Below are 63,533 nucleotides of genomic sequence, written 5' to 3' on the forward strand. Positions count from 1 at the left end.
TATAACCCTACCTCTATAGATACCATACCTCTCTTAATCCCTTTTGAATTCAGTCATCAAAATATAATCTAATTTACTTATCTAGTTGTGTTGCAAGTTTTATAATGAAAAGGACCAAGTCGGATTTTTTTTTCAATAGCTTCTTTTTTTCATTCAGAAAATTATATTTAATGTCCACCTACTTTCCTTTTATCAATGACTCTATTTCTGACCTATTTCCAGATGTAAAGGATATATTCAGGTCCAATCCACTTTCAAAGGTTTTAATCACTTTCAAAGGAAGAAAATCAAATTTGGAACTGACAGATCATAGAGAAAAAAAAACCCTTAAATATGAAGAAAAACTTGACCAGAGCAATTGTTATGAAAAAGGAAGTGTTGAACATATTAGTAATTTTTCGATAAACTAGTTTATCGAAAATTGCTTATACTTGTAATGATAACGCTCTAAGGTCAATATCTGATATTGTGTGAAATCGGAAGTTCTAAAGACGGCATATTCGCAAAAAGCTAACACATATTGGGACACATATTGGGAGATGTAATGGACCACTATTTTTCTTTTTTTTTTTTTTTTTAGTTAGCTTGCTGTTTGATTAATAATATTGAATAATAAATCTATGCGCTATATCATGAAAAATCACTAGATTTAGAAAAAAATCTAGAAATCCCTTCCAAAATCCAGAAGACTTGCAAAAAACCCCTAAAAATCCCCAAAATTCCTAAATGAAAAAGTTTGCCCCTAACACACCACAAAAATTTCCCTTTTATAGGGGTGAAATCTCTAGAATGGAAACACTTATATAGCCAGAAGCAATTATGAGGGCGTTCTTGCATTGTTTGAAATTGTGGATTCTTGACAAGGAAGCAGTTGGGACTTTGGCCCTGTTTCTAATTGTATTAAATAAAAAAAAACAAGTTTTTTTAACTGGAAGTAAGGAACGACATTAAAACTTAAAACGCAGAGAAATTACTTCGTATATGAAAGAGGCTGCTACCTCATCAACGCCCCGTTCTTTACGCTAAAGTTTGACTCTTTCTCTCAATGCTTCTTTTTAAAACAGTAAAAAATTTTAGCGTAAAGAGCGGGGCGTTAATGAGGTAGCAGCTTCTTTCATATACGAAGTAATTTCTGTGCGTTTTAAGTTTTAATGTCGTTCCTTACTTCCAGTTAAAAAAACTGGTCTTTACGCTAAAGTTTGACTCTTTCTCTTAACTCTACTTTTTGAAATAGTAAAAAAACTTTAGCGTAAAGAGCGGGTAGTTGATGAGGAAGCAGCCCCTTTCATAAACGAAGTAATTTCTGTTCGTTTTAAGTTTTAATGCCGCTCCTTACTTTCCGTTAGAACTTGTTTTTTAAAATTTAATTCCTGAACATTTTTGAATCAATGCTTGTTTTGATTTTGGTTCTCCGCAGATGAATAATTAAAAAGAAATTCACATATATTTTTTTTTGGCTAAATGGCTTTCTCATAGTTTTGATCGAATGATTTTGAGAAAGAAGCGGGGGAGGAGGCCTAGTTGCCCTCCGATTTTTTGGTTAATTAAAAAGGCAACTAGAACTTTTAATTTTTTACGAATGTTTATATTAGTAAAATATATACGTAACTTACAAATTAGGTTACGTAACGAACTTCTGTATTCTAATGTTTGTATTACGTATAGGGGGGGGGGTTCACCCCCTCGTCAGTACCTCGCTCTTTACACTAAAGCTTAAATTTTGTCCCAATTTCTTAAGAATGACCCCTGAATCACAAAAGCCGTAGAACAAATAGTTGAAATTACTAAAAATACTTTAGCGTAAAGAGCGGGGTATTAAGAAGAAGTGAGCCCATCATATGCGTAATAATTTCTGTTCGTTTTAAGTTTAAATGCTTCTCCTTACTTTCAGTTGAAAAACTTTTTCATATTTATTTTTTCAATGTTTTTTTTAAATAATGCTAGAAAATCCTGTTCTCCCTTCTTGAAAAGTTTCTTCCTCCATGACAAATTCCTCCAAGGAGAGTTCCTCCAACATATCTTTCTCTTTTCAAGCCCCCCAACCTAAAAATCCCCCTGAAAACGTCTGTACACTTCCAAATAACCATTACTATATGTAAGCACTGGTCAAAGTTTGTAACTTGTAGCCCCTCCCACGGGGACTGTGGGGGAGTAAGTCATCCCCAAAGACATAGAATGATGACGAATTGACGTGAATTGACGAAGAATTGACGTGGGGGGGCCTAGGTGCCCTCCAGTTTTTTGGTTACTTAAAAAGAGCACTAGAACATTTCATTTCGGTTAGAATGAGCCCTCTCGCAAGACTAGGACCACTGGTTCGATACGACCACTCCTGGGGAAAATAAAACAACAAACAAACAAAAAAAACAAAACAAAAAACAAATGAACAAACATCCGTGATCTGTGTTCAGGGACAAAATGCGAAATTCCACATTTTTATAGATAGGAGCTTGAAACTTCTACAATAAGGTTCTATGATACGCTGAATCTAATGGTGTGATTTTTGTTAAGATTGTATGACCCTTAGGGGGTGTTTCCCCCTATTTTCAAAAATGAGGCAAATTTTCTCAGGCTCGTAACTTTTGATGGGTAAAACTAATCTTGGTGAAGCGTATTTATTTAAAATCAGCATTAAAATGCGATTCTTTTGACGTAACTATTGGTGTGAAAATTCCATCGTTACTATTGAGCCGGGTCGCATATTACTGCAGTTCGTTACCACGAACTGTTTGGTCCTAAACATAAACATTCATGAAAATAAATATGCGTGTTACATGGGATTTGATAAAGTTAACCACTTAAATATCATTTTGAATGAAATAAAATTTGAGGAAAATAACAAAAGCCGTATTATAAAAGGCTCAATTTAATAAATTTCATTCTAAATGAAAGACAAATTTGACATGAATATATCCACCCGCTTGAGATGAAATGTGACTTGGTTTTGCAACCAGGTGAGATAAGGTTGGCTTCACATTTCAATAAATTTTCCTGGTCTTTTGGGATAAAAACATGGGGAAATGTAATATGTAATGTCCAAACTGGGATATGTTTTGAAAAGAACTCCGCTGAAAATCCCTCAATAGTCAAAAGAGTATGAATAAATACAATTTTACCAATTAATTGTTTTTAAACGCAACTTTAAAGAGAAGAGGGGCGGCTAGGGAAGCAAACAATAATGTTATGTTGATATAACGATATTTTATAAAAGGATTTTCAGGAACATGTATTTTAATGCTAAGAATTTTTCCCCAGCAAAGGTATTGAATTTTTTTTTTTGAAAGTTAAATGAAAAGTCGCCTTTTCCTAGATCATAATATGCTGTTGAAAACTATAACTTACTCATGGGTATCCTGTTAGTTAAGACATGCAAATTCTTAGAAATACTTTTGTAGTTACCCTATCTTCACCTGAACAAAGATGTATTATAAATTGGGTTGGTCAGAAGCTAATTTGAGAAAGTCCATAAAAAAAGTCACCGAGGACCAAATTTTAGATTTAATGCACAAATTGTCAGGTGAAAAAAAGAATTAAGTGGTCTTTTGTTAACCATTTTTTTTTATTGCGTTTTGGCAATTCCAAATGAAAATCAGAAGAAATGCTCTAGCATAGCCTTAAACAGCCATAAGGCTTCAATACGAGCTATTATTATGATTCTTTTCACATAGGCATTTCGGAAGGAAAGGATGGTCACATAAACTTTAAAAGGGGCTCATTCTATAGAAAGTCAAAAGTTCTGTTTTTACTTATTAACGTTCAAAAGTGATCAGAAGGTAACCAAGAAAAGCTCACGCCCCGCACTGAGCTTCACCTGATCAAATCAGTTCCTTAAATAAATATGATTTTAGCTGATGTTCCAAAACAACATGTACTTATTCTTTCCCTTTGATTTATCTACTTACAGGTAAAAAAAAGATATAAGACAATCATATCAATAAAGGTTCTTAAGCCGAACTGGCCACCCAAGACAAAAAAAAACAGAGATATAAAGCTCAACAAAAAAAAAAAGAACTTCAAACGAGACTGCGGCCTGTAGAGAGAAAAGAGATGAAAAACTAAAATAACGCGGATATTGGCATAAGCAGCCAAGTACAAATAAACTTAGGCAGTCTTCTGACAGCTTTGCCTGCACACCACCTTACTCCCCCGTCATAACCAACGCATTGTCGGCGGCAAATCCTATTAGGTTCGCTTTTGGAGCTCCGATTTCTTGAAAAAGTAGTTTAGTCATGGCCCGAAAAATATTTTTGGCTGTACATTGCTTAACGTCTATATATCTCAAAAAGAGTCTCTTACAGAAAACTGTCCTCTCGATCAACAGCATTCAGATCAACATGGCGGACATCTAAAACCAGGCTCTTTTTGTTGCTCGAGTCTGTTCTTTCATCAACTATTATCGAGAATTTCATCTTCTTGATGATCCCGCACAGATCATCGAAACCAACTTCCACAATGACGTCGCTACACGAGATGCGCAGTTTCGATGTGGCCGCAGGTTAGGTGTTTTGCCTAATCAGAGTCAGGAAAACAGGTCAATTTCTGGCAGTTCATCCATGATGTCAATAGCGACATTGTGACACACAATTAACCCAAAAAGCATAATTTCAGCAATTCTCACCTTTTTATCTAAAGTCAACTTTTCAATGAATTAAAAAAAAAAACAAATAAAGGCAAGCCTTTCCAGAAGAAAACAATAAAAAAGTTCTGAAAACGACTAAAACATATTTACAATATTGATTTACACCATTAAATACTAATTATTGCTATTTCTAAGGGAAAATTGATATAATAGGCCTATGTTGCCTAAATCTTGTATTCTTTGTAGATTTTCTCATTGCTTGCTGCAGCTGATGTTGCTTGTTTTCTGTTAATTACATTCAAGAAAAGTCACATGTTGAATTTTTAAAATTCCTTTTTATACAAAGCGAATAAAACCAAAATGTGGCGGAAAATTTGAATTGTACAGTACTGTACCAGGAACTGTATTTTTTGCCAAAAAAAAAACGGCACAATTATACCGCGTTGACAGCGCCAGTCAAAGCACTTTTACATAGGAATTAGACGCATCATTCATGGAGCACTTGAAGAGTGATAACGGTGACCCACTTAAAAAAATGGTGACATCCTCTCTAAGATACACAGCTACCCATCTAATGTTACGAGCCTAAGAAAGTTTACTTGATTTTTTAAAGAGGAGGGAAGCACCTTTAAAATTAAAGGAATCCTAATGGAAATCACGCCATCATATTCAGCGCACCAAAAAAACCCTACTTTAGAATTTTCAAGCTCCCATAGATAAAAAAAGGAATTTTTATACTTTTACCAGAAGACAGATCACGAATGTGTTTTAATTTGTCTTTTTTTTTCCAAGGAGTGATAATATTGAAATAATGGGGCTAGAAGATCAGGGTAGGATGCATTCGACCAGAAATTAAAAGTTCTAGTGCCCTTTTTTGAGTGCCCAATACATCGGAGGGCAACTGGCCGCCTCCCACCCCCATTTCCCCCTAAAATTGTCCGATCAAAATTTTGAGATGGCCATTTTGTTCAGCATAGTTGAAAGATTAAATTATCTTGTCCTTATGTATAAAATGACCCCCGCAGTCCGTGGGAAGAGGCCTCTAAGTTTTGAAATTTGACCATTATTTACTTATAGTATTTGCTACTGGGAAGCATAAATAACACTTTTGTGTGTATTTGGGGGGGCGGGGGCTGTTCTTACGGTAGATTTCTATAGGAAGACTCTTCCTAGGAGAGGGAAATTATTGAGGGGATAATTTTCAAAGGGAACTGATAAAATGAGAGGATTTAACAGAAATACAATACGAAATTCTTATTATTTGTCCTACATTCTCTTTTTTAAATTTTACATGTGGAGATGATTTGGGATCATTATTCGGGGGCTATTTTCTGCGTGATTTGATTTCCGGGAAATAATTTCCACGGAGGGGGGCATTTCTAGAGTGATTGAAAATCCGATTATAGATTAAAGTCCCATTCAAATGAAAGAACGACATGGAGAATTTTTCTAGCTGAATAATCCGCAAGCGATTTTACGGGGAGGGGAGATTTTCAGCGAGGGTGGAACTGTCTTGAGGAAATTTGACGGGGGATGCACTTTACGTCGGATAAAATTTTCAAGGCGGGGTGTTCCATGAGGGGGGGGGGTGTATTTCATAAAGGGTGAGCCAGATTTACCAGCATTATTTTTGAAAAATGAGGGTTTTTCTTTCTGAAAGTAAGGAGCAACATTAAAACTCATACGAACAGAAATTATTCAATATATGAAGGGTTGCCCCCTCCTGAACACCTTGCTTTTAACGCTAAACTTTCATGTCTGTTCCAATTTTTGTAGATCGGCAACTGAAATACGAGGGCTGTTTAATTAGAATTGGAATACATTTAAAAGTGCTAATAGCATTTGAACCTGCATTAGTTGAAAAAGGTTAAAAAATTATATACATAACAATTTTTTTTTCACTGAAAGTAAGGAGCGACATTAAAACTTCAAACGAAACGAAAATATTTCCTACATGAAAGGGGCTGTCACTTCATTAACGCCTTGCTCTTTATGCTAAACTTAGAATATGTCACAACTCTATTTTTCTAAACAATAAAGAAAACTTTAGAGTAAAGAGAGAGGATTGCAGAGAGGACAGCCCCTTTCATATACAGAATTGTTTCTGGTCGTTTTAAGTTCTAATGTCGCTCCTTACTTAAAAAAACAGCTTTTTTTTATGTAAAACCAAGACAAAACAGGGCTTTGCATAGGCAATAACTCTCTGTTTCAGAATTAATTTTTCAAATATTTGCTTTTCATTTGACTAAAATAAGTTTTGAAGTTATTTATCTTGTGCAACTATCCAATGAAAAACAATTCACATACAATGATGAAAGTGCTTGATATGTAATTAAGATTATGCAGATTTATAATGTAGATAAAACAAACGGTATAAATCTAATAGGAATTTTACATGACGGTCTTTATGTATCCGGTGTTGAATAAGTATTAATGTTAAGATATAAATACCTTATGAACAATTTTTGAAATGCTGAGTTATCTGAGGATCCTAATTGTGAATCAGATTGCCAGCATACAAGTTTTGACTTTGGATCTATTATCTAGTGTTGCCAGATGTAGCACAATTATGTGGAACGTAGAATAATCAGAAACAAAAAGCATCCAAGTGTATTCCTCCTTAAGATAGCATAATCTAAGACGATTTAAGGCCGTGATTAAGTGAATTGATGGAACTCGAAAATCCCATGTTAAATTGAAAATTTATATTTGAAAAGTACTCAGGTATTCATTGGCGGAAGATGCCGCTTTTAATATCAGGCCATAGCTTCTTGAAGATGCTACAAAATGTTTGAAAGGATTTTGCTCTATTTCCTCTAATTGCTTAGAAATCTTAGAAGATGTCTAGGTCTTTTCCACAAGTGTACTCGATAAAGGATATTGCTTTTAGAACAAAATCGGTACTATCATGAGCAGAAGACAATAACCTGTAAGATGATTGGAACCATTTTTCGATTTATTTTCCTGTTTTCTAACAGTCCCCTAGAATATTTTCAGCTACCTGAAATTTTTACAAGTCGGTTGCCAGAAAGAATCTTTCCAGATCGCCGATAATACCCTCTAGAGACCAAAATGACAAGCTGGTATAATCAGCTGCTTGTTAATAGAGTGTGAAATTTTCACAAATTATTTCAATGCAATGAAGAAACCTAGAAATGAGAAATAGTCAGGAGCCTTCAGTAAAGTTATGCAAACAAAGCCGAAATCATGGGGAAAATTAAATCAAAGCGAGGTATACCATTTTAAGTGTTACCACACATAGACAGCGCCTTTGTAAAAAAGTATTTGGAGCTTGGTAGATATAAATATCCAAAATACCTAATAATGCGGTACGGTGAAGAACTAGACAGGTCAAGAGATTTAGGTCAAGCGACAAACCTTGAAGCGGAGCAGAACCCCGTAGCTTCTTCCCCGTTGCCCTACCGGATCGTGACTGGTGGTAGAAACTTGGATTGCGACGAATTGAAGGATTGCCGACGGATTTTTGATCCTGCATTTTTCGTGCGCAATCTAGAGACTTAAGTTTGGAAGCACAGGTGAGGAGGAAACAACCCGTAAAAATCATAGAACCTTAACGAAATTTACACCACCAGATTCAGCATATCAGAGAATCCTACTGTAGTTTCAAGCTCCTATCTACAATTAAACAAAAAAAAGTTTTTTTAAATGAAAGTAAGGAGCGACATTAAAACTTAAAACGATCAGAAATTACTCCGTTTATGAAAGGGGCTTTTTCTCCTCAACGCCCCGCTCTTTACGCTAAGGTTTTTTACTGTTTTAAAATGTAGAGTTAAGAGAAAGAGTCAAAGTTTAGCGTAAAGAGCGGAGCGTTGAGACGGAAAACCCCTTTCATATACGGAGCAATTTCTGTTCGTTTTAAGTTTTAATGTCGCTCCTTACTTTCATTTAAAAAAACTTGTTTTTTTTGTTTAATTTCTGGACGTCTTTGAATTAATGCATGGTTTGATCTTGGCTCTCCACATATAAATAATTAAAACGAAATTTGCATATTAATTTTTTGGGGCTAAATGGCTTTTTCACAGTTTTAATCGGAAGATTTTGAGAAAAAAGGAGCGAGGGAGGAGACCTAGTTGCCCTCCTATTTTTTGATTACTTAAAAAGGCAACTGTAACTTTTAACTTTTTACGAACATTTTCATAAGTAAAAATATACGTAACTTACGAATTAAATTACGTAGTGAACTTCAATATTCGTATGTTTTTATTGCGTATACGAGGGGGCTCACCCCTCATCGATACCTCGCTCTTGATATTAAAGCTTAAATTTTGTCCCAATTCCTTAAGAATGAACCCTGAATCACAAAGGCCGTAGAATAAATAGTTGAAATTACTAAAAATGCTTTAGCGTAAAGAGCAAGGTATTACGAGGAGGTAGACACCTCAGATGCATAATAATTTCTGTTCGTTTTAAGTTTTAATGCTGCTTCTTACTTTCAGTAGAAAAAACTTTTCATGTTTATTTTTTCATTGTTTTTTTTTTAATAGTGCTAGAAAATCCTGCGCCCCCTCCATTGAAAGTCTCTTCCCCCATGAGAAGTTCGTCCATGGAAAAATCCTCCCCGGTAACCCTCCACCCTCAAATACCCCCCCCCCCCAAAAAAAAAAAAAACCTGAAAACGTCTGTACACTTCTTAGTAACCATTACTATATGTACACACAGGTCAAAGATTGTAACTTGCAGCCCCTCCCACGGGGACTGCGGGGGAATAAGTCGTCCCCAAAGACATAGTTATTGGGTTTTTCGACTATGGTAAAGGTAAATAAAATGGCTATCTCAGAATTTTGATCCGGTGACTTTGGGGGAAAATGACCGTGGGAGGGGGCCTAGGTTCCCTCCAATTTTTTGGTCACTTAAACAGGGTACTAGAAATTATCATTTCCGTTAGAATGAGCCCTTTGGCGACATTATGGGACCACTGAGTCGATACGATCACCCCTGGGAAAAAAAACAAATAAACACGCATCCGTGATTTGTCTTTTATAGACGTCCACGTTTTTTGTCCACGTTTTTATAGATTGGGGCTTGAAACCTCCACAACAAGGTTCTCTGATACGCTGAATCTGATTTGTGATTTTTGTTAAGATCGTATGACTTTTAGGGGGTGTTTCCCCCTATTTTCTAAAATGAGGCAATTTTTTTCAGGCTCGTAACTTTTGATGGGTAAGACTAATCTTGATGAAACTTATATATCTAAAATCAGCATTAAAATGTCATTCTTTTGATATAACTACTGGTATCAAAATTTCATTTTTTTAGAATTTTGTTTACTATTGAGCCTGGTCGCTCCTTACTACAGTTCGTTACCACGAACTGTTTAAAAATGTGGAATTTTGCGTTTTTTGTCAGAAGGCAGATCACGGATGCGTGTTTATTTGTTTTTTTTTGTTGTTTTTTTTTCCAGGGGTGATCGTATCGACCCAGTGGTCCTAGAATGTTGCGAGAGGGTTCATTCTAACGGAAATGAAAAGTTTTAGTGTCCTTTTTAATTGACCAGAAAATCGGAGGACAACTAGGCCCCCGTCGTACGCTAATTATTTTCCCAAAGTCACCGGATCAAAATTCTGAGATAGCCATTTTATTCAGCGTAGTTGAAAATCCTTACAACTATGCCTTTTGGGATGACCTACTCCCACACAGTCCCCGTGGTAGGGGCTACAAGTTACTAACAGTGACCAGTGCTTACATATAGTAATGGTTATTGGGAAGTGTACAGACGTTTTCTGGGGTGTTTTCATTTGTTTGGGAACAGGGGTTGAGATGAGGGGGATATGTCAGGGGAACTTTTCATGGATGAATTTGTCATGGGGGAAGAAAATTTCCATGAAGGGAGCGCAGGATTTTCTAGCATTATTTAAAAAAAAACAATGAAAAAATAAATATGACAAAGTTTTTCAACTGAAAGGAACAGAATATTCCTGTTATTATTTTCCTGTAAATATTAATTCCTGTAAATATTCCAGAATAATTTCTGTTAAAAAGAACAGAAATTATTACGCATATGAGGAGCTCTCCTCCTATTAATACCTCGCTCTTTACGCTAAAGTATTTTTAGAAATTTCAACTATTTATTCTACGGCTTTTGTTATTCAGGGGTCATTCTTAAGAAACTGGGACAAAATTTAAGCTTTAGCATGAAGAGTGAGGTACTGACGAGGGGGTGAACCACCTCATATATGTAATAAAATATGAGAAAACAGAAGTTTCTTTACGTAAGCTAATTTGTAAGTTGCGTATATCTTAAACTAATAAAATTTATTTTTACTAATAATTTTACTAATAAAAACATTCATAAAAAATAAAAGTTCTAGTTGCCTTTTTAAGTAACCAAAAAATCGGAGGGCAACTAGACCTCCATCCGCGCTTCTTTTTTTTCCTCAAGATCATTCGATCAAAACTATGAGAAAACCATTTAGCCAAAAAAATAAATACGCAAATTTCGTTTTAATTATTCATCTGCGGAGAGCATAAATCAAAACATGCAATGATTCAAAAACGTTCAGAAATTAAATTAAATAAAAACAAGTGTTTTTTAACTTAAAGTAAGGAGTGACATTAAAACATAAAACGAACAGAAATTACTTCAAAAATGAAAAGGGCTGCTTCCTCATCAGCGCCCCGCTCTTCACGCTAAAGTCCGACTTTTTCTCTTCACTCTATTTTTAAAACTGTAAAAAACTTTAGCGTAAAGAGCGGGGCGTTCACGAGGAAGCAGTCCCTTTCATATACGAAGTAATTTCTGTTCGTTTTAAGTTTTAATGTCACTCCTTACTTACAGTTATTTTTTTTTCAATTCGTAAGAAAACTTTGGTTTTCTGAGAATCCTTGAAGTAAGCTTTCAACTAAGTTTGGTGTTTAGTTTCGAATGAATCAACTGAGGTATTTTAATTAGCCTATCCCTAGGAAAAAAAAGTTGAAAAAACAATAAATGTTCAAATGCACTCCGTCCCAGTTTTATATACATGGGCATTTTGTATTTGAGAATGATAGTGCTCTTTTGCTAATTTTCTCTTCTCCCTTGGTCGGTAACCAAGCTTTGCAAGACCCAGTCAAATATATTACTGTCTCCCCAAAGTCTATCAAAACCTCTCACAAGACTTGATAATTGGTACTATTTGAAGTTTTGACATTCGACGGTCTCTAAAGAATTAAAAGACAGAAGACTAACCTAACTTCAATTTTGAAGCTCGATGTTTTCAAGTTCACTTAATCACGGCCTTAAAACAACTCATAACGTCACATCAATAAAACAAATACCAAAGATGGTTTATCGAATTTTTAGACCAAACTAAAGTAAAATTTTCGGCACAGCGACAGACGACGAACCATCTGGTATTTTTTTGTTCTGGTCTTGTGGTCTATGGCAAAGAAAACCACATGCAAGATATTTGAATTTAAAGACACGTGGTGACTGGTTGGATTGGATTGGTGAAGATGATTGTTTGATGAAATTTTGAGGTTTAGAGGGGTTTCATGTTGTTGTTGGTGGTGGTGAACGGTGACAGAATTTACTGTGTAATTAGTCCTAGCCTTTTCAACCATAGGCAATGGTTCATGGTTCAAGAACTGGTTGATAGCTACTACACACCAGCTAGACACCAAACTATCACCGAAACTCGAAAAGATTATGTAAAAAGGTTATGCTGATCAGATATTGTTTTCTAATCTACCAAAATCTATCACTGGGAGCTAGTTACAGTTAGGGATTCTAGTTTTTGGTAGACACTTCATGAATTGCAAGTCTTTCCCCAAAGACAAAGGCTAGCTTAAAGGATCCTCAGTGCCACTTGGGAAACATCCCTGTTTTGGCAATCTCTGGATGGCTCTCAGCCAGCTCTTCAAACTTGTGTTACTTGTTACTCTGATTGCTGTTACCCAGGGTACTGGGACATTTCCCAGACATGTGGAAATTTGTGCAACATGTGGAAAAAACTGTGTCTGTAAAGGCCTTCACGGGTAGTGATGATAAGGAAAGAGTTCACAAGAATGCCGTCAAGAGTGCGGAGATACAGCTTGCTGCTTTTTTTCGTGGAACATAATATTCCCTTTGCCACTAGTGATCACCTAGTCAAGACACTGAAAGTAATAGCAAAAGATTCGAAAGTAGTCCAAGACATGAAGCTTGGTAAAACGAAAATGACGAAAATGGAAAAGAAAATTCTACACAAGGATGAAAATTCTCAGATAGTTGCAGAGCTCAAAGACTCGTTCTTCTATCTACCGACAAAACACTGGATAAATACTTGTGCTTTCTAGTAAAATACGCCAGGAAGAGTGATGGGAAGATCTGCACAAATTTGTTTGGGATGATCAGACTTGAACCTACCAGACTTTCTGCTGATAGTATTTTTTTGCAGTTGAGAGGGTTTTTCCTTGGCAAAAAATCGAAAAAAACGAAATGGCTTGGTGCTCACCAGTGCATTGCGAGACTTTTCGATCAGTGGAGTGCTCTTGAACAGTTTTTCGTGATAGCTTCAGCAGAAGACCGCCAAGTTGCTCCAGACAAAATCTTGTTAGAAATGAGACACCCGTTCACGAAAGCGTATTTGCGGTTTTTTAAGTATGCTTTCAACGATTTCAACTACTTCAACGCCTTGTTCCAATCGGCAAAGATTGTAATCGGAGATATGCAGTCTGAGTGTGAAAAGTTCATCAAGACTCTATGTAGCAAATTCATCAAAGAAAGGTTTCTAGGAGACTCTACAAAGATCAATCCATCAAACCCAAGTCATTTCCGATCATTAGAAGACGTCTTTTTAGGAAATGAGTGTGCACAATATCTTTTGACATCAGTGCAGAGTGGTAAAATAACCCCTGAAGACGTGAGCACTTTCCAAAAAAAGGTGTTTAGGTTTCTACATTACCGCAGCGACACAGACGCTTAAGCGATTCCCGCACGGTGATCCCTTTTTGAAGACCCTTTAGTTTGTAAATCCCAAAATGGCCCTCGGAACTGAAAGAACCAATATTCCGTCACTAGGTATCATAGTGAACCGATTTCCAAGTCTCATGCCAAAACTCACAGATAGTGACTCCCAGTGGCGCAAGCTGCCACATGCTTTTAGTGACTCTGAAAAGATAAATATGAAAAAAATTACTACAGACTTGATGTGGAGAAAAATACGCGAAATGAGAAACTTTACCGACGAAAGTGTTTTTCCCAATCTGGCAAAACTCGCCAAGAGGGTGCTCTCCCTACCACATTCGAACGCAGACTCGGAAAGAACTTTTCCTGGAATCAGTTTTGTCAAGACAAAAAAGCAGAATAGGTTGAAGAAAGAAAGTATTGAAGCCGTGCTGGTCACAAAATCGCAAAGAAGAACAAAAGATACAGTTTGCTACAAATATGCCCCTACAGACAATCAGATCAAGCTCCATAATCCCAAGAACCTGTACGTAGCCACCCCACCCCCTTGTCAAAAAGTCGAATCTGAAAGCGAAGATGAAGAAGATCATTGAATATGAACCACATTTTTTCCTTCTTTTTTTAATGTATCTGAAGTAAAATTTTGATGACGATGTAAGACACTATGTTTTTCAAATACTGCCAATCGCTTCGAGAAGAATGACGACTTGCGAAAAAAGACGAAAAACGTGAACCAAATTGTGAACCAAGATCCTTCCCTTGGACATAAAAAAGCCTTTTTACTTATTTTCTATGCTATTTTACCTTTTTCCTTGCCTCCTTTGTTCATACCCCGCTTTTGTTCCCTTAGTGGGTTAAAAATAAATTATTTGGCTATTATTATCAGATATATTCAATTCAGAATTTATTAAGATAAGACGACTTGTCTTAACTGATCAACTTTTTCCGGAAACCTGGGAAAATATAGAAGTGTAGCATAAATCTGTCCAAAAAAGCATAATTTTGGGCTCAAGGAAGCATAATCCTCTCAGATCCGATCTGGCAACACTGATTTTATCCCGCTTACTTCTATTCTGGTTGTAATCCATAAAAGATAACAAAAAATATTTATACTTCATTCCTTCCATGGTTGCTTGAAACGCTACAGATAACAAGAAGAATATCAACAGGTCACGTGTGCTATAATATAAATGTAGCCCAGTGTTTCCACTTCAAATTTTTTTAAATCCCTAAAAGGTTGATGGAACATTCCTATTTTCAGTACCAAAATCCCTAGAAGTTTTCCCATTTTCTGACTTCTTTCCAAGCCACAATTAAAGCCTTATTGTGCAGACTTTTAAAAGCATTTGTTCAAGACGATTTACTTTGCAACTCAAGACCTTATAGTTGTTCCGAAACATCTTCCTTTGCCGTTTTTTTCCTTCTCTAGTATTATTTTAGCAACACCCTCGTTTTAAAACGCTAAAGTTTGACTCTTTGCCACAATTCTACTTTTTAAAACAACTAAAAACTTTAGCGTAAAGAGCGTGGGACTGCGGAGGGGACAACCCATTTCATATACGGAGTAATTTCTGTTCGTTTTAAGTTTTAATGTCGCTCCTTACTTTCAGTTAAAAAAACTAGTTTTTTTTATTTAATTTCTGAACGTTTTTGAATTAATGCATGTTTGATTTTGGCTCACCGCACATAAATTATTGAAATGAAATTAGTATATTAATTTTTTTTTTGGCTAAATGGCTTTCTCTTAGTTTTGATCAAAAGAATTTGAGAAATAAGGGGTGGGGAAGGAGGCCTAGCTGCCCTCCAATTTTTCGGTTACTTAAAAAGGCTACTAGAACTTTTAATATTCAACGAACGTTTTTATTAGTAAAAAATATACGTAACTTAAGAATTAACTTACGTAACAAACTTTTATATTCTTATATTTTTATTATGTGTACGAGGGGGTTTGTACCCTAGTTAATACCTCGCTCTTTACACGAAATCGTAAGTTTTGTTCCAATTCTTAAAAATGACCCCTGAATCAAATAGGCCGTAGAATAAATAGTTGAAATCACTAAAAATATTTTAGCATAAACAGCGAGGTATTTATCTCCTCCTAAATACCTCGCTCTTTATGCTAAAGTATTTTTAGAACCCTACATATGCGTAATAATCTCTGTTTGTTTTAAATTTCAATGCTATTCCTTACTTTCATTTGAAAAAACGTTTTCATGTTTATTTTTTCATTGTTTTTTTTTTTATAGTAATGCTAGAAAATCCTGCGCCCTTTTCATTGCATTTTTTCCCCCATGGCCTATTTCTCCAAGGAAAGATCCTCCCACATAGCCCCCTCCCTCAACCCTACCCCCAAAACCAAAAAAATCCCCCTGAAAACGTCTGTACACTTCCCAATAACCATTATTATATGTAAACACTGGTTGAAGTTTGTAACTTGCAACCCCTCCCCCAGGGACTGTGGGGAGTAAGTCATCCCCAAAAACATAGTTACTAAGATTTTCGACTATGCCAAACAAAATGGCTATCTCAAAATTTTGATCCGTTGACTTTGGGAAAAAAATGAGCGTGGGAGGGGGCCTAGATGCCATCCAATTTTTTTGGTCACTTAAAAAGGGCACTAGAACTTTTCATTTCCGTTAGAATGAGCCCTCTTGCGACATTCTAGGACCACTTTGTCGATACGATGACCCCTGGGGAAAAAAAAAACAACAAAAAACAAAAAAACAAACAAATAACACGCACCCGTGATTTGTCTTCTGGCAAAAAATGCAAAATTCTACATTTTTGTAGATAGGAGCTTGAAACTTCTACAGTAGGGTTCTCTGATACGCTGAATCTGATGGTGTCATTTTCGTTAAGATCCTACGACTTTTAGGGGGTGTTTCCCCCTATTTTCCTAAATATGGCAAATTTTCTCAGGCTCGTAACTTTTGATGGCTAAGACTAAACTTGATGAAACTTATATATTTAAAATCAGCATTAAAATGCGATTCTTTTGATGTAGCTATTTATATCAAAATTCAATTTTTTAGAGTTTTGGTTACTATTGAGCCGGATCGCTCCTGACTACAGTTCGTTACCACGAACTGTTTGAAAAGTGAACTATTTTCTTTTTACGTGAAGACAGATCACGGATGCGTGTTTATTTGTGTTTTTGTTTTTTTCCCAGGGGTGATTGTATGGACTGAGTGGTCCTAGAATATCGCGAGAGGGCTCATTCTAACGGAAATAAAAAGTCCTTGTGCCCTTTCTAAGTGACCAAAAAATTGAAGGGCACCTAGGCCCCCTCCCACGCTATTTTTTCCCAAAGGTCACCGGTTCAAAATTCTGAGATAGCCATTTTATTCATCATAGTCGAAAAACTAATTAATATGTCTTTAGGGACGACCTACTCCCCCGCAGTCCCCGTGGGAGGGGCTGCAAGTTACAAACTTTGACCTGTGTTTACATATAGTAATGGTTACTCGGAAGTGTAGAGACGTTTTAAGGAGGGAAACGTCATAGGGAGACGTTTTTTGGTTTAGGGGGGAGAGTTGATGGGGGGGTTAAGTGGGAGGATATTTCCATGGAGGAAATTTTCATGGGGGAAGATAATTTCAATCTTCTAGCATTATTAAAAAAAAAACAATGAAAAAATAAATATGGAAAGTTTTTTCTACTGAAAGTAAGGAGCAGCATTAAAACTTAAAATGAACAAAAATTATTACGCATTATCACGGCCTTTGTGATTCAGAGTGTAATTTAAGTTCTAAAGCTTAAAGCTCCAAGTCACTAAAGCTTAAATGGGACATTTAAGCTTTAGTGTAAAGAGCGAGGTATCGACGAGGGTTGAGTCCCCTCATATACGCAATAAAAACATACGAATATAGAAGTTCATTACGTAAGTTAATTCGTAAGTTACGTATAATTTTTACCAATGAAAACTTTTGTAAAAAATTAAAAGCTCTACTTGCCTTTTTAAGTAATCAAAAAATTGGAGGGGAACTTGGCCTCCTCCTTCACTTCTTTTTATTCAAAGTCTTCCGATAATTGCAATTAATTAATATGCAAATTTTGTTTTAACTATTTATGTGCAGAGAGCCAAGATCAGAACATGCATTCATTCAAAAACGTCCAGAAATTAAATAGAAAAGACAAGTTTTTTTTTAATGAAAGTAAGGAGCGACACTAAAACTTAAAACGAAAAGAAATTATTCCGTATATGAAAGGGGCTTTTCCTCCTCAACGCCCCGCTCTTTACGCTGAAGTTTCTTACTCTATTAAAAAGTAGAGTTAAGAGAAAGAGTCAAACTTTAGCGTAAAGAGCGGGGCGTTGAGGAGGAAAAGCCCCTTTCATATACGGATTAATTTCTGTTCGTCTTATGTTTTAACGTTGCTCCTTACTTTCATTAAAAAAACTTGTTTTTTCTATTTAATCAATAAATAAATCAAGCCCAAAGCGAGCAGAAATTACAGTAAATGACCGAGTCAAACTCAAAATGAGCAGAAGTTAATACCCTACGCCTTCTTAAGGCCAGAACGTATTTTGCACTCTATTAAAAAAATACAGATTATCCCCTTTTATTTTTCAAAATCTTAATAATTTTTATTTATTAAAGCTATTAAAGTGGAAACCTTTATTTTCCCAGTAAAATGCAAATTTTGTTCTGGCCTGAGTAGATATAGGGGGTTGTGAGGCCTAATCATGTTATTTTCTAATTATTTTGAGTTTAATTCCGTTATTCATTGTAATTTCAGTTCGTTTTGGTATTCATTTGTTTATTGATACTTATTTGTAGTAGTTTTACGATTGGTAACTTATTTGATTCTATTTTCCTCATTTTTGGTTTAATTTAGTTCTTTACTTTGTCTTGAAAGACATATTTTGCGGAAAAAGTTTTTTTGAGTCAATTGTCAGTAATAAAAAAAATATATTGGGAGAAAAAGATTTTCTTTGGATCTTTTCTTGTTAAAGAAAAGATAAGACTCATTTTTATCAAAATATGTGAAGGGCGCGACAAATTTTTCCATGAAAATATTAAAATATTATAGACCAGAGCATATTGAGCATATTAGTAATTTTTTGATTAACTAGTTTCGTCTATACTCTTAATGATAACGTTCTGAGGTCAATATTTGATATTGTGTGAAATTGGAACTTCTAAAGACGGTATATTCATGAATAGCTAACTTGGCACATATTGGAAGATGTAATGGACCGCTATTTTCCATTTTTTTTAAGTTAATTTGCTGTTTGATTTATCCGATTGAATAATAAATTAATGCGCTATATCGTGAAAAATAACTAGATTTAGAAAAAAAACCTAGAAATTCCTTTTAAAAAACCAGAAGACTTGCAAAAAAAACCTATAAAAAAAAACCAAAATTCCTAAATGAAAAAGTCTGCCCCTAACACACCACAAAAACTTCTTTTTATAGGGGTGAAATCTCTAGAATGGAAACACTCATATAGCCAGAAACAATTTTGAGGGTGTTCTTGTATTGTTTGAAATTGTGGATTCCTGACAAGGAAGCAGTTGGGACCTTGGCCCTGCTTCTAATTGTAGAGGCAAATACATCCTCAGTAATTATTTCAAGATTAGGACATTGCCTACAATTTGTGTGGCAGAAAGCTTGATTTTGAGATTGCCCATTATGTCTTTTCCGTCAAGTTACTTTCATGTCATTCCATTCAAGTAACCGTGGATATTTTTCATGTTATAGATTGTCGTAATGCTCGGCTGTACAAGGAAAAATATTTGAATTGTGTTGGATAAGAGAGTTTCAGAAGGTTAGTCTATTAAAAGCTCAAAACTAGCCAAGGAAGTATTTTTTGACCAGAAAATCACCAACTATATTTGAACTTCAATTAGACAGTCCTTTTTTTATCCCCTTAGCCTGTATTAGTTCTTAATTGCAAACATAATTCCATTTTGCCTGTCACTCATTTCTTGTCAATATTACTGAGAAATAATGGTTCAGTTATAGTCAGAACTTGAGGAAAATTGTGTATCTCATTTGAATAATCTACGTCACATTTTACCATTGCATTGCTTATTAACGCTAGGTTGACAAAGTGGATGCAGAGGCAATCTAACTACATATAGCCAATTAGTTCACGTATCCAAAGTAAACCACTACTTTGCTTCAAATCCGTTATTATATGAGATTTACGACGAGATATTTCGCATTAAAGTGGACCTGATGGATTTGTAATTAAAGAGTATTTTGAAAAGTTTTTTCTAAACATTAAATAGTATAAAAACAAGCTTTGATGACATAAATGCTCATCACAAAAATCTATATTCGAAATTACATAGGCTCATTCTCCAGATAAAGAAAAATATACTACTGGCTGTTTTCGGCTATTCAATATCAGTGGCATTTCAATTTTTTCCCCTGAGAATTGTTTGTGCATTAGAGTGATTAAACAAAAAAGCAAGCTTTTTTGACTGAAAGTAAGGATCAACATTAAAACTTAAATGGATACCCCTCCACAATACATCGCTCTTCACGCTGACATTATTTAAAATATTCAAAAAGATATCTTATTGTAAATGAACTGACCTTGTGTCTCACTTTTCATTCGTAAAAGATTGGAATACAAAGTCATAATTTACCGTAAAGAGCGAAGCGGTTAGGAGGGGCTATCCACCATTTCCCAAAACTGAAAATACCCCCAGAGAAAATTCTCCTCCCAAGAATGCCTGTTTACTTCCCAATAACAAATGCAATGTGCAAGAAATAGGCAATAATTTTTTTTTAATTAAATTTAAAAACAAGTTTTTCAACTGGAAGTAAGGAATTAGAGTCATTTATCCGGAGGCTCAGCCTCCAAATAAAGAAAAATAAACTACTGGCTGTTTTTGGCCATTCAATATCAGCGGAATTTCAATGTTTTCCTCTGAGAATGGTTTGCGCCATTGAGTGATTAAACGAAAAAGCAATTTTTTTTTACTGAAAGTAAGGATAAACATTAAAACTTAAAAGGATAACTCCGCAATACATCGGTCTTCACGCTAACCTTATTTAGAATGTTCAAAAATCTGTCTTAAACTGATTTAACCTATGTCAAAAGTTTTAGTTTTCGAGGGTAACTGACCTTGTCTTTCACTTTTTGTTCGCGAAGCATTGAGATACAAAGTCATAATTTAGCGTAAAGAGCAAAGTGTTTAAGAGGGGGCGTCCACCACATCCCACCACTGAAAATACAGCCAAGAGAAAATTCGCTTCCCAAATTATGTCTGTTTACTCCCCAATATTAAGTGCTGTGTGCACGCAATAGGCAATAGGCTTTTCTTTTTTGAATTAAAGGAAAAAAACAAATTTCTATCTGAAAGTAAGGAACGACAGTAAAACATAAAAGGAACAGAAATTTTTTCACTCCTACAGCTGCTACAATTTATATTATTGCTACTACTACTAAAGCTAAGACTACTACTATTGACTCTACTCCTACCGCTACTACTATAGCTACTAGTGCACCTACTACTGCTATTAAACCTAAGGATATTGTAGTAAATTTTTGGGCAATGCTGTAACTGTATTGAAATAATCAAAACAGACTATGCCCATAAAGGCTGTCAAGAGGAATTATCAGCAATACTAACCGGTTGATGACATATTTTTTAAATTAATTTTTCAAACTAATTTTTTGAATTATTGTTAAATATTTTATCATGTGTTAAAGGGAATGTTAAAAAAAGGTGTTATGTGCATGCAGCTACTAATCCTGCTACTACTACTACATCTATTGCTACTACACAAGCTAAGGGCATTAAGGTGAAGTTTTCAAGGAATATATAGGTGGATGCTGAACTAAATCAAAACTAACTAGGATAGTGTAGATTGTCAATAGGGTGACAAAGAAATATCACAATATCGGCTTACATTATTAAATTAGACCTTTAAGGGTAACTTGTGGCAGATTTTGAACTAGCCAGAAAACTTTGACGTCTACTGTAATTACTGACACTAAGTGCATTAAGTTGATGCGTTTAGTGGGAGTTTCAATTAAACGTAAAAACTGTACGCATGCTCTTGCTTCATTTTAAAATCCTTTTCTGCTATTAAGTTTCAACATCGTTCTTTACTTAAAGCGGACCATTTTTTTTTAAATAATCCATCCTTGTTCTAAATATAAAACAAGAGCTAAGAGCTCATATGGCATTTGTGACGAGGCGAGAAGAGCTAAGAGCCAAGAGATCATATGGTATGAGCTCTAACAAAATTCTATGAATCAATAGATTGACTTAAAAAGGAATATAAGAGACTTAATGCCGGTCAGGATTTAAAATAAGAGCTCTGAGTCACGATGTCCTTCTAAATATCAAAATTCATTAAGATCCGATCACCCACTCGTAAGTTATAAATACCTAATTTTTTCTGATACCTAATTTTTTTTTAAATCCTGACCGGCATTAAGCCTCTTATTTTCCTTTTAAATCAATTTATTGATTCATAGAATTTTGCTAGAGCTCATACCATATAATCTCTTGGCTCTCAGCTCTTCTTGCCTCGTCACAAGTGCCATATGAGCTCTTAGCTCTTGTTTTCATTAAAAAACATGAAAAGAAACCATCAAAAAGAAAATAAAGCCTAGTTTTTTTTTTAATAATATTTGTGTTGCACCTAGATAGGTCAAATCGATTGTAGCTTAGTCATATAAGCGGGGGAGGGTCAGCTCCAGAAATCGTTTAAGTGTTTTAATTTTTTACTTTCAATATTTAAATCAAAACGCCCAATATAGCTTCAGATTCAATCTATCTCCAAATTTGTAATTCAAACGCCTAGTGAACGTTAATAACGTCCTATTCTTTGAGTTTTGGATTCACATACAAACCCATAAGCATAGAACTGCCTCTATGTACAATGCTATAATTTCTTGCTAACTTTACTTTTCTAAATATTTTGTTTTAACCAGCTCCAAAAAAAGGAATTAACGTAAATGTGCAGAGGATTATTTTATCGCATTTCACGTAACGCCAGCACTCCTTGTGTGACAATTAAATGAAAAAAAAAAGTTTTTTTAAATGAAAGTAAGGAGCGAAATTAAAACTTAGAACAGAAATTACTCCGTATATGAAAGGGGCTGCTTCCTCATTAACGCCACGCTCTTTACGCTAAAGTTTGACTCTTTCTCTTAACTCTACTTCTTAAAACAGTCAAAAAATTTTTAGCGGGGCGTTGAGGAGGAAAACCCCTTTCATGTACGGAGTAATTTCTGTTCGTTTTAAGTTTTAATGTCACTCTTTACTTTCAATTTAAACAATATATTTTTTTTTAATTTAATTTCTGGACGATTTTTAATTAATGCATGTTTTGATCTTGGCTCTCCGCACATAAATAATTAAAACGAAATTTGCATATTAATTCTTTTTTGGCTAAATGGCTTTCTCATAGTTTTAATCGGAAAATTTTGAGAAAAAAGGAGCGAGGGAGGAAGCCTAGTTGGCCCCCAATTTTTGATTACTTAAAAAGGCAACTAGAACTTTAAATTTCTTACGAACATTTTCATTAGTAAAAAATAAACGTAATTTACGAACGAACTTACGTAACGAACTTCTACATTCGTATGTTTTTATTGCGTGTATGAGGGGGTTCACACCTCGTCGATACCTCACTCTTTTCACTAAAGCTTAAATTTTGTCCCAATTCATTAAGAATGACCATTGAATCACAAAGGCCGTAGAATAAATAGTTGAAATTACTAAAAATACTTTAGCGTAAAGAGCAAGGTATTACGAGGAGGTAAACTCCTCATATGCGTAATAATTTCTGCTTGTTTTAAGTTTTAATGCTGCTCCTCACTTTCAGTAAAAAAAAACTTTTCATATTTATTTTTTCATTGTCTTTTTAAATAATACTAGAAAGTCCTGCACCCCCTTCATTGAAACTCTCTTCCCCCATGAGAAATTTTTCTGTGGAAAGATCCTCCCACGTAACCCCCCCCCCCCTCAACCCTCCCTCCCAAACCAAAAAAATCCCCCTGAAAACGTCCGTACACTTCCCAGTAACCATTACTATATGAAAACACAGGTCAAATTTTGTAACTTGCAACCCCTCCCAAGGGGACTACGGGGGAGTAAGTCGTCCTCATAGACATCGTTATTAAGTTTTTCGACTATGGTGAATAAAATGGCTATCTCAGAATTCTGATCCGGTGACTTTGGGGAAAAAATGAGCGTGGGAGGGGGCCTAGGTGCCCTGCAACTTTTTTGGTCACTTAAAAAGGGCACTAGAACTTTTAAATTAAGTTAGAATGAGCCCTCTCGCGAAATTCTAGGACCACTGGGTCAATACGATCACCCTTGGGAAAAAAAAAAAAAAAAAAAAAAAAAAAAAAAAAAAAAAAAAAAAAAAACACGCATCCGTTTTTGTCTTCTGGCAAAAAATGCGAAATTCCACATTTTTGTAGATAGAAGCTTGAAACTTCTACAATAAGGTTCTCTGATACTCTGAATCTGAATGGTATGATTCTTGTTAAGATTGTACGACTTTTAGTGGGTGTTTTCCCCTATTTTCTAAAATGAGGCAAATTTTCTTAGGCTCCTAACTTTCAATGGTAAATCCAGAAAATGAATATATGTTTTTATGTTTGTATATATAGTTTGTATAATAATATAGTTTGTATAGGTTTTAGCTGATTATAACAGGCTAATAAAACCAACAAAAAGCATAATTCCTTACTTTCTTTCTTTAGCTGAGAACTAACTTTATAAGGCAACGGTAAGTAAAACAAGAAAAACAAGAGCTAACAGCTCATATGGCACTTGTGACGAGGCATGAAGAGCTAAGAGCCAAGAGATCATATGGTATGAGCTCTAACAAAATTCTATGAATCAACAGATTGACTTAAAAGGAAAATAAGAGGCTTAATAAGAAAATAAGAGTTACGATGTCCTCTTAATTATTAAAATTTATTAAGATCCGATCACCCACTCGTATCTTATAAATACCTAATTTTTTCAAATTTTTCCTCTTCCTTTAGCCCCCCAGATGGTCGAATCTGGGAAAACGACTTTATCAAGTCAATTTGTGCAGTTCTCTGACACGCCTACCAATTTTCATCGTCCTATCACGTCCAGAAGCACCAAACTCGCCAAATCACAGAACCCCTCCCCCAAGTCCCCCAAAGAGAGCAAATCCAGTACGGTCCGTCAATCACGTATCAAGGACATTTGTTGATTCTATCCACCAAGCTTCATCCCGATTCCTCCACTCAAAGTGTTTTCCAAGATTTCCCGCTCCAACTCCCCCAAATGTCAAAAGACCTGGTCGGGATTTGAAATAAGAGCTCTGAGACATGAACCCTTTCTAAATATCAAATTTCATTAAGATCCGATCACCTATTCGTAAGGTAAAAATACACCAATTTTCACGTTTTCCAAGAATTCCGGTTTCCCCCTCCAATCCTCCAAATGTCACAAGATCTGATCGGAATTTAAAATTAGATTTTTAAAGCATAAGATCCTTCTAAATATCAAATTTTATTAAGATCCGGTCACCCTTTTGTAAGTTACAAATACCTCAATTTTCAAAATTACCCCCCTCCCTCCAATTCCACCAAAGAGAGCAGATCCGGTCCGATTATGTCAGTCACGTGTCTTAAACAGGTTTTTATTCTTTCCATCCAGTTTCATTCTGATCTCACCGCTTTAAGTATTTTCAAAGATTTCCGGTTCCCCTCAGCTGCCAGCCCCCCAATTAGGCCGGATCCGGTTGAGATTTAAAATAAGAGATCTGAGTCACGGGGTCCTACTAAATATGAAGTTTCATGAAGATGCGATCACTCCTTAGTAAGTTAAAAATACGTCATTTTTTCTAATTTTTCAGAATTAACCCCCCCCCCCCCAATAGAGCGGATCCATTCTAATTATGTAAATCACATATCTAAGACTTCTGCTTACTTTTCCCACAAAGTTTCATCCCGATCCCTCCACTTTAAGTGTTTTCCAAGTTTTAGGTTTCTCCCTCCCAACTCCCTCCCCCAATGTCACCAGATCCGGTCAGTACCCAAAATCAGAGTTCTGAGACACGATATCCTTCTAAATATCAAATTTCATTGAGATCCGATCATCCGTTCCTAAGTTAAAAATGCCTCATTTCTTCTAGTTTTTCATAATTAACCCCCCCCCCCCCCAACTACCCCAAAGAGAGCGAATCCGTTCCGGTTATGTCAATCATGTATCTATGACTTGTGCTTATTTTTACCACCAAGTTTCATCCCGATCCCTCCACTCTAAGTGTTTTCCAAGTTTTAGGTTTCCCCTCTCCCAACTCCCCCCCCCCCAATGTCACTAGATCTGTTCGGGATTTATAAGAGCTCTAAGACACGATATCTTTCTAAATATCAAATTTCGTTGAGATTCGATCACCCGTTCGTAAGTTAAAAATACCTCATTTTTTCTAATTTTCCAGAATTAACCCTCCCCCAACTACCCCAAAGAGAGCGAATCCGTTCCGGTTATTTCAGTCATGTATCTAGGACTTGTGCTTATTTTTCCCACCAAGTTTCATCCCGATCCCTCAACTCTAAGTGTTTTCCAAGTTTTAGGTTTCCCCTCCCAACTCCCCCCAATGTCACCAGGTCTGGTCGGGATTTAAAATAAAGCTCTGAGACACGATATCCTTCTAACTATCAAATTTCATTGAGATCCGATCACCTGTTGGTAAGTTAAAAATACCTCATTTTTCTAATTTTTTAGAATTAACCCCCCCCCCCCAACTACCTCAAAGAGAGCGGATCCGTTCTGGTTATGTCAATCATGTATCTAGGACTTGTGCTTATTTTTCCCACCAAGTTTCATCCCGATCCCTCCTTTCTAAGTGTTTTCCAAGATTTTAGGCTCCCCCCCCCAGTGTCACCAGATCGGGTTGGGATTTAAAATAAAGCTCTGAGACACAATATCTTTCTAAATGTCAAATTTCGTTGAGATCCGATCACCTGTTCGTAAGTTAAAAATACCTCATTTTTCTAATTTTTCAGAATTAACCCCCCCCCCCTCCCTAACTACCCCAAAGAGAGCAGATCCGTTCTGGTTATGTCAATCATGTATGTAGGACTTGTGCTTATTTTTCCCACCAAGTTTCATCCCGATCCCTCCTTTCTAAGTTCCAAGATTTTAGAATTCCCCCTCCCCCCCAGTGTCACCAGATCCGGTCGGGATTTAAAATAACAGCTCTGAGACACGATATCCTTCCAAACATCAAATTTCATTAAGATCTGAGCAATCGTTCGTAAGTTAAAAATACTTCAATTTTTCTATTTTTACGAATTAGCGGCCCCCCCACTCCCCCCCCCAGATATTCAAATTGGGAAGAATACTATTTCTAATTTAATCTGGTCCGGTCCTTGATACACTTGCCAAATTTCATCGTTCTAGCTTACCTGGAAGTGCCTAAAGTAACCAAGTGACATATAGCAATCGCAAATTCTGTCGGTCTGTCGGTACCGGTTTTGCTACTTTAGGCACTTCCTGGTAAGCTAGGACGATGAAATTTGGCAGGCATATCAGGGACCGGACCAGATTAAATTATAAATAGTCGTTTTCCCGGAGGAAAAATTAGAAAAAATTAGGTATTTACAACTTACGAGTGGGTGATCAGATCTTAATGAATTTTGATATTTAGAAGGACATCGTGACTCAGAGCTCTTATTTTAAATCCTGATCGGTATTAAGCCTCTTATTTTCCTTTTAAATCAATCTATTGATTCATAGAATTTTGTTGGAGCTCATACAATATGATCTCTTGGCTCTTAGCTCTTCTTGCTTCGTCACAAGTGCCATATGAGCTCTTAGCTCTTGTTTTACATAGGAATTAGAAGAATCATTCATGGAGCACTCGAAGAACGAGAACATTGACCCATTTAAAAAATGGTAACATCCTCTCTGAAGATACACAGCTACCCATCAAAAGTTACGAGCCTAAGAAAATGTGTTTGATTTTTGAAACAGGGGGAAACATCCTTAAAATTCAAGCAATCCTAATGAAACTTGCGCCATCATAATCAGCGCACCAAAAAAACTCTACTCTAGAATTCTCCAGCTCCTACAGACATAAACAAGGAATTTTGCTATAATTGCCAGAAGATAGATCGTGAATGTATGTTAATTTGTCTTTTTTTCCAAGGAATGATCATATTGAAATAACGGGCCTAGAATATAGGGGGAGGATGCATTCGAACACAAAATTAAAAGTTCTAGTGCCCTTTTGAAGTGCCCAAATACATCGAAGGGTAACTGGCCGCCTCCCAAGCCCATTTCCCCCTAAAATTGTCTGATCAAGATATTGAGACAGTCATTTTGTTGAGTATAGTTGAAAGAATAAATATCCTTGTGTTTAGGTATAAAATGACCCATCACAGTCCGTGGAAGAGGCCTCTAGGTTTTGAAATTTGTCCATTATTTACGTATAGTATTTGTTATTGGGAAGTATAAAGAGCATTTTTTTGTGGCTGGGGGGTGTTCTTGGGGTAGATTTCTATAGGGAGACTCTCCCTAGAGGAGGAAAATTTGCGAGGGGATAATTTTCAAAGGGAACTGATACAATAAGAAGATTTGACAGAATTACAATCCGAAATTCTTATTATTTGTCCTACATTCTCTTCTCTAATTTTTCATGTGGAGATGTTCCGGGGGAATTATTTGGCGGGCTATTTTCCTCATGTTTTGAGTTACAGAAAATAATTTTCACGGAAGGGGGTATTTCTGGTGTGGTCGAGAAACCGATTAGCGATTAAAGTCGCATTCAAATGAAATAACGCAAGGCGATTATTTCTGGCTGAATCTTCCGAAAGCAGTTTTACGAGGATGGGGGATTTTCAGTGAGGGTGGCACAGTCTCCATGGAATTAAATGGGAGGGGGGTCTTAACTTTCTTTTTGATTGTATTACATTCTCTTTGCCAAATTGTACATGTGAGAAGTTCTTGGATCATTATTCGGGGGCTATTTTCTGCCTGTTTTGATTTCCAGGAAACAATTTCCAAGGAAGGGGCATTCTGGAGTGATCAAAAATCCGATTGTAGATTAAAGTCATATTCGAATGAAAACGCTATGGAGAATTTTTCTGGCTGATTCATCCGCAAGCGATTTTACTGGGAGGATAGATTTTCAGCAAGGGTGGAAATGTCTTGAGGTAATTTGCACTTTACAATGGATGAAATTTCCACGGCTAAATGTTCCATGAGGTGGGGGTATATTTCATAAAGGGTGAGCCAGATTCACTAATCCCGGCTCACCAGGGATTAGTATTATAATTATAATTTCCCCGGAAGGGGCATTTTTGGAGTTATCGAAAATCTGATTATAGATTTGAGTCCTATTCAAATGAAAGAACACTATGGAAAATTTTCTGCCTAAATCAGCCGCAAGCAATTTTACGGAGAGGAGAGATTTTCAGCGAGGGTGGAAATGTCTTGAGGTAATTGGACGGGGGGTTGCACTTTACGTTGGATGAAATTTCCACGGCGAAATGGCCATGAGGTGGGGGGCATATTTCATAAAGGGCGAGCGAGATTCACCAGCATTATTTTTGAAAAACGAGAAGTTTTTTTTTTTAACTGAAAGTAAGGAGCAACATTAAAACTCAGAACGAACAGTAATTATTCAATACATGAAGGGTTGCTCCCTGCTCAACACCTTGCTCTTCATGCTAAAGTTTGACTGTCTGTCGTAATTTTTGTAGATCGACAAATGAAACACGGGGACTGTTTAATTAGAATAGGAATAAATTTCAAAGTGCTAACAGTATTTGAACCTGCATTAGTTGAAAAACGTTCATAAATTATATAAAAAATAAGTTTTTTCTTAACTGAAAGTAAGGAGCGACATTAAAACTTAAAACAAAAAGAAAACATTTCCTACATGAAAGGGGCTATCCCTTCATTAACGCCTCACTCTTTATGCTAAACTTTGAATATGTCACAACTCTAATTTTTAAGTAAAGAGTAAAGTAATTTTAGAGTAAAGAGAGAGGCGTTGCAGAGGGGACAGCCCCTTTCATATACGGAATAGTTTCTGGTCGTTTTAAGTTTTAATGTCGCTCCTTACTTTCAGAAAAATTTTTTTTTTTTGTATTACCAAAAAGAAAACGGCTTTGCATAGGCAATAACTCTTCGTTTCAGCTTTAATTTTTCGAATATTTGCTTTTTATACGACTTAAATAAGTCCTGAAATTATTAATACTATGTAATTATCTTATGAAAAACAATTTACATATGAAAAACAATTTACATACGTTAATAACAGTGATTGATATTTGATTAATATTCTGAAGTTTTATATTCAAATAAAACACACGGTGTAAATCTAAAAGAAATTTTACATCAAGGTTATTATATGTTTCACGGTGTAAGTTTCATCGTCAATAAATAATTATGATGTCTAACAATTTTTGAATTGCTTATATATCTGAGGATCGTTACTATTATCTGGGTTATCAGCATCCAAGTTCTGAGTCTTGATCACAGCTTTGTAAACATACAGTTAGGAAAACTCGATTTATTTTTGGGACATAGAGTGCGGTAGTGACGCTTGAGGCTGGAAATAGGAAACCGGCAGTACAACTTAGATACCAATATTGTTATCTGAGCCGTGTGTGCAACAAAACAAAATTGCGTTCTCGCCTATGGTGTTGTAGTGCGATCTACTCGTTGGAGCGCAGGTTTAGAGGAGGCGTCAAGTTAAGAGCTCTGTACTAAAAGCTTCTGATGGGTCACATTAGAGTGTTCTAAACTGTATATTGGTATCTAAACTATGGTTTTGATCCTGTTTCTGACTTACCTCTATTCAGGGTGTATTCCATAAAAGATAACAACAAATACTTATCCTTCCACGTGTTATTTGAAGCGCAATAGATAACTAGGAGAATATCAACAATGATCACGTGTACTCTAATGTAAATATAGCCCAGTGTTACCACTTCAAACTTTTTCAAATCTTTAAAAGACTGGTGGATTTTCAATACCAAAATCCTTAAGCAGCTTTCCCATTTTCTAACTTCTTTCCAAGTCACAAGTAAAGCCTTAAAACACAGACTTTTAATAACGTTTGTTCTAGACGATTTATTTTGTAACTCAAGACCTTTTACTTGTTCCAAAACATCTTCTTTTGACTTTTAAAACAATTGCTTGTAGTTATCGACTAGTTAAGTTTGGTTTTGATTTATAGATTTCGGTACCAGATCTCAGATTCTGGACCATATCAATATATTTTATTTATTTATTTTTCTTTGCCATTTTTTTTCCTTCTCTAGTATTATTTTTGCAACATCCTCGTTTTTATTTAAATTGGTAGAAAGGATTGGCATGAATAATATCCAACCGGTCACTTTTTCAAGGATTATTTTTGTTTTGGCTATTTTCTTATACGGAGTTGTGCTAATATTAATAAAGAATAGACCTACGTTGCCTGAGCAACGTGAAGTGTTGCGGTATCCTTTGTCCGACTTCGCCGAATAAAGTGTTGCGAGAGCAACACTTTGGTTTTGTTTCCTTGCTATCGGTTAAACGCTGAAGTTGTCAGCCTCTCGAAGCTTTTAAAACGTTATGTTCAAAGAAGAAAGCGATCAGTAATCACATGATCAAAGGTTATTCCTCAGCGTTGAAAAAACAACAATAACAAAAGAATATCGAAAGAAGGGACTAAATTGACTTTGCAGCCAGTTGAACTTTATCCTTTTCAATCGTAGACATCGTGACGGATGACTTGGAACAATATCTTATACAATCTAGTTGGTATAACAAAGCTATCTGTAAGTTTTCAGGATCAAAATACCATAGATGACGCTATTAATTATTACGAAACTGCCTCGTTGTTTCACGTTATCGTTTGTACCCGTTGCGTAAACACTTAGTTCTAGGTAACAATGAGTATGGGTAGGCTACACCAACTAGCAAAAGTTACAAACCACTGTTCACTAAAGATGATTGTAGCCTAACAGACAATTATTGCTTACAAGTCCCCTACATGTCTTACGACTGGAACCAACTCGGTCTTATCATCAAATATACTGGAAACAAATAATAGATAAACCAAGTAGCAAAATTTGCATACCCCTCACTGCCGAAGATGATTATGAGCTAACAGCTGACCTTTCTTTACATGTCCCCATACATGTCTCATATTTAGGAGGAAATAAATACATCGCTCTTTATGCTAAAGTATTTTTAGTAATTTTAACTACTTATTCTACGGCCTTTGTGATTCAGGGGTCATTCTATAAGAATTGGGACAAAACTTAAGATTTAGTATAAAGAGCGAGGTATTAACGAGGGGACACACCCCCTCATATACATAATAAAAATATAAAAATATAAAAGTTTGTTACGTAAGATAATTCTTAAGTTACGCATATTTTTTACTAATAAAAACGTTTGTTAAAAATTAGAAGTTCTAGTTACCTTTTTAAGTAACCGGAAAATTGGAGGGCAACTACGCCTCCTCCCCCATCCCTTATTTCTTAAAATCGTCTGATCAAAATTAAGAGAAAGCCATTTAGCCAAAAAAAAATTAGTATGCAAATTTCATTTTAATAATTTATGTGTGGAGAGCCAAAATAAACATACATTAATTCAAAAACGTTCAGAAATTAAATAAAAAAAACTAATTTTTTTAACTGAAAGTAAGGAGCGACATTAAAACTTAAAACGAACAGAAATTACTCCGTATATGAAATGGGTTTTCCCCTCCGCAATCCCTCGCTCTTTACGCTAAAGTTTATAATTGTTTTAAAAATTAGAATTGTGGCAAAGAGTCAAACTTTAGCGTAAAGAGCGAGGGATTAGGGAGGGGAAAACCCATTTCATATACGGAGTAATTTCTGTTCGTTTTAAGTTTTAATGTCGCTCCTTACTTTCAGTTAAAAAAACTAGTTTTTTTATTTAATCATTTACAGACGCGACATACTTTTCACTAAAATACCTTTTTCTTAGCATGGTGTTACAGAAAGTTTATTCTGTTTCTTGCCTTTCTGAACTCCTCGAAATCAGTCGGATCCTGAGTATTTAGAGTTTGTTTGTATAGCAGATCTCTTTTGTTTCTCTCACTTAAGATTTGGTCAGTAATCCATGGCTTTCGTGGTTCATCCTCCTTCTGTCTGACAGCTCGTTAGGGATACGTTTTATCATAAATTGACAGTAAAATAGACATGAATTTATTGTAAGTTCAAAGGATCATTATTTTGATGCAAAAGATATTTAATGTTAACTGGCCGCTTTGAAAGAGTTTGACAAACCGTCTTTTGGTCAATAGCACAAGTTCCAGCTCCAAAAATAAGTCTTAAAAAACAAAAGATTCTGAGATTTCAAAATTGACGTATTGTAGACAAACTATAGACAAAATATATCATATTATGGATAATATATTATTTAGACAAAGTATGGACAAAATCTGGCTGAAAATGACAAATAATTGGGTGCTTAGGGGACACATTCATGCAACTGAAAGTTTGAAACCCTGATCTTGTGTATTATTTTCATCATCAACCTTCTCAAATTCCGCCGGCCATATTAAAAGAAGTCAGAAGGGGTTGGTGAAAGAAATTTTCAGGTTCCTGAACCGGAACCTGAAAATTTCCATTAAGGTAATAGGTGAACTTGCTTGAATACTTTATGTAGACCCATATTTTAACAAGGTGGGTCTCTTTAAATTAGTCTGCAACTCTTAAGTAACAATAGAAATCAAAAGAAAAGATAATTACTAGGCTATGCATAATGGATAGTATGTTAAGTAGGCTAATAAAATTGCCTTTGCAATGTGAAGCCTGTAGCATATGATGTCTATTAATGAGATTATTCTTTATTGACTTCATTTGATATCTAGCCTAAATTTGAAGGTAATTTAAAATAACAATCATAGGCTATAGTTGTAATTTATTGTTCTTGCTTGGGTTAAACCGTTTACATTTTTGCCAGCTGGTAGGAGAGTATTTGCAACAATAGAAAATGTCTGGTTAATGTTTATATTAACAGACTACACAGGTAGCTAAGGAACAAACATAGGCTACCTCTATATTCAGGATTGCATCCTGATCCAAATTTAACATACACTTACATCAGAAATGAACTTTATTCCCCCATAAATATGTAACAAGGTAAATTTGTGACAGTGATAAAACTGACTTACCAATGAAGTGAACATACCACTTGTTGCCTTTTTTATGTTCTTTACAAATATATTAATTTCTTTTACTGTAAATTCAAATTTAAGCACTAATTAACATAACCTTAGCTTGCTACAAATAATTTTGTATCTGAGAAAATGTAGCATTATTTTAACAAATATGACCAAGAAAAGATGGTGCTGACAAAATATAATATTTTTTGTGGAAAACAAGCAATAACTTATACTTTTATTGACAATTTTAATTGAAACTTACATTTATAGCTGAAATTGCAGCCTGAATCCAAATCTAACATGTACTTTCATCATAAATAAACTTTATTCCCACCCCATCCCCCTAATCTGCAAATATATACCCTGAATTGGTATGCAGTAAAAGTTCACTTTTGATGCAAATGAATATTAAATTTAATTTCAGGATACAATTCAGAGATTCAAGAGGTAAGTTTGTTTCTTATCTACCTAAATAGTCTGTTAATAGCCTATAAACATTTCCAAGAATGGGAAGTAAATTTTTTGTTGTTCATAATATTGACTTAGGAATAAAGTGAAACTACCTCAAATGTTTCTTTTTACATTTTCTTTACAAATATAATTATTGCTTCTGTTGCAAATTCAAATTTCTGTACTTTTTGAAGTTTTGAAAATGACCAAAATATTTCTAGATTCTGGGTATAAAAAAGGTTTAGAACATTGGTCCAAAACTTAATATTTCATTATACATCAATTTTTTAATTTTACAATATTATGCTGTTTTCTTTTTCCTTGATGCTTGATGTTCAATTAAAATATGGGTTTTTTATAAAATATTAGAAATATGAAAGCCAGCAAAAGAAGGTATAGATAAATATCCCATGAGGTTCCAATCCAAAGCAGTATTTAAATTTACAGATATTCAAAATGTTAGCAAATTCAGGTTAGGTTTGGTTTAAAGGGCTTAAATTTGAATCTGCAAATAAGTGATTTTTGTATTTGTATAAAGTTTAAAAAAAGCATCAAGCACCTAAATGTTCACTCTTCATAAGTCAAAAATATGAACAATGAAAATTTTTCCAAATGGGTAGTTATTAAGTACTGGAGGCATTATCTTAGACTGTCATAAAACTTCAATCTTAACTTTCCTTTTATCAATTGCTAGGCCTAGCCTACAAGATAATGAGAGGGCTCATTTAAATTTGAAGGATATTGACCAAACTCAATTATTATTAGTATCTTATGTATAAAAATTTATGATGAAACAATTTCATTGAACAATGAAAGTAAGGACAGTTTTTGGACTAGTAAGCTTTTTTTACATTTGACTATTGTGACTAGAGCTTTTATTGCCTCTATAAGCTATATTTTATCATGACCCCTAGTATTAGTGCACATGTGGGGCTTTTGAGAAAGAAACATGTTAAGAAATCAATATTCAATATGGTACCACTTCCAATCAGGCTTCTTTTAATAAATACACTTTCTCTTTTGTTAACATAGGGTGGCTTTGGATTTGAAAAACAATGCAAGAAACAATGCATTGACATTCGATTGTTTCTAACCAATTTTCTGAAACAGAGCAGCATCTATAATTTTCTTTAAAAGTATATGCTGAAAGATTGCCTATAACTTGTGTTGTATATTTTACACAAAGAAATTTTTTAAACCATAGGCATATCTTGTCATCTTTGAATATAGATATCTATCTTGTCTATCTGTTATCTTAATCTAAGCTTGTTTAATACCTTTGAAAGATATGCAATTTTTGAAACAAGTATTTATTTTCATTGTGTATTTTAAAATTTAAATGGTATCCAATATGAAATGTTGAACATTTTGATTCTCAGCTAAAAGTAGAACTTGTTTTTTCTCAAGCTGCAAAGATTTGGGATCCTTAGTGTGTTCCTTTACCTGTAGGTGCTCCTTGACTGGCAGTATGGTTAAAATGGTATATTAGCAGATCTGCATTCTTTGAAAATCACTTCTGAATTTTTGTTAATATTATTGGTATTAACTTTTTCAAAAGAAAAGCAACAAACTTTTGCAACAAGTTCCACCAATGATTTATGTATTATCTTATTTGACCCTTTGGGCATGAATGAGGAGACACTATTGGAAGCTTTATTTAAAAAAAATTCATTTTACTTTTTGTAAGAACTACTTTTACTTTCTAATGTATTGAAATATATATTCCATGCAATATAATCTTTATTTTCAAATGTTTTAAAAAATTACAAATCCAGATAAAAAAGATAAAAATACACTTCAAAGATATAAGACAATATAAACAGCAGCTGAGTATGGATCACTTTATAGATGATTAGACAAAATTGACCAAGAGGTTTCTTTTGATAGAGATGATAATTGATTGTCACTGTGATATCTTAGTCAGAGAATAACAGCTGTCATTTAGTCAAATATTTGGTCAAATCTCAGTGGATGACCAAACAAATAACCAATAAGGGCCTTGAATTTAAAGCTCACTTTGATGCCTAAATTGAAAGTAAAAAATTTTGCATATTTGAAATCTTCTTCTTTGGCAGATGCAGGCTTTTCAGTCAAGACTACTCAGCCATTTTTCTTTTGATTCACTCTTTGATGGACAGGGTTTCTGATTCGGCTGCTTCTTATTTATCTAAATTTTGCTCAGATTTTTTTCAGTAGATCTTTTGATAAAAGTAGATGAAATATAAGATGATAAATACTGATTTTTGAGCTCTGGGGGCATGTATAGTGAGATAGACTCTTGGCTGATAGTGAAAATTTGTGGTGTTTGAAGCCCTTTAAGAGTTGACATTGCAGAATATTCTGTGCGGATGTCAGCCTATTACATTCAAATAGGCAATGGTCAATTGTTTCATTTTTAAAATTACAAAACCTGCAAAGAGGGAACTGTGACACTTGAATTAGGGAACTGATATGATAACACCTCAAAATTTAGCCCATTTGAGCCAGACAAAATTCTATGATAAATCTTGGAAAGGTGCTTGTTGGGGAAAGGCAATAGGATTGGATTATTCCTATGTAACAACATCTCTGATAATCTCCGTTGGTGAATATCCCTAATGGGGTTTGGCACTGGGAATTTCTTTGGGGTATTGAAATAATCATTTGCAATGCCTCTATACATGGATAGATTTCTTAACCAGTTGTGCAGAGTATGATAGCTATTAGTTCAATTTTTGTAAGATAATTAATCAAAATAAATCAATTTCTTTCATTTATAGTTGATTTATAGTCCACTCTCAGTAAGGAGAAACTTGGTGTTTGTTGGTTTCCTAAGACCAAATGTGAGATGGATTATATCATTTTGTGTTGTTTCAATTTTTGCATATGGGTATTAGCACAAGCACCATAAACAATGAAGCCATAATTAATATGGGGTCTTATAGGTGATTTATAAAATTTGAATAATGTTTTCTCATGACAGCCCCAAGGTGTTGATAGTAGTCTTTTTATTATTCTTATTTTTTCTAAGGTAATTTTTAATTGTTTGTGATGTGAAGGTGGAAATTGAGTTTTGGGTCAAGCATGAGGCCTAGGTAACTTATTTGATTGTCCTCTTGAATAATTATTCCATTTAGAGTTAGCCTTGCATTAAGATTATTTTGCTTGTGGTGGAATTGGATGATTTTCAAATTGGTCGGTGCAATGGATAAATCAGAATTTTGAGAAAACTTTTCAAATTGGAAAGGTGATTTTTGCAACTTTGAATGTCCAATCCCAGAGGTTTTGCCAGTTGCCCATAATACCAGATTATCAGCATATTGTAAATTGGTGTGTGGGAAGTTCATGTCCTAGAGAAATATGGAAAAGAGGAGGCAGCTCAGGACTGTACCCTGTGGAAGATTTTTGGTTATTGCTGTTTTTGGTTAGAAGGGTGAACCTACAAAAACAATGGAAGTTCGATTTTCTAGGAAAGATTTTATAAAGGATACAAGCGGGGGGGGGGGATAATCAAAGACTTGCAAGTTGAACCAATAGAATCTGGTGATTAACATTGTCATATGCCTCTTCAAAGTCTAGTAATGCAGCAATTAGGATATTATTTTTGGATATGAATTCATTTATTGCATTTGTTTTTTGTGTGTCCTAGTTTAAAATATTTTTGGCACTGGATTGGTTTTGGCTTGTAGGGCTTATGGAGTTTCCTTTGTCCAAAAAGGAATATCTGGGCCAAGATATTGCATTCTTCTCTGAGTGTGAATAAGAAAGACTTGCTTGACTTTTCGCCATTGACATCTGGTTTACTCAGTTGGGTGACATCAGCAAATGGGAACAGGTTACCAGTTCTGTCAGAGAGCCCTTCATTTAGCTCCAGAATAGGTATTTCTGGAGGGATACACAACTATTTTTGCTGGATTATGGTTTGGAGTCCATAGAACAGATTTTATTGGGATGTTAAGAAGAGATTTTAAATTCAGAAATATTTCTGCTGATTTAGCATTTTGGAGGGCTATTAGCAGAGATCCATCATGGTTAATGTTTAAAGAGAAAAATGATTTTAACAATTTGAAGAATGCAACCCTTTGTGAAGGAGGAATTGGATCATGACATGGGGTTATTTTTGATCAGGCAGATTTTTTTGATTTTTTTTTTGGAGCTCCTTGATAGGACCTCTTGAAATTCAATTTCATTTTCGTCATGGATAGCGACAAACGCCCCCACTTTCACCAATATCTTATTCATTGATTCATCATTTGAGCTTTGAGGTAGTGAGCTTGACCAGCCAAGATGTTGAACGTTTTTGATAATACTTGGGTAAGGTCCAGGGGGGACTTTTTGGGGGGTGTTCTATGCATTGCCTATTGGAATAAGGTTTAATACTAACAAAAATAATATTATTATACCAGACTGTCTGCACTCTTACAAAGGGAGGACTTCACTATCCACAAAAACCACGGTGTGGTCCAGAAGTTGGTTTGGTCCACCATTGGTTGAGTTGACTGCTGATAAATTGAGATAAATATCACAAGAAATTTTATTATAAATTTCTTTAAGCGTTGCTGTTGCGGTTTAAAATCAAAGAGTTATGGTCATCAAGTCATGGCTAATTGTAGGTAAAGCCAAGACAGATAGTCCAATTGAGTGAGAGCCAATTCTGGCATGAACCCCCCTTATTAGGATTTATTAAAAATGATGTTAGTTCACTTGTTAATAGATAGATAGGTCTATCTATTATTTGTCCATGCGTCATTCCTAGGGCAATAGAACTAAAGTAGATTGTCATAGAGCTAAGGTAGTCACAGAACTTGTAGTTTTCCAAGTGTTTGGTTAAATGGTACGGGTAAACGGCGGGACTAATTGTGCCTCTCTTATTGGACCAATCCTTGTTTGTTTTTTTTTTTTAGCAAGTCACGCCTGCCTAGAGTCTCGGGCAGGGTGACTAAGAATTTAAAATTGATATGGGACCACCTACCTATACAAAACTTGCCTACCTATGGTCTTAGATAATTGATACTTTTGCCGAGACTAAAGAAAGAAAAGTTAGATTTAAAAGAAAGAAGCTTCGCTAATAAATGAGATTTGGCCTTTAATTTTTTTTGGGAAGTAGGGGGTTTAAATTTTGTCCCGATTCCTTAATAATGACCCCTGAATCACAAAGGCCGTAAAATAAATATTTGAAATTACTAAAAATACGTTAGCGTAAAGAGCGAGGTAATACGAGAAGTTAAACCCCTCATATGCGTAGTAATTTCTGTTCGCTTTAAGTTTTAATACTACCCCTTACTTTCAGTTGAAAAAACTTTTCATATTTATTTTTTATTTTTTTTTTAATAATGCTAGAAAATCCTACGCCCGATTCATTGAAATTTCTTTCCCCATGACAAATTCCTCCATGGAAAGATCCTCCCATGTAATCCCACTTCAAATTCTCCCCCCTTCCCAAACCCAAAAAAATCCCTTTGAAAACGTCTGTGCACTTCCTAATAACCATTACTATATGTAAACACTAGTCGAAGTTTGTAACTTGCAGTCCCTCCCACGAGGACTTTTGGGGAGTATTTCGGCCCCAAAGACATAGTTAATAGGTTTTTTAACTATGGTGCATAAAATGGCTATCTCAGAATTTTGATCCGGTGACCTTGGGGGAAAAATGAGCGTGAGATGGGGCCTAGGTGCCCTCCAATTTTTTTGTCACTTGAAAAGAGCACTAGAACTTTTAATTTCCGTTATAATGAGCCCTCTCGCGACATTCTAGGACCACTGAGTCAATACGATCACCCCTGGGAAAAAAAATAAACAAAAAAATAAATAAACACACATCCGTGATGTCTTCTGGCAAAATAATGCAAAATTCCATATTTTTGTAGATAGGAGCTTGAAAACTCTACAAGTAGGGTTTTCTGATACGCTGAAACTGATGGTCTGATTTTCTAAAATAAGGCAAATTTTCTAAGGCTCGTAACTTTTGACGGATCAGATTAAACTTAATAAAACTTATATATTTAAAATCAGCATTAAAATACGATCCTTTTGATGTAACTATTGGTATCAACATTCTATTTTTTAGAGTTTCAGTTACTACTGAGCCGGGTCACTTCTTACTACAGTTCGTTACCACGAACTGTTTGATATTAATGATATGTTATTGTTACCTGGCATTAAACAAAAAACTGTATCAAAAATATAGCTCGATCCTACCTTCTAGGGCTATTATAGAGTGATTGAGAAGGATGGGTTTCGTTTTACAGATATGGGGTGATGGTTTGCTGAAAATTGAGCTCTTTGGCTGTCTAATTAGGACTAGTGGAAAAACAGGACGTTCTCGAATGGGGTAGCAAGAAGCCACAAGGAAAGTTTTAATGAAATTTTCTAGGAAAGTTAGAAAGTCACAAGGAACTTCGGATGGGAAACGCAACTTTTGGGTCAAATGTTCAAATTTTCCAAATTGTTCTGCAAGTGAAAATAGGGAGTATGGTGTATTTTGAAGAAAAAACCGAATGCCAGTATATATATATATATATGTATATATATATATATATATATATATATATATATATATATATATATATATATATATATATATATATATATATATATATATATATATATATATATTCTGTCAGTCGAATCCATGTAAGAATGCAGCCGTTCCCCAAGGGGCAATACTATCTGTTCTTAGGGGAAGAAATAATGTAAATAGGGAAGAGCATAAACTATAATGATATTACTGAACTTCAAGTGTTTGTAAAATTATATTGGCAAACTCGAGGGGACTTCGATCTCCATAAGCAGAATATATTTTCTTTGTGCATTTAGCTTCTGTTATGACCTTCTATGACTCCCTCTTCTAGGGCTTGTATATATGGAGTGCTCTACTCCAATAAAAAGGCGCACAGAGATCACTTAAAATAGTATTATTTGGCATCTATTGCATTCTAAAGTCTTTGGTTATAATTAAATCTTAGAATAAGTGAATATTGCAGAAAGTATTCATGTCCTTAAAAAACGTGACAGGGTGGAGATGACGCTGATTTTATTAAAGATGCATTTGGGGTAAATTCTCAAATGTCTTCTAACCATTTCATTGAATAAAGAAAGGTAAAAAAAAAATCGAATTCTGCACAGATTTACTGCAAAATGCAATGACTTTTTGCTTTCCTTAATAGTGTTTGAGTCTTTTCTTTTGATATTAATTTAATTAGCAATTTTCTTTTTGAAAGATATTTTCCAATGCATAATGTTCTAATTGGTGGCTTAAAATTGAATCAAAACTATAATTTAGAAAATCTGGATTTTTGGACAGAAAAATGACCATGAAACAAAGGATGACAACTTATAATTATTAAATCAGCCCAAGAATTTTTTTTTAATATATAATACTTAAATTTTTGTTATATTTTTATTATTTGGAACCCAAAGAAAAAAAAAGAGAGAAAGAGAATGTTGGATCCAACTGTTTGTTCATGATGAAAAAAGTGTTTTGAGACATCTGAATTTGGAGCATAGCTAGTTAGAGACTTGTTCGGTCAATGCAGATTTTTTTTTTCTATCCACCAAACTCTGTTTACCTAATGCAAGATACTTTGTCTAGGAACAAATATCTATTATTTATAAATATAAAAAAAAAACATGCTAGATGTCCAAATTGAGTTTGATTCTTATTTTTGTTAAAAAAAAGATGGCTCCCAGTCTTTTCTGTTATTTTCTTAGGTTCTAGATAAAAGAAAAGCACACTCTGTTTCCATTCTGTTGGTCTAAGAGTCAAGTTCTATTCGTGATTATTTTCACATACAATTTTTCTAGATGTTTTTTTTTCAGCTGAAATGATGTGAATTTTTCGCTTATTCTTCATGTAAACACTTGATTAGCTCTTTAGTTACCATTTACCAGCAATTTGTATTAAAAATTATGTTTTTTTAAAATGAATATTCCCCTAAAAATATTACTCCATTGATTTCATATTGAGGAGTGAACCCATGTGAATTTTTAACCAGTGCCAAAAAATAAATTGTTTTCTCTATTTAGAAAAAGCCAATACGAAAGAAAAACAACATGTGTATTGTAGTAAAATTATGATATTTTCTAATCTGTACATATAATCCTTCTCATAAACAGCTACAACTAGACCATTCAAAATTCATTTCTACTTTCAGTTTGAGCAAAAGAAACCTATGAATATACTTTTGGGCCCGGCAGGCATGCAGGAGCTTTTTGAGTGGGCCAGGGATACAAAAAAGTTGCTGTTGCTGCTTTTTGGAGTTGTTAGGATACTCAGATCATTACACTTGGTAGATTTTTGATAATGTTGATTTTTCGAAAATAAAGTCAAAAAAATTGTTTATTGTAGATTTTTAAAATTAACTAGAAAAATGTCTCCACAAAACAAGTTTTTTAAAGAAAAGTAAAGAGCTCCAATTGATAAATGAAACCCCATAACGAACAGAAATTACAATAAATAACCAAGTCAAACTCAAAACAAGCAAAAATTAACATGAGTTTGGCTGGCAACCCCCATGCCTCTCAAGACCAGAATATAATTCGAACTTTAATGAAAACAAAATACATTTTAAACATTTTCCCTTTTTTGACTTTAATAAATAAAGAATTATCAAAACTTTAAGGAATAAATATCAGTATATGTATTTTAAACTGACAATCCACAGTATTTTTTTTTTTTTTTTTTTTTTTTTTTTTTTTTTTTTTTTTTTTTTTTTTTTTTTTTTTTTTTTTTTTAGAATGGCATAAACCATGTACATATTCACTGATTTAAAGTGGAAAAAGGAACAGGGCTTAATTTTACAAACTAAATAGCCTATTACTACTATGAGAAGAAAAAGAAGAAGAAGACTATCTGATAAATATATATCTAAAGAAGCAAACATGGGAGACTGGTAAAATATATTCCCCAGGAAAATCTCTGAAAATCCTGAAGGTCAAAATTGATTGTCAGATGTGTGCAATTCTTAGTGAGCGAAAACACAAATATCCTTCTTCAAGAAACGTTTTTTGGAGATCACTTGAATTAACTTAAATTTTAATTGACTCGTAACTACCACTGTCTCAAGACCAAAGATTCCAACTAGTAATTCCTTTGGTATTTCATTTTCACATATCAAATGAAGCACACTTTCATGCATGCATCCATTTACTTGACAGGAAAATGAGCATTCATGATTTTTATCGTTATAAAATATACTCATTTTCTTCAAGATTGAAACAATCAGCTTGTAATACACAAACCACCTTAATATTCCTCTTAAACTCACCTTAAAAAAAATTGAATTCCTCCGAATTTTTTATTTATTTCTTTTTGACTGTCGTTCTTGTAGTTTTCTCTAAATGTGAGCTTGCTTCTTTTTTTTAGGAAACTATTTCCAACGACGTTTTTGAATTTGGACAAAGGAGGGCTATTTCCCTGGGCTGGATTTTGCCAGACACGAAAGTAAATAAATATGAAAGATTGGTTGAATCTATTGATGATGAGGTTCAAAAAGATTTACAATCTTTGGAAAAAGGAAACAAACTGGAGGAATCTATTTTATTGGTAAGTTTCTCATTTTTGTTATAACAAAACTTCTTGGCAAGAAGAAATAATCTGAATTAGATATTAGCAAATATTTTGAAATTCAAAATGTGACGGTAGAGTGAAAAAAGGTACCGAAGGTTACAATACAGAATTAATTATATTTTTGGATTGCAAATGATAAATTATACAAAATGACAGGTGCCGTGTATCTGAGCATCTATTGTTTATAAAAATAGTAGACATAAAACTCAATAAAGGATTTAACTGATCTTCTCAGTTAGGCTTAGAAGCAGACACTGTTGAAGGACATTTCTGTTGGTAAAATAAATTAATAAAAAATCCAAAATAAAGGAAGCACTTCAGCGAAAAGATAAAAGCATAAAATTTAACAAGACTTAGCGCAAAAGAAAATTTTTATCATTCTAAATTCTCTGCCTCAGGCCCATGATCTAGTATATTTGATTTAAAATTCAACATTGGCTGACAAAAAATGTATTCCCGTATGTGAACATTCGGTTTGCTTCAGTTTCAGATTAGAATTCAAAGATTGATTTTAAAATAGTGTTAACTCCCTTTAAAAATAATTAGTAGTTTTCTCTCTATTCTCCCACAAAAACTTACTTTTGGTGTTCTCTTTTTGATGGGTTTTCAACTAGATTTTTTTTTTTTTTTGACTTTTCCATAAGAACGAAGAATTTTGCGATCCGGAATTTAATAGTGGTGTCTCTTGGATGTTTTTGCTTGACAAACTTACCGTCTCCTTATAGAAATTAGCTTGACAGTAAAATATGCCGCAAAACTGGGAAATTGAAGACCTGTTTGATTCAATATTCTGCCGACAGCGATATCACCTTCTACAAACTTAATTTGGGTAATAGATCTATTTTGATGAATCCTTTTTCAAGGTTTGAAAGGAGTCCTTGGTCGCAAGTAAGGAGGCGAAAACTTGAAAATTCTCACCGAGACCTAACTTAGGTGTCATACCTTTTCCGAAACGCTCCATTGATTCAGGATAGGTAAAATTTGAATCGTCGAAAATCAACTCTTCCTTCCTATTATAAAAAATTCCTGTTGGAATCGTAGAAACAGTTGGTTTGTCTTTTTTTTTTATTATTATTATTATTATTACAGGCTACCAGCGAAGAGAGGACATGCATATTCCATGATAAGTCTGATGCACGAAATGAAAAGTGGCAGAATAGATAATCAGGGAGGGGACTCTTGTGTCTTAGGATAACTCCTAACTTCTTGTAGCTAGAGGATCTAACTTTACTGAGATACTCAGTCCATGAGGGAACTGAAGTTAACTCTAAGTAGGTGCAGTGTATCAACTTGCGTAATTGCCTCTCCTTTGGAGACGAAATCAGGATGACCCCCCATATTACGCGGCTTAGAAATTAGGAGCTCTTTCGTATACGATGCGTTTAAACTTACATATATCTGCCCACGCCAAAATTCTCTCCAGTTCAGAAGCTCATTGTGGGGTTTGCTGGGATCTTCCTCCTTTGCATTTGATACTTTTATAATCAGGTCATCATCAAAGTGGTGAGATTTCCTCACAAGGTTGTCCCCTAGGTCGTTTATGAACACCAAGAAAAGAGTTGGCTAAGAATGCTTCGTTTGAGTACTCCTAATAAGACTGAGTTTTCTCTTGATATGAAGCTGTCAAGGACATCTTGCAATGATCGTTGACGAAGAAAGTCAGCAAGCACGTTAAATAGTCGACCATCAACTCCATAGGCTTTCAGTTTACAAAGAAGTCGCTTGTGCCATACACGATCAAAGGCTTTTGCGATGTCACAGAAGAGAAGGTGAATATCTTGCCTCTGAGCACAGAAATTCTTGAAATATGGTGTGGATCAACTTTATCAAATGGAGCTTTTATACACATTTTCATTTTTAAACATTTTTCTTGTATTTGCTAATTGAATTTGAAGGAACGCATTTGTCTCTGTGCTTTTCTACATAACAAAATGAGCCAGGAAAGTCTAAAGGGATTTGTTAATAGTAAGGGAAAAGAGGTCTTGACCTAGCATCCCAACCACCTTGAGGTTTTCGCTCTTGTAATATATTTAGCCAGTCTTCAATATTTATCCCCTTTATAAATTTTTTAGGTCGGAAAAACATAGTATTTATTGTCTGTAAATGATTGACGTTCCTCTTCTTTTCTAGGTAATGAAGTAGCTGCTGGGCAGTAAATTTCAAAGTCTCTGTATAAGCCTGTTTTCTGTTGCATTCGTCTTTTTGTGTATAGACGCTTATTTTTACATAAAAAGACAGTGCAGCAGAACTGGTTTCTTATAATTTTAAAGTTTAAATAAATAAAAAATCAAGGGTTCTAAACCTTAAGTTAAATAGAATCTCAGTAAAATTCGCGTGTATTTTTCTTTCTCTCACCTTTTCATATTTTACAAAAAAATAGAACCCTAAAAAAATTTTCTAATCAATTTTCTTTTTTGCTCATCCTTCACCTAACGAATTTACTGCTCATTGAAGCTGTGCAATTATGTGGCCTCTGCTCCTGCCAAGGAACCCCTTCCTGACTCAACATTCAAGACCATTTTTTCCTCCTTATTTTAATAGAAATTAAATCAATAAAATATTGTTTCTTTGCATTCTTGCAAACTACTTGTTGATCCTAGAGTTAGGGATAGTTCATAGGAACGGAGTACAAGACAGATAAAATACAAAACGGCGTTCATCAAAACAATATTTTGAATGAGGTTAAAATCCTTTATATCTCCATTCTTCGAAGAACTGATCTTGTCACCCAGAATACAAATTTCCTTTATTTCGCCAACAATACCCTTCATAGTCTCTGGGAAAAGTACCTTTTCCCTATTTAGTTCCCCCTTCGTCCTCGCCTCCCTCGTTCTACTTCGTTAAAAATTCCCCTTTTTACCCCATTTATACTGTCTACCGAGAGACACAGAAAGACTTTCATCCTCTACATAGTGAGCATGTTAAATACATGAGTTCCCCCCTCTTTTGTTTACCTTGCAACTCTTAAATTTTTAGCTAACAAATTTAGATATTTTTTAATTGAGTTGTATTTTGTATGTTTTAGTGTAAGACTAAATTATTCTTATGTGTTTTTTTATCTAGCTTATTCGTTTTTTAATTTTGCATGTTTCTTACTATTTGGACATTTTCTACTGTTTTGACAACTGTTATTTTTTACAACTTTTCAACTTTTTGGAAAGACACTAAAGTGCGAATTCCGGTCACTTGGGTTTGTGATAGACGTTTTTAGAAATAAAAACCTCATCTTATAAGCATTTTCCAGCCAACCTTTCAGATTGTTTGGATTGTCGCCTCTCCACTTAAGATCGTCATTTAGCTGAATATCTCCAAATACTTGTACTTAAGTGAAATTCAGTTTTGTAAACAATGATAAAAGACCGCTGAAGTACAACAGTAAGAGGTTTCTTTAAAATTTAGCCTTAGGTGGAAGCGACGGCTTCGTTCCTGATTGTTGTCTGACTAATTTTTTAGCTGCTTCCAGATCAAGCCGTTGAGTAAAGAATGAAGTGTTTTGGGAAGGGAAAAGGGTGGTACACGCTATCATATATAGTATGGCTTCTTTTTCTTTCAATTTTTTAGTTACGCCTTACTTCCATTCGAATTTTTTTTTTTTTGAACTTGGTTTATCGAGTAACAGTGGTTGATGTTTTAGAACGAGAATGCTTTTGATATAATAAAATCTAATCTCTAGTATCGTTCAGGCTATTCAATTAGTTCACGTAGAATGGAAACTGTTTCAAGGTAGAGGAAGGAAATATTTGTATAAAATACAAAAAACATGAGTTATGTGAAGAGCAGAAAGCTTCAGAAAAATCAATAAAATATGTGAAATTTCTTAAAGTTCCGTTACTTCAGACCTCATATATCAATATGCAAGGCACATCAGTCGTTTTATTTGAAGTTAGGATACCAAATCATTATGACAGATGATTTAATCGATATTAATTCCAAACGAAACATATAATTATAACAGGTATATTTTACAAAAATAACTTACAAAACAAAAAACTGTTGCTGCAATTGCCTCTTTCATGACGACGTGAGTGGCGACTCCTTTTCTCAGGAACTAATAAGACGCTGCTTATCCGCCAATTCTGGGCTTTAACTGATTCCACATCAGACATTTCGTCGTCTGCCCCAGAAAGAGGAGTTGCGGATTCTGATATGACAACACTGTTTTAGGAGATGTACAGTTGCTGTCGGATATCGTATCACTGATATGAACTGAAGCTACAAAAAGGAAAAAAATAGAATAAAAAAGATTATTTTTAGCTGAATTTGTTTTATTTTTATTATATTTTAATTGACTTAGTCATTTCATTGTAAAGAAAATTTTCCTGTACCTTCGCCAAAACAATTTTTTCTTCATAAAAAATAATCAAGGGATCAATATCTTAATGAAGGTTTTTGAATAATAAGATAATTGCTTATAGTTTTTTTTTGTAAAGTTTAAAAATGGTTTATTCTTCCGTTTCTGTACAAAGTAAATTACTTGGCATAATGGCACTTATTAGACTAAGAAATATTGTGAATTAAGTTCTTTTGAGAGAGACAGTGTCGTTTTCGGAGGATATCTCAACAATATTTTAACTCTTAGGTTAATAATTCAGAAAATTCTCATTCATCAGGTGAGTGTAGTCTTCAACTTTATATTTTATTTGATTCAACTGATAGAGAGGCTTTAGCGAATGCCCTATCTTTTTAAACGTTATCGATTATTAAATTTAAATGATCATAGCTATATACAGAAATTATTTTGCTGCTTTTAAGGTTGGAGGTTAGGTTGGTAGTCTATTTGACAAGGAATACCTAACATTAAGCTGTATGAAAAACGAGGTATAACTCCACTAGCTGGGACAATAATGGAAGAAACACTAACATGGGCAGACCATGTTTTATAGAATATAGATGACAGATTGTTAAAGATTGTGTTTTTGGCCATTCTTTGGGGCCAAAAAATAAGACCTATTAAATATAATCCTTTATTATATTTTATTTTTAGTAATAAATGGAAAGACGTGGGGACTTTTTTCGATGTTAAAAAAGTATAGAAGAATTGAAAGAAAAGTCGTATTACGATTGTTATGATGTTAATTGATTCTGACAAAAGTAGGAGTCAATCGTCTTATAACCACGGTTATGATGTTATTTGATTATGACAAAAGCGGGAATTAATAGTCTTATGACCACAGTTATGATGTCATTCGATTGTGACAATAACGGGAGTCAATAGTCTTATGACCACGGTTATGATTTTATTATATTATGACAATAGTGGGAGTCAATGGTCTTATAACCATGGTTATGATGTATTTGATTATGACAATAGTGGGAGCTGTTAAATATGGCCATGGAAGATGATCCTTTGAACGACAGTATACCAAAGATTAAGCTTTATGAAACGTGAGGATTAATTCCTCTTTTATGGATGTCATCTTTATAAAGGCTAGGTCCTTCTCAAATGGAGTGGGAAGAAATTCTGAAGACAAACTTAAAGAAAGTAGGATATTCTTGGATGGGAGAAAACATTGAAGCTCTAATTGGAACTGGGTGGAGGAAGAGCGTTAGCAGCTATATTTACCCCGGCCCGGACGAACTACTTTTGGACCAATGTATTTTTATAAGACTTTATGGAGTATGACTGAATTCTTCCACCGTGTAAGATAAGCGGTATACTGTGCATAATAAATAATAATATAAATAGAATTAAAAATATAACTATAAATAGAAATATTGTCATCTATGAAATTATTATCAAATAGGGCTATACGTCAAATGGATAAAACTTTCAAGACATACAATAAAAACAAGAACAAATTCATGTTTGGAGGATGAATATTACACTGGATCCCAATTTAACTTGGTCCATAGCTTATATAAAGTGCTTCTACACCGCGGTCTGAAAGCTAAATTGTGAGATTTAGTGTTCTTAGATGTATACTTAGCGACATACTCAATATAGCAGCACTGACATAGTGGAAAGCACAAGGTCTCTAATTTATTATTTGCATAGTACTAGGGTCTAAGTTGTCATATCTGTGGACCCAACAATTTATGTCGAGAAAAAAAGCATAGATTTACTAATATTAATACTCTTTATCAATGCCCTTCTTTTTCTTGGGATTATTGAAAACTTACCATTTTCATTTTCCACTTTAGGATCGGTATCTTTGAGGTTGCCATGCCAAGACCTGGATTTCTTAGCAGTTCCCATTTCTGAGAAGATTTCTCCTTGTTGAGAAATTGTTCTTTCGACTGGAGCTTGGTAACGGGAGAAATTTGTTTTCGTTTTTGAATATTCGTCATTTGATATATTGGAAAGGTCTTGACATACTTGTAATTATATATGAAAACGTTTTGTTTCTTATTTTTTTTTATCCATGGCTGGTAAAAAATTAGATTTTAAAATCCAATTAAAATACTTTAATATTATAGCCAAGATTCTTCAAATGTAATTTTATGTTAATAAAAATAATTGCACAATCATTGTAATAACATCAACAGACGCGTCAGAATATAGAACACGATTAGAAACACAAAGGTGACACAGGGAAACGCACAGAAAACGTAAAAAAAACACAAAAGTCACACAGAAAACTCAAAAGATGAAAAAGAAAGTCCCCCTAAAATGAAAACTCCCACGACATAGGCTCAAATTATCACTAGGTAGCATAATTATTCACGGAAAATTTATTATTGACGGAGGGAAGAGGTAGGGGGATGAATTCCAAGAAAGATAATAAAAAGGCAGATCATGTGCCAGACCTTTTAAGAAAATAAGAAATTTTCAACGTTAGCAGAAATCATGTCAAAATTTTCGATGATTTTAACGTTAAGAAGGGCCTAATTATTTTTCTCTTTATATCAGATTTTTTCTTTATATCATAAAAATGGACTGTATTAACTGAGTTTTGACGCAAAGAATAGCAATTGCTTAGATTCTAGGTGGTGTTTTACCCATTTTAACATAGTAATTTTATTTTCAAGAATGATTGGAGCTGCATAAGGTGGATCTAGGATAGCTCGGAAAGTTGACTTGTAAGCCCTTAGGCCGACTGATGACAGAATTATTTTTTCTTTACTACACCCTGCCTTTTCAAGTACCTAAAAAAACAGGTATCCAGCGGTTTTGAGTCAAACAAAGCTACCGAGTGCTAGATGGCATTGGTGAATTTTCTTTTAAACGGTAACACCGGTTTCTACTCTTTCGTTTCCTGTACTTTTTGGCTTGGACTGCTACAAGCAGTCCAAGGATGGTTTGATTCTCGTGTAAAAAAAAAAAAAAAAAAAAAAAAAAAAATGTTTAAACTATCCAAAACTATACAGAGGCTAAGGAATAAATACTGACTAAAGATTAGGCTAGTCTTTGCCAATTTAGATTATACAGGGTGCATTCCAGGTTTAAAAGCAGTAAAAAAAAATTAACCTTTTCCTTGCAGCTGCAGTTGAAACATGAACGACAGAAAGGTGACTTCAAATTTGCTTTTTCGGTAACTTTTCCAAAAGATAGTTCATAGACATCTTGGGTAAATTAATTTCATGATCACCATAGTTTTACTACCATATCGAAACGTATTGAAAATATTTATTAGAGTGAAAGAGAGATGGACACAATTGAAACTTCTGATGGTCTTCCCTTATGAGCTTAATTATTCCCCTAGTTACTTCACAACCATTCTGGGCGGATGTCAAAAATGAGTAACTATAGTTATTGTAAAGTTACAACAGCTTACAAACCCAGAATAAAGGCCGTATCCAAGGGGGAGGAGATTCACCCCCCCCCAAAAAAAACAGAATGTTTTGTCCAACTTGTAAAAACCTAACAAAAATGCATATAAACAAATTTTTGATGTCTTCCGTGCCCAGAATGTACCCACAGTTTAGCGTAAATAAAAGTTGATCCCATACCTACCAAAAAAGTCCTTTTTTGTCTTTATAGTTTTAGACTTCATCAGCTATGAAACATTACGCTGACAGACCAGGGCACATTAGCACAACTATTGGTAAGGTTCCTGAACTGTTATCAATAGTGCAATGCACAATGACATGAAAATATGACACACTCAAAAGCAACGCATTAGCTGGGTTAGAGTTTTAACTAGACTATAACCCATGTTCACAGTCTATAGAACTGGGGGGGGGGGATAAAATCATAGTTTAAGATTAAACTTCTCATTTAAGGAGTGGAAGGAAGAGCAACCAACAATTTGAAGGTAGAGAAGACATGGGTCAGATCAGACACGTATGAAAGAATTGCTTCAGGGGGAGAGGCAGAATTGCTTCAGGATAATTGAGAACATATCTTATTTGATAAATTTGAATAGTAAGCACTCAGTAATTCGTTAAAATTCGGGGTTTCAATGGGTCCACGCTCCAAGCCGACCTTGGAAAATTTTTGTATAAGCTACTATTACCTTCTTTATGAAAAGGTACTATGAGGTACTTGCTTTATTTTCTAGTTTTTTCTTTTGTTTGTTCTCCGTAATGTCTTTGTATGAAGAGTTTTTACCAGAACAAATAGTAATGTAAAATGTTAAAGATAGAGAGAATAATCTTGAATTGAATTCATGGCTTAAATTTTGCTAATTTGTTTTCTTTGCTTAAACCGGATTGACTTAATCCACTTAAAATTATACTTTACTAAAATTCATTGCCGATCCTTATGAAAATATAACAACAATTCTATGAAAAAGCTTTCGACCTGTTTTGGCCTATATCTTTCATTAACAGTAAGAATCCTAGTATTTAATGCTAATTCAAATTTAAAATTAATTGTCTAAATAGTAGGCTAAACTTTAAGAAATTGAAAAAGCAATCTAATAGATCTTTATTGATTTCAAACTCCATTTGAAAGACAGAGGGCAAAATTTTTTAAGGCCCTAAAAAGATATTAATGAACTAAGACATTTCCAAATAAATAGTAACTGATGACAAATATTAACAGACAAATCATTTTAATTACGATATTGAATAGAATTACCTTTAAACAATATTATCATTATGTTCTTTTTTTTACTTCCAGACAAACCTATCCATGCCTCAGTACTGCGGTGTTCAGCCTTCACATTCAATGCTGCACAGCCCGTTCAGTTTACAGTCACGGATGAGAACAACCCCCACCGTTGATCCTTCACGCTGTATTACTCCGTCATCGCAACATCTGACAAATGATTCTTTATCTAGGATATTAAGTACACCTCCTACTCCATTAACTCAAACCTCATTGGCATATCCAACGCCATCTCCAAGTCCCGGCTTTCATATACAAGGTCGAATGGGTTATCAGAGTTATCAGAATTTAACTAATTATCCAAACTATCAGAACTATGCCTTACAAAATCCCACCCCTTACGCGCCACGACCGTCACACCCTTACCATCAAAATCCGCAAGTGTATAACCCTTATGGTAGTTATTACTAGATACTATTCCAATTAGATCACAATGCAATGATGAAAGTAACCGAAATGATTACCTAGCTGTTAGTTATATATTCGAAGATAGTGTTTTTTATTGAGGCCATATTGTGGCTCACGATCAACATGGAGCTTTCCAGCCTTAAATGGCCAATTAGAGGGTTTTGGGATACTAGTTAATGGGGAAGCATAAGAAGCGAGGGTTGCTTTCCATCACAGACTTGAAGTTTTTACAAAACAACTCTATCGGATTTTCTATCACAATATTTTGTGTGGTGTCGTTAGAGGCTCATAAATTGTACAATGGTGTTACATAATCATCTGCTATATTCACGTGAACTGGAATTCTGGAAGCAATTTATTGGGATAAAAAATATTTTAAGATAATGATTTGAGTTATTTATTTAGTTTTGGTATTGTATTCTATCGGTTGAAACATGTTTACATTTGAAATCTTTTGCGTTTTTGTTACTTTAATATTATATCAAACAGTTCGTGGTAACGAACTGTAGTAAGGAGCGACCCGGCTCAATAGTAACCAAAACTCTAAAAAATGGAATTTTGCTACCAATAGCTATATCAAAAGAATCGCACTTTAATGCTGGTTTTAAATATATAAGTTTCATCAAGTTTAGTCTTACCCATCAAAAGTTACGAGCCTGAGAAAATTTGCGTTATTTTAGAAAATAGGGGGAAACACCCCCTAAAAGTCATAGAATCTTAACGAAAATCACACCATCAGATTCAGCGTATCAGAGAACCCTAGTGTAGAAGTTTCGAGCTCCTATCTACAAAAATGTGGAATTTTGCATTTTTTGCCAGAAGGCAGATCACGGATGCGTGTTTATTTGTTTTTTTGTTTTTTTGTTGTTTTTTTTTCCCCAGGGGTGATCGTATCGACCCAGTTGTCCTAGAATGTTGCAAGAGGGCTCATTCTAACGGAAATGAAAAGTTCTAGTGCCCTTTTTAAGTGACCAAAAAAATTGGAGGGCACCTAGGCCCCCTCCCACGCTAATTATTTTCCCAAAGTCAACGAATCAAAATTCTGAGATAGCCATTTTATTCAGCGTAGTCGAAAAACCTTATAACTATGTCTTTGGGGATGACTTACTCCCCCACAGTCCCCGTGGGAGGGGCAACAAGTAACAAACTTTGACCTGTGCTTACATATAGTAATGGTTATTGGGAAGTATACAGGCGTTTTCAGGAGGATTTTTTTGGTTGGGGGGAGGGGTTGAGAAGAGGGGGATATGCTGGGGGAACTTTCCATCGAGAATCTGTCATGGGAGAAGAAAACTTCCATGAAGGGAGAGCAGGATTTACTAGCATTATTTAAAAAAAAAATTAAAAATAAATGTGAAAAAGCTTTTTCAGCTGGAAGTAAGGAACAGCAATAAAACTTAAAACAAACAGAAATTATTACCCATATAAGGGGCTCACCTCCTTATGATACCTAGCTCTTTACGCTAAAGTATTTTTAGTAATTTCAACTATTTATTCTACGGCTTTTGTGATTCAGGGGTCATTCTTAATGAATTGGGATAAAATTTAAGCTTTAGTGTAAAGAGCGAGGTACTGACGATGGGGCGAATCCCCTCATATATGTAATAAAAACATGAGAATACAAAAGTTCTTTACGTAAGCTAATTTATAAGTTACGTAAATCTTTTACCAATAAAAAGATTCGTAAAAAATTAAAAGTTCTAGTTGCCTTTTTAATTAACCAAAAAATCGGAGGGCAACTAGGCTTCGCCCCCGCTCTTTTTTTCTCAAAATCATTCGAGCAAAATTATGAGAAAGCCATTTAGCCCCCCCCAAAAAATATGCAAATTTTGTTTTGATTATTCCTCTGCGGAGAGCCAAAATCAAAACATGCATTGATTCAAAAACGTTCAGAAATTAAATAAAAAAAAACGAGTTTTTTTAACTGAAAGTAAGGAGCGACATTAAAACTTAAAAGGCACAGAAATTACTTCGTATATGAAAGAGGCTGCTTCCTCATCAACGCCCCGCTCTTTACGCTAAAGTTTTTTACTGTTTTAAAAAGAAGAATTGAGAGAAAGAGCCAAACTTTAGCGTAAAGAGCAGGGCGTTGATGAGGAAGCAGCCTCTTTCATATACGAAGTAATTTCTGTGCGTTTTAAGTTTTAATGTCGCTCCTTACTTTCAGTTAAAAAAACTCGTTTTTTTTTATTTAATTGGTAAATACGGTGCTACTCTTGGACTGATAACATACGCTCAACATCTTATAACCTTGTTATTTTAGATTTACCAAATTTTAAGGAAATATAAATAAAGCACCATTGAAAGAATCTTACTGTTGTAATTCCCAAAACACCTTCTGCGAATTATGTTTCTCAGTGAAATATGATGGCAGTATACCTGAGTCAATGTAAATGCTACAACAAAATATTTTCTTTTAGAATACTTTACATCTTGTGGAAGTCACAGTTCAAATATGTTTGGCCATCATTCGCTTACAATAAGTAATGTTTATCCTATTTGAGCACAAATTTGCCTCTAATTCAAATAGTCCTATTGAAGGAAATAATATAGTTATATGAAAACGAACTTAAAAGTACATTCAGAATAGTTTAATAGTTAAATTTTCTTTCCAAAAAATTAAAATTTACAAAAAAGAATCAAGAAATTAGCCTAATATATGTTATGTGTTAAGTAACCCGAAATGTTTATTATCAATTATTCTTGTTCAATGTAGATATTGGATATTAAAATTAGTTGGTTTATTTAATGCGCGTGTTTATACATTTAAATATATTGTAATACCTGACAGAAATAGGGGATGGCATATAGTGTGCAGCTATTATGCTTAGTGGCTGATCGGCTTCGGTATTTCTTATAATACCTGGGCATCATTTTCGGCAACAAATTATACTCTTGTTTTGTAATATATATATATATATATATATATATATATATATATATATATATATATATATATATATATATATATATATATATATATATACATATAGATAAAAACTACAGTACTTTTAAGCAATTCGCTTTAGCATTTGACCCCCTCTTCCTACTCTGAACCAAATGCCAGGGAGATACCCCTTTTCAACAAATTTTGGATAATCTCTTCTAAACAACTAAAATGTGCCTACTAGTGGTGCAACACTGATGATATGGTCTCAGTGCAGAAGTTGCTATAATTTTGCTGTAATTTTAGCTCCATATACTCTACAATTCTTTTCTGTTATAAGTGATTTTGTTAACTTTGACCCAAACCGTTGAAACTTCACAACTAATTGTGCACGAGTTGGTGTCTTTTAAGGACTAACTGTAAAAAAAAACACTAAATAAAAAGGGAAATATGATAAAAAAGAGTCAAAATATTTAAATGAACTAAAGTAATAATAATGTACATAGTCATCAATAAAATATAACAATTTGAAAAAGGGTTGAAACTTTTTAATCGACAGTGAAACAAATATAAAATTTTAACTAAATTTTTTGGACTCATAAACAGTGTTCATCATCAGCAGTAAAACTGTTATATATGCTGATGATGTTACTCCTACTGTTTCACTGTTGATTATGGACACTGTATATGTGTCCGAAATATTCAGTTAAAATTTTATATTTGTTTCACTGTCGATTAGAAGGTTTCATCCCTATTTTGAACTGTTATATTTTCATCATGAAAAAACAGTGTGGTCTTCGAAGTCATCTTCATCAATAAAATACATTGACAAAATAAAACAGTGTATTTAGAGTCCTAAATGCCTGTTTTATTTTTTTTTTTTAACATTCTCTTGCATCAGTTGTATTACTTAATGCTACGTGCAAAATAGTAAATTAAGGCAAAAACTATTCTGAAAACTTTGCTACTATAGCCAAAACGTTGACACTTCACGTCAGCCTTCACTTTGACGTTCATTTTCACTTACGCTGACGCTATTAAGTGGTAGTGAGAAGTGGGCCGTAAACCTGAATTTCTACAATATCTGGATTAAAATTAAGATCAAGGCAAAGCAATTTTGTTTGAAAATAGAAAACTGAGCAAGTGCAGATGTATATACATATATATATATATATATATATATATATATATATATATATATATATATATATATATATATATATATATATATATATATATATATATATATATATATATATAAAGCTTGTCACACAATTAAAATACACCTTTTTATGTATTAAAAAGGCTGAAGAACTGAACTAGAAATTAGTGAAGAAACTTTTCAGAGGAATGCAAAACCAACAATGATATGAAATAGTGGTCCCCTCCCCCTTTTTTGTCTGTTAAAAGTTATATTAATGATTAAAACCGATCATTTAAATGAAAAGACATGTATTCAAAATTGACTTGAAGGCAGGCCTCTGGGAATTCACAATAAGACCGAATGACAAACGTCACAAACCCTTGGGCCCAAATATTTTAAATAAATAACCCTTTTCATCTGTCTATGTTGTATAGAAATCATTGCTAGCAGACTGAAAGATTGTTGTATATTTGTGGATTACGGATGAAGGGGCTAAAGAAGTGAGTTATTAGCATCTCATAAATATTGTGACCAAAATTTGGCGATTTTACCTTTTTAGTTAATTCATCTTCCAATCCAATTTTGGGAAACACTAAAGTTTGGTTGAGGTGATATCTGCTTATAAAGGTGCAATAATTTTTAATAAACATGAAGTAATCAGAATTTTATTAAAAAATATAGATTTTTTGGGAGTGGGGATATTGGAGGGCATTTTTCTAAGAGCTATTATGAACCTATTCATTGAATTTTGATATAAATTTAAAATTATTTTTGCTTTTATTCCTGCCAATATCTATGCTTCTTAGTTATATCCCTGAATTGCTGAAATCATTTGGAATTAAAACAAGGACAACACAAGACAGGAAATTAGTTTTAAACAATCATCCTATGTTTCATTTTGAGAAAATGGAATGGAGATTGAAACTTCATCGAAATGGTAAAGAGTGAAGCTTTGAACAGATTAGGGTGATTAAAAATTTATACAACCTGAGTGGCTTGGTGCTACAATGAGTATTTTGCAGGTGCTAATATAATTGCAAGAAGTAGTTCCCAATGCACAGTATTGCAAAAATTCACACAGCAAAAAGACAGAAATATTGTAATAAAATAACAGACCATAACTATACAGAAAATAAAGATTGTTAAGTAAAGAACAATTGCTTTCAGTAAGAAAATCATCGATCTTTTTTTAGTTATTATATTTTCGATGTGCGAGTCATGTGCCTATAGCCCGGTAAAAACGGGTGATGTATTTGATAAATATAGGAAATTATTTGGGAAGTCGTACACGTCTTGATTTGTCAGGGAAATGGACAAACCAGGAGATGGACTGTTGTTTCCTTTCTCTTGAGTATATGCCTGCTGTTCACCTAAGCCTAAAAGAACGTCTAAAATGACTTTAATCGAAATTGATTTGGACAAATAATTCCTCCGTTTTTACAATTGGTAAACTTGCAGAAAAGAAAAAACCGAGGGCAGGTTATATATCATCAAGTCCGTTCCAAATCAAAAGATTTTCATTGCTAATTTTTTGATAAGTCGTCATTTATGAGATTTCAGGAATTTTTTTTTCTTGGAACAATTGTATAGTCATTTTTGAACCCCACGAATGAGTCTCTGGCACAGATAATTTTTGCTACTATCCGCTTGCAGTATAACCACATACATCATAATCCGGCGTTGTGTCCGCAATTTCTTGCGGATGGTTCAGCCTGAAAAATTATTCTTAGTATACTTTCATTTGAAAAAGACTTTAGTCTATACTGGGTTTCTCGATCACTCTGGAAATCCCTCCTTTCGAATCGGGAACGGGAAGCAAAACACGCAAAAATGGTCCTCAGATCGTTTCTTCGAAAGATCTCCGCATGCAAAATTCAATTGACAAAGATAATGTAAGTCAATTAACAAAAATTTTGTGTATTAATCTTTCAAATCCCCCCTCCAGTGTAGAATTTTCCCTGGAATTTGTATCCCCCCAAGGACTTTCCCTCCTTAAGGAAGATCCTCCAAATGGAAATCCACTCCAATCATAAAATCCCCCTACCAAAAATTATCTGTATACTTCCCAATACAAAATATTATACGTAAACAATGGGCAAATTTCATAACGTACAGACCTCTCTCCATGGACTGTGAGGGGTAATTTTTCCGACTACAATAAGCGAAATGGCAATCACAAAATTTTGATCAGATAATATTGGGAAATAAATGGGCGTGGGAGAGGGGCCAATTGCCCACCAATCTTTTCTGTCACTTAAAAAGGGCACTAGAACATTTAGTTTGGGTTTGAATACGCCCTCTCCCAGTCTTTTAAAACCAGTTTTTCAATACGATCACATCTGAGGAAAAAAAAAAACAAAAAAAAAAAAAAAAACACAGCAAACTAACAAATAAACAAGCATCCGTGATCTGTCTTCTGGGAAAAATAGCAAAATTCTACATTTTTGTATTTAGGAGCTTGAACTTCGACAGTAGGATTCTCGGGTACGCTGAATCTACTAGTGTGATTTTCATCAAGATTTCTTGAATTTTAGGGGGTGTTTTCCCCCTATTTAGAAAATCAGGTAAATTTTCCCAGGGCTCGTAATATTTGATGGGTAACACTAAACTTGATGAATCTTATAATCTTATATATTTGGAATCAGCATAATAATAAGGTTCTTTTGACGTATCTACTGATACAAAAGTTCCGCTTCTTAGAGTTTCGGTTACTATTGAGCCTAGTCGCTCCTTACAGTTATAATATAAAAAATTCTTTAATGAAGAAATTAGTACTTACTTCTTTTTCTGAATCGCTGTCGACATCCCAGAGGTCTGGTTCACAGTCGTACTCACTAAGCGGAGAAGTCACTTGAATTGTCGGCATACTCTGCAGTACAGGTCTATCTTTTACTTTTTCCTTTGATTCCATTGAATTTATCACAGGACACTTGAACCTTTACTGATTTTTCCCATAAATTCAGGTAGCTAATGGAAACGTAATCTGTGCTTTACAGACTCCTCCTGTCTCCTTGATAAATCATTCGTTTCTAGTTCACTTATCCAGAAACCAACAGGTGAAGGCCTCATTATACCTTTGGTCCATCGACAGGACTTTATCCGGAGTTTCTGTTTATGAGGGGGTTTGGGGATGGGGCTATGATTTTTCTACCTTTATTTTAAGATCAACCTACGAGTCAAAGAAATATCCTCAATTTATGAGAGAAATAGTCTTTTTACTTGCATTTTATAATCTATTTTTGATTTATATATATATATATATATATATATATATATATATATATATATATATATATATATATATATATATATATATATATATATATATATATTTGGGGGGGGGGAGGTGTCAAAACCAGTCCCATTCTCTAGATTTGCCCCTGTCAATAAAAAATATTTGAATTGGGAGTTCAGCTGGATAGAGTCAAGATTAATGATAGCTTTTGAGATTTGATTTCTTAGAATTTAGCAACCAAATTTGAATTTGTTGCTTTGGGTAATGATTATTGAAGACACAGTTAGTTATTAAAGTATTCGCTGTTCCCCAAGTGACGGCTCCTTTGTTTTACATCCTATCTATAAATAGTACATTGATAAAAAATACATCAAGCGTAATAGACTGTCTAACCCAATAGGTCTACACCGACTCTGTACAAAATAAAATAAAATAGAAAACTAAGAAAACAAAGATGCTAAAAAACGATCACTATTAAAGAGACATGAAAAAAATAATAGCTTCTTAAAAATGAAAGGGAAAAAAAGCAGAAAATATATAGCAATTGCTATATGTTTAATTTTGCCGGCCTTGAAGTTAATTAAATTTAGAAAAAAAACAAGTTTTTTCACCTTCATTCACCCCCCCCCCCCCTCCCAACGAAAATATCTTCTAGGAAATTGAATATCGGTGAGAATTTACCCCGGACAATTACCTTTAACAACTCCACGCGTAACATTGAGACGGAAATGAGAATGCAAAATATATAAAAAGCTGAAAAAAATTCCCCTGTGGAAAAAAAAAACAGCAAAAATTTGCTCCCCCCAACCGGAAATGCATACACAATTCACAATAACAAATAATATGTGTAAACAATGGGCAAATTTTATGACTTAAAAGCCTTTCCCCTGGGGCTGTGAGGGGGTCATGTTATATCCAAAGGCATGGTTATTGGCCTTCCAACTATTTTGGGCAAAATGGCTATCTAAAAATTGTGGTAAGAGAACTTGAGAAAAAAAGGTGGGGGTGGGGGAAAGGATACCCTCCTATCTTTTTGTAACTTAATTTTGATCACACAACATTAGAAAAAAGGCGGGGGGGGACAGGATATCCTCCAATCTTTGTGGTCGCTAGAACTTTCACTTTCGTTTGAAAAAGAGCCTTCTCAAAATATTTGAGGACCATTGGGTCGATACGATCACCCCTGAAAAAAAAAAAACGTATCCGTGATCTTTCTTCTGGCAAAAAATACAAAATTCCACATTTTTGCAGACAGGGGCCTGAAACCATCAAAGTAGGGTTTTCTGATAAGCTAAATCTGATGGTGTGAATTTCATCAAGATTTTAATAATTTTAAAGGTTCTTTTCCTCGTTTTTCAAAAATTTGTTAAGACTAATCTTAGTGAAACTTATATATTTAAAATCGCATAATAAGCCGATTCCATTGATATATCTATTGGTATCAAAATTCGGTTTTTTTAGAGTTTCGGTTACTATTGAGCCGGGTCGTTTCTCACTTACAGTTCATTACCACAAACTGTTTGATCAATAGCTATATTTCAAATAGGGGCAATAAGCATGAAAGGTGACATACATGGGTCAATTCTATTTCAAGAACACATGAAACAGTTTCTATGTAAATCACCCAAGCTTACAGCGAATATGGTGGGAATACCCTCCTCAAAGGGCTCCTCGAGGGCCAAATGGAAGCATTAATTATTATTTGGGTCAGTTTGGCTGTAATGCCGAATCATAAGACTAATGCCAAATAAAATGGTTTTTAAATTTCTATGTACGCTGAATCTACGAATTTTGAATTTGAAATCTTGAATTTTCTTCAAGATTTCTTGAATCTTAGGGGGTGTTCCCCTCTATTTCGAAAATCAAGTAAATTTTCTCAGGCTCGTAACTTTTGATGGGTAACACTAAACTTGATGAATCTTATATATTTGGAATCAGCATAATAATATGGTTCTTTTGACGCATCTACTGATACAAAAGTTCCGCTTCTTAGAGTTTCGGTGACTATTGAGCCTAATCGCTCGTTACAGTTATAATATAAAAAATTCTTTAATGAAGAAATTGCTACTTACTTCTTTTTCTGAATCGCTATCGACATCCCAGAGGTCCGGTTCACAGTCGTACTCACTAAGCGGAGAAGTCACTTGAATTGTCGGCATACTCTGCAGTACAGGTCTATCTTTTACTTTTTCCATTGATTCCATTGAATTTACCACAGGACACTTGAACCTTTACTGATTTTTTACACAAATTCAGGTAGCTAATGGAAACGTAATCTGCGCTTTACAGACTCCTCCTGTCTCCTTGATAAATCATTCGTTTCTACTTCACTTATCCAGAACCCAACAGGTGAAGGCCTCATTATACTTTTGGTCCATCGCAGGACTTTATTTGGAATTTATGTCCTGGAAATTACCTGGAAATTCATGAGGGGGTTTGGGGAAGGGGGTTTGATTTTTGTGCCTGCATTTTAAGACCAACCTACGAGTCAAAGAAATATTTTCAATTTATTAGAAAAACAGCCTTGCATTTTACGATCTACTTTTGATTTATATATATATATATATATATATATATATATATATATATATATATATATATATATATATATATATATATATATATATATATGTGGGGTGGGGTGTTTCAAGACCAGTCCCATTCTCTAAATTTGCCCCTATCTATATAAAATTTATGAATTGGGAGTTGAGCTGGATAGAGTCCAGATTAATGACAGCTTTTGAGATTTGATCTCCTAGAATTTAGCAACAAAAATTGAATTTGTTACTTTCGGTAATGATTATTGAAGACACAGTTAGTAATTAAAGTATAAACACAGTTAGTAAAGTAAAGTCCCTGTTCCCCAAGTGACTTCACTCCTTTGTTTTACATCCTATTTATAAATAGTACATTGATAAGAAATACATCAAGTGTAATAGACTGTCTAACCCAATAGGTCTACACCGACTCCGTACAAAATAAAATAAAATAGCAAACTAAGAAAACAAAGCAATTGCTATATGTTTAATTTTGTCGGCCTTGAAGTTAATTAAATTTAGAAAAAAAAATGTTGTTTCATCTTCATTCACCTTCCCAACGGAAATATCCTCTAGAAAATTGAATCCCGGTTTGAATTTACCCCGGACTATTACCCTTAACAACCCCACGCGTAAAATTGAGACGGAAAAGAGAATGTAAGACATATAAAAAGCGTTTTGTATAGGAGTTCCACCAAATTCCCCCAGTGCATAATGGGAGTGAACCCCTGACAGGTTCACTCCCCTTGAAACTTCCCTTCCCATAAAAAATT

The 63,533-nt window shown here is 34.3% G+C and overlaps 1 protein-coding gene and 1 long non-coding RNA gene across 2 annotated transcripts; one reads left to right on the forward strand and one right to left on the reverse strand.

The window, feature by feature from the left end:
* The first annotated feature begins 32,919 nt into the window (after nt 1–32,919).
* On the forward strand, nt 32,920–53,703 carry LOC136039756 (uncharacterized). The gene is made up of 3 exons (XM_065723609.1): nt 32,920–33,027; nt 43,354–43,533; nt 52,562–53,703. The coding sequence occupies exon 3, from the start codon at nt 52,574–52,576 to the stop codon at nt 52,958–52,960; it is 387 nt and encodes a 128-aa protein (XP_065579681.1). The 5' UTR covers nt 32,920–33,027; nt 43,354–43,533; nt 52,562–52,573; the 3' UTR covers nt 52,961–53,703.
* On the reverse strand, nt 47,501–60,256 carry LOC136039757 (uncharacterized). The gene is made up of 2 exons (XR_010620548.1): nt 59,768–60,256; nt 47,501–47,769 (listed from the first exon to the last, which is right to left on the reverse strand). It is a non-coding gene; the product is annotated as an uncharacterized LOC136039757 (long non-coding RNA).
* Between the last annotated feature and the right edge of the window lie 3,277 nt (nt 60,257–63,533).

This window comes from Artemia franciscana, chromosome 20 (genome assembly GCF_032884065.1).
Source record: "Artemia franciscana chromosome 20, ASM3288406v1, whole genome shotgun sequence".
Taxonomy (NCBI): Eukaryota; Metazoa; Arthropoda; class Branchiopoda; order Anostraca; family Artemiidae; genus Artemia; species Artemia franciscana.

What these genes read in the sequence shown, in the direction of transcription:
- LOC136039756 (XM_065723609.1), top strand. Translation starts at nt 52,574, where the DNA reads ATGCCTCAGTACTGCGGTGTTCAGCCTTCACATTCAATGCTGCACAGC.